Source organism: Harpegnathos saltator, unplaced genomic scaffold, assembly GCF_003227715.2.
Source record: "Harpegnathos saltator strain DR-91 unplaced genomic scaffold, Hsal_v8.6 scaffold170, whole genome shotgun sequence".
Lineage (NCBI taxonomy): Eukaryota > Metazoa > Arthropoda > Insecta > Hymenoptera > Formicidae > Harpegnathos > Harpegnathos saltator.
Window position 1 is genome coordinate 264517 of NW_020229951.1, and position 71544 is coordinate 336060.

General features: G+C 50.1%; 3 protein-coding genes across 3 annotated transcripts in view; all 3 read right to left on the bottom strand.

The window, feature by feature from the left end:
• Positions 1-6737: 6737 nt before the first annotated feature.
• acj6 (abnormal chemosensory protein 6) lies at positions 6738-52887 on the bottom strand. The gene is made up of 4 exons (XM_025297130.1): positions 51673-52887; positions 20250-20309; positions 12966-13169; positions 6738-7949 (listed from the first exon to the last, which is right to left on the bottom strand). Exons 1-4 carry the CDS (start codon positions 51829-51831, stop codon positions 7185-7187), a joined length of 1188 nt encoding a protein of 395 aa, XP_025152915.1. The 5' UTR covers positions 51832-52887; the 3' UTR covers positions 6738-7184.
• Positions 52888-60988: 8101 nt separating this feature from the next.
• Y-f (yellow-f) lies at positions 60989-66976 on the bottom strand. Its single transcript, XM_025297134.1, has 6 exons — positions 66782-66976; positions 64852-65121; positions 64429-64628; positions 64124-64331; positions 61872-62207; positions 60989-61425 (listed from the first exon to the last, which is right to left on the bottom strand). The coding sequence occupies exons 2-6, from the start codon at positions 65117-65119 to the stop codon at positions 61172-61174; spliced, it is 1266 nt and encodes a 421-aa protein (XP_025152919.1). The 5' UTR covers positions 65120-65121; positions 66782-66976; the 3' UTR covers positions 60989-61171.
• A 2406-nt stretch (positions 66977-69382) lies between these two features.
• The window catches only part of LOC105180763 (organic cation transporter protein), a 6455-nt gene continuing 4293 nt past the window's right edge, over positions 69383-71544 (bottom strand). The window contains exons 4-9 of the mRNA XM_025297135.1: positions 71476-71544; positions 71116-71270; positions 70603-70913; positions 70143-70455; positions 69810-69991; positions 69383-69523 (exon numbers count right to left, since the gene is read on the bottom strand). The exon at positions 71476-71544 is cut by the window's right edge and continues 35 nt beyond it. Of these exons, the coding sequence (XP_025152920.1) occupies positions 69383-69523; positions 69810-69991; positions 70143-70455; positions 70603-70913; positions 71116-71270; positions 71476-71544 (1171 nt within the window). The remainder of the gene's footprint in view (positions 69524-69809; positions 69992-70142; positions 70456-70602; positions 70914-71115; positions 71271-71475) is intronic.

The window sequence follows — 71544 nt, forward strand, 5'->3', positions numbered from 1 at the left end:
GAGTAAGACTTTTAAATTTAACAATTCATTTTGGCTTCCTTCAATTTATATGTATAAACATTTAATCTAATTGCTGATAATAATTATTTATACTAATTATTATTCTCCGTGATCGTACCTTTTCTTTCCCCCTCTTCCTTTATACAAATGCTCCCGTCGTACGGTTTTGACGTTTAATACTTGTTCGGTCACCCGGCCGAAACCCTCCCCTCCTCTCCTCTCCCCTCCCCTCCCCTCCCCTCCCCCCCTCCCGCCGGGCGTCTGGAGCGATCGTTGATGATCCGCGCAATCGCCATAAAAAATGAATATATATATTATACAACGCACGCATACGTATAAGAGTCTTCGACGATTACGCACGTACCACGCGACGGTACAACGCGATCATTATTTCGCCACCACAGATCATTAACGGTTACGGTGTTTCACGTGTCGAGATCGTGCGCGCGCAACGGTAACTCATCGAAATAAATCAACCCGTTAGATTCACACGCTCACTTTTTTCCTTTCTCCCCTCCCCCTTCTCTCTCTCTCTCTCTCTCTCTCTCTCTCCACACCACTTTCTCTCGTTTTCTTTCTTTCTCTCACGCACGCACGCGCACACACATACACACATACACACACGTATCCTGATCCCGTCATTCGGCAAGACTCTTAGGTGCATTTCGTACGGCGATAACAATCGATAAAACATATTACACGATATGACACTGTGTTACCCTGTATTAAATATACACAGAATACTCTTGCTCTTGAGAAGATCCCATTTTCCGCCTTTCTTCACACGCGGGTCTTCCCCCGCGCGGGTCTCGGTCGAGGTAAATCGTTCGCGATCGCGCGTTTCTTGCACGCGCCTCTATACAAGACGTTTCGCGAAAAGCTTTCGACATACACAGGTAAAACATCTCGATATCCTAAAACGTAATGTCCTTCGGGGTGTGAGCAGTAGGTTCGCATTGATTTCACGACGCGCTTCGTTTCGTTGAGACTTTGGTTGGCTCGTTTAGACGAGTAAGACAGACATATACGCCCATGAAACCTTTGTAAACTCGTCTTTTTTCTCTTTTTTTTTTTTTTTTTCGTCAAAATACCCTGTACGATTTGTATTAATCGAATAGGATCGCGCGGATCTGAGTATTCGCCGAGGAAACGGGAAGCTCCGCCAGCAAGAAAATGGAGAGAAACGCTGCCTCGCCCGATATATTCGCGGATAAAAAAATCCGAGTTATCCGAGGAGGAAGTGTGAAAATTATTGAAATGTTGTTGGTCCACTAATTAGAAAACAATGACTGGTTTATTCGCGTGCGCCGTGAATATTATTTCGCGAGCTCGGGCGGATCTCGCTGTTGACTGAGGATCTCCTTAGAATACCGAGGCTATTTGGGGGCAAGACGGTGAAATATTTCAACGAGAGACATTACACGCGAGGGTTTGAATTCTCAAGCGGCATTATTCTATTTTCGATTATTCTCTCGCGGATCTGGTATACCTTTGATTAGTAAAATAGCAGACGACGGAGGAAACATACGTCAACATTGCTTATCGAGACTCCTCCTCGGAGAGTAAACACTCGCTTTTAGAACCGTTTTCTCTTTTCCTTTATTAATCGATAATTTCCTAAACCTGTGCACAGACGATGCTTAATGCTCACGTTGCACATGACGACGTTGCACGGACAGGTGGTGTACTCTTATTTATATCGAACGCTCACCAAAGAATAACCGATTGGAAAAATTCGTCGAGGTTAGGTTTATTCCGTTTGCCAAAACCCCCCGCGATGACGGTCAAACATCTCGCGACAACTTAATCGACTAACGTGTGCAATAATACGCAACCATGTCGTTAATACCGAATACATTTGTGTCTTTCGTTCGATGTCTATTCTGCCGAAGCACGCGCGTGCGCGTTGCAGACGTATGTTTATAGTAAAACTACGAAAAAATTATATTTGTATAATTTCTCATCGGCTTTACGTAACATCAACATCACCGAGAACATTATTATTCGTAATGGCATCGCGATAATTCATGTACACGTATATAGATCACGTTCGAAAATAAGCGTAATAATAATAATAATAATAATAATAATAATAATAATAATAATAATAATACACAAAAGAACGAGAAGAAAAACAATCGAGCAAGTTTCCATCTGACCAGTTCCACTCGTCCAAACTTGCATCGCATTTGAGGATTCAAGGGACACGTATAGAGTGACTTAAAAACGCGTGCTCAAGACAATCCGTGTCACTAATGAAATTAACACGCTACGCGATCGAATGGCCGTCTAGGAAAATAACGCTTCCATTTTGGTCTTTTTCTACGAGGAAAATGGCCGCGATGCATAGAGCGGGGCCGTGATTTTCTTCTGGATGATCGAAGATAAGGACTGATAAACGCGCTGATATCGGCATACCCACTCGGCGGTCGCGCCATGTGTACATGTGTGTGTGTGTGTGTGTGTGTGTGTGTGTATGTGTATGCGTGCGTGCGTGCGTGCGTGCGTGCGTGCGTGTTGTGTGTGTGTGTGTGTGTGTGTGTGTGTGTGTGTGTGTGTGTGTGTGTGTGTGTGTGTGTGTGTGTGTGTGCGCGCGCGTGTGTGTGTGTGTGTGTGTCGAGTACAGAGAGAAAACAACGAATAATGAACATCTCTCATTAGACTTCTATATATTGCACTAGAACTTCTTCTTCTTCCACTACCTAATAGAATGGCAAATAGGCTATTACTCTCCTAGAAAATACTCTTATCCTCTTACATATGTACAATTTAAAAACCGCTACCGTTTTTTTTCCACTTTTAACTTTAACTACTGCTAGTATTTTCATCTTCTTGGATGTCTCATCCTCCTCACAGGATACTTTCCTGTCGTTGGGCACACATGATCATACTCGCGACACCGTCGATTGCTCGATCGGACTTTCTCGAGACTAAAGATTTTCTCAAGTCAACTAAAGGAAAACTTTTTTATACAAAATATATATATATATATATATATATACACACGTATGTTGAGTCGAGCTGTGCTGTAACGAAACGCAACAACCAATTAACAAGTCGCAAGGTTGATCAAACGAATGGAATGAATCAGATTGAGAAATGGAAGGAATAACCAACATTCGGAGTCATTCGCTTGTTCGGTTCTCTTCGACCTGCCACGCTAGAGAACATGACATGACATTTCCAATGTCAACTTTCCGTCTGGTTGACCCTTCTCTTCCACCTGCCAACCTGGAGAATGGCTTTCCGATGTTAACCGGAATCGAGCGAACTCGTTTTATTCAGATCACGGATCCTGGGATGCACTTTTTCACTCAAAGATAATTGCTTGCCGAAATGTCAAGCGCGTCGCGTATCTCAAGCGAAGCATTGCAACGTTAATTATCAATTATCCTGTTATTCCCGTGATACACGCAATCTGCGCTTCAGAGTTTGCCCGCTCGAGAATTTATATTATAGACAAGAAATTGCGAATTTGTTTTTAAAATTGCAGGACCGCGCGCGTTGTAACAAATCGCCATCATGTGTAGCCAACTCTGGAGAATATCGCTGAGCGTTGTATGCGGTAATTGCGACTTCTTCGTCCAAGTCGCCGTTGCGCCTTACCTTACTTCTGCCAGGAGGATGTCGATCTCGCGCTCGGAGAATTTCGTTGTCGTTGTCAGAGGACAGCGCGCAATACGACGGATTCGTCGGCGAACAGAAAGAGATAGACACGTGTATGGCTAGATGTTAGACCTCGGACCTTAATCCACGCGCTCTGCCGAGAAACGGAACCGGAAAACTCAGGACTCTCCTCCTCCTCCTCCTCCTCCTCCTCCTTCTCCTCCTCCTCCTCCTCCTCCTCCTCCTCCTCCTCCTCCTCCTCCTCCTCCACCTCCTCCTCCCTACTCCGCCTACTCGTGCGTGCGCGTCGCACGATGAAACCGCGCTGTTCCCGCGCTGGAGCGCTGGAACGCCGCCGGATCAGCCGCGAGCGGAAATCGAGCGTCAACCGAATCGTCCCTGATGTCGGATCGATAAGGAGATATTAGCCGTATCGGGTATATGAAAGCGGGATGTACCGAGGCGAAGAGACGCGCACCTCTCGCGATTCTCGTCACGTCGTTTGCCTCCCTTGTTTCTTTTTCCTCCCCCCGTTCACCCATTTTACGAAAATAGTCCGCGGGCGCATGGCGGATGCGCGGACGATCATAGAAAATACGAACAGAGTTTAATTAATTCGTTTACTATGTACTACGGTATTGCTTCAATATGATATGGTACAGTCTTTTCACTGATTGTCCAATATCACTACGTAAAACATTTTTCTTAGCTCTGTTAGTTTGTTCCTCTCCCTCTCCCTCCCTCTCTCTCTCTCTCTCTCTCTGCTTAAATTTTCGTATTCAGACACACACACGCACAAACACACACACTCTCTCTCTCTCTCTCTCTCTCGTTCTCTCAATCTCTTTCATCCTCTTTCTCTCGTTTAATTTCTCTCTCTCTCTCTCTCTCTCTCACTCTCATTTTTCCTAAAAACCTCATCTCCCTCCTGGTCCTTCCTCGCACACGCATCACATTCGCTCGTTCACACTCGCGCTCTCGTTCTCTTCACTGTTTACACTGCACTGAGCGTCTTTATTAGGATTAATATCACTTTTTCTTCGGCGCGACGTATCCGCGCGTCGTCTTTATAACAATACGTACTTTATATTTTATGTTTCGAGTTGTACTTTTCAAGACGCGTCGGCAATCCTCGCTCTCCTCGGCGTTCATCCATCACGGCGAACACCCGTGATGGTGACGACCGAACAGTCTCTTTCTCTCTCTCTCTCTCTCTCTCTCTCTCTCTCTCTCTCTCTCTCTCTCTCTCGCTCTCTCTCTCTCTCTCTCTCTCTCTTTTTCTCTCCCCCTCCCTCCCTCCCTCCCTCCCTCCTTCCTTCTCTCTTTCCTCCCTTTCTCTCACCCCTCGTTTCTTCCGTCGGGGGAGTCCCCTGACGATCGATCGTGCCTTCGATGATTATTGCCAAGTAAATTATTGCGGTGATGACTCGGGGGTGGTTTACGAGCGTTTCCGATGCGTTACTTCGCGACGAGCGGAGCTATTGTCGATGCGTGATCGCTTAGAACGTCATCGACGAAGATGGAAAGTTGCCAACGATGCGACAATATTGTTGGGAGAGGTACGGCTGGCCTGTATATTTCAACTTGTCGGTGAAAGTTCGTCAGCCGTGTGTGACGGGCCGGCTCCTGCAATTATGATAATCGCGCAAATCGCCGCTGCGATTGCACTTGTCGGGGGAAAGGAAGAAAGCGAAACACGCATCAACGTCGACGGGCTCTCGCGGGCAAGAGTCGAATTTTCGTACTCCCGTAGGATTTGCAAGCGTTTGCCAACAAAGGAATACGATATGCGCCATCAGTATTGTGGATTTATACATTTGCACGACGGGCGAGCAGAGCGGATTTCGCATATTCGGGCGCGCGAGAAATATGATCGTGAAATCGGCGCCAAACGGCGATCTCGACCGTGGATGTTATACGGCGTGGGGTCGAAGAGCGAATGGCATCGTAAACTGTTTTATCGCGATCGTTGGCGGTGGCGGCGGTTTCTCGATCTCGTAGTTTTTACGGACTGCTGGCTCCCCGAAAAAGCCCATCTCCCGAAGGCTCGCGGCAAAATATCGCACGGCCGCGGCAAGCATTGTGGCGCGTGCACTTGAATTCAAGTTCGAGTCCGAGTCTTGCCGTTCAATTAGAGCAAAGGAGAGAGAAGACGCGCGCGCGCGCGCGCGTGCGCGTCGTGAAAACTTTAGCGCGTAGTCTACGCGGCGGCAGCAGTTTTGTGCGTTTTCCCTTCCCTTCTTGCTGCTCGCTTTCTTTTCCGCTTTCCTCCCTTCCCCTCGAAATCGCAGCAATATCGCATGCCGAATAATGGCGGGAAACGCGCCGTGAATCGGATAGCTCTCATAATGCTGTTATGCAACGCGAATCCATCGCTACAATGTTTCCTGCTAATGCAAATGAAAAAGTACGAAGAAAGCGCTGACACGTTCTCCCAACGCATCTCTCCATTATCCAAAAATCATACCGCTGAAAGCGTCATGCATTATTGCAGCGACCAGTGTTTTTTCCCGGTGATTTGCACCTTGTTTTTTTATTACGGACCAAAGTTGTTTTCGCGCGTCCGTCCGTTCGTTCGTTCGTTCGTTCGTTCGTTCGTTCGTTCGTTCGTTCGTTCGTTCGTTCACCCGTCTATATGTCTATACGGCCGCAGCTCGAAATCGTTCGTCGGACGATCGTGAAAGCTCAAAGTCACACGAGAGAGATGCGCCGCGTGTCGCGCGCGGCAAAATCGGTCGGACATCCGTGCTGCTTTCCTTCCGCGTGGCAGCCTGTGTGAAGAGGTGAAAAAAGTCACAGTCGTCTCGGCAACTTCCATCCCCATCGCGGATGACAGCGGAATCGCGTGGACGCGTCGCGACAATAACGCGCCAGCTCGGCCAGCTCGCTGACGTAAACGCTGACGCGTTGCATCAGCGTTGCCTTGTATTGCTGCACTCCCTCAACATCGCAACGAGAGGTAATGGCGCACAGAGAAAAAAGAGCGAGAGAGCGAGAGAGAGCGAGAGAGCGAGAGAGAGAGAGAGAGAGCGAGAGAGAGAGCGAGAGAGAGAGAGAGAGAGATAGATAGAGAGAGATAGAGAGAGAGAGAGAGAGAGAGAGAGAGAGAGAGAGAGAGAGAGAGAGAGAGAGAGAGAGAGAGAGAGAGAGAATCGCTCGGCCGACGAGTCAAGAATAGCTCCCTGCAACCGGTGTGATTCCGGAGAGTATGCGCTTCGCGCATAATGAAACACGCGCAGCGATAACAGGCGATTGATGATCACTCTCTCAGCCTGTGACAGTCCGACTGTTGTGTACCGATTAGTCTGCCCTCGAGTGTCGAGCCGAGTGTCGCATCAACGGCCACGATAGAGAACCCCGCACGAAGTGGGATAATCAAGCGATGACGAACGGAATGCGAATTCCTCTTCACCGCGTGAAATCAGCCACGACGGCGACGTCGAAGGAAGCCCCCAGCAACCTCCTTAGCGCGCGCGGACTCTTCACGGCCATCCCTGGAATTCGGCCAAGGGTTCGGGTTTAGGCTCGAGACTGGGCAGCTGGTACGGTCAGTTCTGCTGTCACAAGCCACCCTCGGGTCAATGTTGAGCCGCGAACTTCATGCGCTTCTGCTTCTGCCGCTGGTTGCAGAACCAGACCCTCACGACGTTCTTCTTGAGATCCAGCTTCTCGGCGATCGCGGCGATCTTCTCGCCCGAGGGCCGCGGCTGCACCGCGAAGTACGCCTCTAACGAGCGCTTCTCGGGCGCGGCGATGCTCGTCCGTTTCCGCTTCTTCTCGCCGGCCGGCAACACCGACGGCGCGTCGGGGTCGCGTCGTTTGTTCTTCGCCTGGGCCTCCGCCTCCTCCAGCCACGCTTGCAGGATCGGCTTGAGCGCGATCATGTTGTTGTGCGAGAGGGTGAGCGACTCGAAGCGGCATATGGTCGACTGCGAGAGCGCGCCTACGCCGGGTAGCTTGAGGTTGGCGAGCGCCTTGCCGACGTCGGCCTGGGTGACGCCGAGCTTGATGCGTCGCTGCTTGAACCGCTCGGCGAAGGCTTCCAATTCCCGCGGATCGGTGTCCGCGTCCGGGTGGAGGCCCGCCGCGGCTGCGGCCGCGGCCGCGGCCGCCATCGCCGGGTGATGATGCGCCGGATGAGGCACGCTGCCACCACCGCTGCCGAGATTGCCGTGGTGATGGTGGTGGCTCATCATGCCGTTCATCCCGCCGTAGACCGAGGGCCCGTGGATGCCCGTGTGGTGCCCGGGCCCGCCGCCTGTGCTCTCGGACATCGGCGTCAGGGTCGTCATCGAGTTGGCTGGGTCCAGCATGTCGAGGCTCTCCATCCCCGGGTGGCCCATCTGCAACACGCGACGGGGGAACTCTCAATTCGTGCGATTGCGTCGCTCGGATCTTCCGCGCGAGAAATCTCTCTCGATGACGATCGTGATCAGTGAGAAACGAGGGGGAGGGGGGTAATCCAAAGAAATTCCATTCGTACGCGGAGCTGCAATAATGAAGTAAGTAAATGCACGGAATAAGATGAAAAACGCGAATATATATATATATATATATATATATATATATCAATATATATATATATACACGAAGGCTGGAGAGACGCGCATCGTCGTATTGCCGAGTTTGCGGAAATGCATTTTGACGAAGCACCAGCGCGGCGTGGGGAAGGCATGAATGAAGGGGATAAAAAGTAAAGTCGGGTCGAGTGCGGCGGAAAAAGCAGGAAATATGTACAAGCTAACACGCATAATTATGCAGCACGTGCCGCGGCCGTCGTCACGAATGCAGAACGCACTTGCAGAGCACAACTCTGCGCAAATTATTTATGAACTTCTTTCATATTTTTCCACGCTTAAAGTGCCGTTACATAGATGGTGGTATGCTGCTAACTCGCTTTCCTAAGACCGATATCGGCCGTCGCGTCTGCTGATACGAAACCAAAAAGAGACAGAGGACAGCGGAGGCAAAGGAAGAAAAAGAGAGAAAGAGAGAGAGAGAGAGAGAGAGAGTCGCGAGACAAAAAGCGCAAATCACAGGTAGATACAAGTAAACACAAACGATAATTTCTTCTATTAATAGGGAAATGTATAAAATCGCGATTAGCGATCGCGATTAACGATCGCGGTACGAGAGACACTTGAGAAAAAAGGTCGGCTCGTGTGCAATTTACGATAAGTACTATGTATACAAGTACTAAGTAATAAGTATAATGATATAGTGACTAAATTATAGTCCGAAATATCATATTTATAGTAAGTGTTACCATGATATCGGTAATAATTATACGATATTACGAGGCATGGTATAACCAACCATGTAATATTTTTACTAAGAATTATAGTAAGTTAAACTAAAATTATTGTATGGATACAAATCCATAAAATCCATAAAATGGTAGGTAAAATAACTCTTTTATATAGTCATTAGTATTACCAGAATATTTGCTAAATGATGACAGATGTAACTATATGAATATTAAATCTCGCTATATTTGTGAATGAGAAATTACCATATATGTGTAAAATGTAAAAGTAACTAAACAATTATTTCAGACAATCATTGACTATTTATATTTATGTTTATTCTACTATATTTTGCAGATTCCACAAACTATAAAAATATGGTTGACGCCAAAATCAACTATAAAATATAGTGAGATTATAATTAATTCAACTATATTTTTCTATCAGTGTATCATTGAGCTCCAGCCGCGAAATCCTAATCCCCGCTACATAATTTATTAATTGCGTGTCCTCCGATACTCAACCACGTACATAGTATCAACCAGCATCACACACACACACACACATACGCGCGCGCGCGTGCGTTTACGCACGCACTGTACGACCTTGTTTGCACACATAGAATCATTCGGTCTCTCGAGAGTATACCGAGTTAACTAGATAGCATGGTTTTCGACCGTGGTTGCTCTGGGACGGGACATGTAATTGGAATTAGTTCGCCAGCGCGTTTAAGAAACAAATTGTTCTTTACACGCATACGAGATACGCGACGGATAACCGAGAGCTGCAGCTCGGCGCCTCTTCCCTCCGAGTTACGCGCGTCAAACCAAATCAAATCGAAAGAGAACATTTTTGCCAAATATCTTCACCGGCCATTTCTCAGCCAAGAATCAGTTTTCCCCGCGTCATTTCCAATGTCCCCCGCCTCCCCCCTCCCCTCCCCGCTCATTCCTGCTCACACCCCTTGTATCGATCGAAATGTAGAATAGACGTATAACAGAATCCGCGTGATAGCGAGGTCTGAAATCGCTATAAAAATCTTGGCTGAAAATATATCTATCTACTCCGCGTGGCCCCTCATCCCCCCCTGCCCGTCCCAACCTGCTCCCTCCCAAGCGCCCTCCGCCCGCTACACACGCACACACACGCACACACACAACCCGGCCATTATCTCACGTACATATGTAAACGCTCGTACGACCTCGCGAGCGGCAGCGGCTTATACACGTATACGCCTAGGCAACACGCGCATCATCTATTCTCATGAGAATAGCAGTATAGTGAGCTAACTGGATGGCACGGTTTCGGTCGGCGGTGGTGGTGCTCTGGGATAGCACAGTTACATCAGAAATGCAGGGGGTGGTACGCGGGGTGCGCCAGCGGCACGACGGGCAGCGTGGAAAAGGCAGAAGGTGGAGGCTGTCGGGAGCACCGCCAGCAAATATACAGCGAACGGGGGACTCGCCCAGGGGCGTACGAGGTAGGGCCCCAGAGACCCGCGCAATATTTCATCATTACGCTGACACGATGGTAGGGTTAGCCGGCGCTTCTGTGTTTTGCTCTTTCTCCTTGCTCTATTGCCCACCTCACCCTCTAATTTTTCTTTCTTTCCTCCTAGCTCAGCGCGCTGCTCGCCCGGCCCGGACTCGCGTGCACGCGCGCGCCCGCGTTGATGCCGTTTCTATCTTGCCGTGTTTCGTCCTCTCTCGCCTCCTCCCCCTCTCCTCCCCTTATCTTTCTCTCTTGATATAGATGCGGGCGTCGAAAAACTGTACTATTTTCGTCGTTCCGCATCTCTCTTCTGCTCCCCCTAGCTCCCTCCTCGCGGGTTCTCCATTTCACGTGGCTTCGCACGCACGTTCGCGTCCCCCCTTCGCGAAGGTCTGCACCTTCGAGGTATTTATTAAAGCCGTTACACGTATACACAGCCCAGCCGGCGATTTTATCGAATTCGTCAGCCGCGCTACCGCGTATCGTATATAAAAACAGACTTTATGGGACACTTAGTGTATGACCATCTGTGCGTGCGTGGGTGAAGAAACGGGCGGGCGGGCCGGGTTAAATTATACGCGCAGTCTTTTTTCCAAAGTTCTCCGAGTCTCCCGGGTACACCCGCCCGACATTCGCACAGTTTCCTTTTCTTCCCTTCTCTTTTTACATATTCCTCTCCGATACGAACGAGATGGAGGAAATGTCAAAGGAGGAGGACTCGCGTCATCGCGTCATTGCTGACGTGCGAATTCGTGAGCGCCCGTGGCTTCTCGTATCTCTCGCGTTAACGTTTGCACATGTCCTCCCGAGCGCGCGCGGGGAATCACGGGGAACGATTTATGACGGTAAAATCATGCACGCAAATCCGCGGCTAACCGGCGCACGAGAAGTTAAACAAAACCCGCGACGCACCCTCGCCGCAGAGAGAAGGAGAGAGAGAGAGAGAGACGCGGGCGGGCGCCGGCACCCTTAGAATTCATTGCGCTCCATCGGGAGCGTTACAAGCAGTCGCGACACGGAGATAATATACGAGCGACGCCCCTACATTTGAGAAGATCATTCCGGGTCGATGCGCATTGGTTACCACCCCCGGCCGACGGCGGTGACGGCGACGGCGGCGGCCGTTCTCTCTCGCCCTCGTCGTACTCCATTCATCGGCATCAGATTGCTCAGATTAGCATAAGGCGCGACCGGCAACAAATTGAAATGCAATTCGCGCGGAATCGTACGAGCACGCTCGCGCCCGCCCCGCGCTTCCTAAGCGGCGTGTAATCACGCGAAATTGCCGGACCGTTATCGCTCTCGGCGAGCGCGACGGCGGTTATAAATATAATGCGGCTTATTAACGATTGAAACGCGGAGGAAATTAAAATCGTTGCCCGCATTGTTCGCGATATTAACAAATAAACTGCGTAAATTAAATTTTTCAATCCGCCGATTAAATATGAATCCCAATTAATTGCCCCGTGTAATTAATTATTGCTAACGATTTTAACTGACTGTTGGATTCGTTGCGTTTTATGGATGCACCATCACCGTTGCGCCCGGGGTTTACGAAACTGCGCCAGCGAACTGCCGCTTTCTCCCTCTCCCTCTCCCCCTTCCTCTCTCTCTCTCTCTCTCTCGCTCTCTCTCTCGCTCTCTCTCGCTCTCTCTCTCTCGCTCTCTCTCCGTCCTCTGCCGCGCTTTGTTATAATAATTGTTCTACGTGCGAGCAATCTCTATCATTGACGATTTATTAGGCTCCGTTGATAGGCATTAAATGTCAGACTGCAGTTATCGTATCCGAAAAGAAAGAAAGAAAGAAGAGAAGAAGAAGGAGAAGAAAAGGGAAGGAACATAAAGGAAAGAATTTTGCTGCACCGCTGCACATTAACGGTGCACTTTTCCATTCCATTCTGGCCAATCTAAAATGTAATTGATGTGTAACGTTATTGCGGTATTTAGCAGTTTCCTTTTAGCACCGCGCGCAATTTGTTCGACAGACACGCGCGCGAGCAAGAGCCAATTATCCCGATGATGAATGTTCGCTGTATCGGCCCGTATCGGCGGCGAGAGCTCCCCGGGCTCTTCGGTAAAATTATTATTCTTCAATCGAGATTGTTTTCGAGCGGAGAATAGAGTAAGCTCTCGGCCAACGGCGCTTTAATATTCCCGCGAATTACGCGGGCCACGCGGACGCGCGCCCGCGTAACACGGAGATATAACGGAGGAGATAACAGGGAATGTGTTATACGCTGTCGAGAACTGAGCGAAAATTCATTTCCTCCTCTGGACGCGGCGCCGGGGATTCGTCGGGGAAAAGCGTCCGCAGAAGCCGGCGCGCGTCTCCGAACGCGAGCAATCATCCGTATGAATAATATTTTAATGACCACCACGAGGGCGCGCGAGAGACTGCGCGAGAGAAAAATCGCGGAAATAGGCCGCGCCTCCTTCGATTGTGGCCTCGCGGAGAGACCTCAATCGTCAAAGGGCTCTCCCATCGGCCTGCGCGAGCACCACCTCCCTACGTACGTATACGCTCCCGTATGATACAACAACGCGTTACGAATAGCACACATAATACGTCGCATAGAATAGAGGAATAATATATATATATATATATCATAAATGCGGACTCACAAGGAGATGTGATTGTACCTGATGATGTGGCCGGTTATTTGGGTGGGGGGTAGGCATGTGCGGGCCGTGATGGTACACAGACACGGGGTCGTGCTTGAGTGGCATCGGCGTCCCGGAATTATGCTTCAGGTCCGCTGCCAAAGCCTCCGCTCTTTGCAATAAGCCATCTTGCAAACCACTGTTCAAACCGCCAAACAGATCACCCTGAAACACGAAATGCATCGTGTCCGTCATTCATCGGGAAATTACACTACGTCTCGCTACGTGGCATGCAAAGTTTCGATGTTTGTATGTGTGTGTGTGTGTGTGTGTGTGTATCGTCGTTGTTCCTTGCATTGTTTGCTTCGCTCTGGTGCTCTCGATAAAGCTCGGGAGTTTATGTTCGCGAGAAATCGAGGAGCGAAATTTATGCGAGATAAAGGACAAATTACACACACACACACGCGCGCGCGCGCACATATACACGACGTCACTCTCGTCGGGTACGTAAATTGCGTTTCTTCGTACGATGATACAAGCGCGAGTATGTTTGGCTATAACTCGTTATTTACTACGCTCGAGTTCTCTTATTGAATTTAAATTCAATCCGTTCGGCGGATTGTCTGGGCAACAGCCAGTCTGTGTGCTGAACGGCAACATGGCTGTGGCGCGATCGATATTCCGAAAATAGTTTTGTTATCCGTGACTCGGATTGCTGTTTTGCCGCTTGTTCAGGCTTCGGCAAAAATTCTGTCGCTCGAGTCGCGCGTCCCGCGCGCGCGCGCGCGCTCCCACACGGGGATTCCCATTGTCTGATTGCGTAAATCTAATTAGACGCGCGCGCGTTTAACCGAGCGTCTCGACAAGCGACGCTAACTAAACGGCCGATATTTCACTAGACACACTTTACATCCCTCGCCTTCCAACGCGTGTCCTGATATAAAGCGCGTCATCGTCGACGCTCTCTCGTGACGTGCCCCAGACTGTCTCGTAAAGTATTCACACACGCACGCACGCACGCACGCACGCACGCACATACACACGTGCGTACGCGCGCTTTTCTTTTTTCACACCCATTTGTCGTCTATTTCCGCGCGCTCGCGCGCGAGCTATGCTGTCGCTGAATCGCCCGCGATCCTTCTCTCACATCACGCGCCTGCATATGATAATTCCGCGGCGCGGCGCGCCAACAACGGCAACAGAGCGGCGTGTAATGGGAAAAATGGCGATATTCTCGCGAACGCGCGACATTAAGTTACGATCCCACCGCGCTGCCGGTAACGTCATTATATCAGCCCGTACACACACACGCACACACACACACACACACGCACACACACACACACACACGCACGCACGCACACACACGCCCGCGCGCCCCATGATGTACGGTAATCAAATTCATCCGTTACACGTTAACTGGAATCGATCCGAAGGATGGATACTTGACCGGGTGCCCCCGGGGGACGTTGGACAGAATACATTCGTCAGTATCGTCCGCGGCGGCGGCGGCGGCGGCGGCGGCGGCGACGGCGGCGGCGGCTGCGAAGCCGGACCCGGGGCGGCCGGGGGGGATCGTCCCGATTCCCTTCCGTGTGTTTGGCGAGATACAGTCCCCTCGGCAAAGTCAACATTTAATGGTAACGAAAATAGCTTAAACTACGGCGCTACGGCGAAATTTATGAGAGCAGCGCGGAACGAGTAGTAACGAGAGGGGCGGGTGTGATTTCATTTCATGGCGCGTTATGTGCGACACACAGAGGGAGGGTTGACCAAAATTTCCTTTTTACGTGTCCGCACCTACCCTCGCGCGCGCAGGCTGGGACTCTCGTTCTCGTATGTCGCGTTGTGCTCGATTATCAGTTCTTTCTCTCCTGCCCTTGCTTTCTGTTTCTTTCTCTGTTCCTCTCTTTCTTTTTTTTTGTACCTTGCTTCTCTCTCTCTCTCTCTCTCTCTCTTGTTTTTATTTATTTCCCGTTTGCCGAGCAACTCGACTGTCGGGGCGACGGCAGCAGCATGAGCCGCGCGTCGCCACGGTGATAATTAGAACGATATGAAAATATCGTTAGTTTGGCCGCTGCGAGTAAAGCTAAGAGTGATTCACTGGCCACTTATTTCATTATGACCTGTAATGTCCGCATCGCCCGATCAATGTTTCATGCGGAAACCACCGGCGTGTTCCAGCGCTTCGATTATTTATGAACTCCTCGTGTCTTCGTCGCCGGCCACGACGTAGCCTACGGCTGTCCGTAGGTTGCTGAACCGCCGTTATTTCTTTCTGATACCGAAATTTCCCTTCCGCGCGGTCGCGCGTTTCGCCGCTTTTCACGGCACGGCGCGGCGCGGCTCGGGTGGTAGTCGGTCCGCCGTTTCGGTGCTGACGAACGACGTGCTATCGGAATGTCACACGGTATCCCGGGCGTTAAATCACGTTATCGAATCTGCAGCGCGTCAAAGAAAATTTCGCTGCTGTGTGACGTTGCGCGTCAGTCGGCGAATTTGTCGTCGGACGAGTCGGCAAGAAAATGGAGAGAGCAATTATACACTGGCTCGGATCGGCGCGAAGCGACACTTTCTCGCGACTACTTTCGCGAGCGCGCTGCTGCGTCTCGCCTGATTTAGCGATTTGCGATATTTTTCTCTCTTATTTTGTTTGTAAATCGAGCTCGGTCGCAAATGCATACGTTGTCCGGCGCGAAACATGCGCGATGTGTCTCGTCATTAAATATTCATGAGTTTAGTCGATTAAATCGTCTTCGCCGACAATTCTCCTCTTTTCCGATACTTGGAGAGAGGGTGAGAGAGAGAGAGAGAGAGAGAGAGAGAGATACAGTGACATGTACTTACATAGCTGTGCGTGCTACAAAAGAAATGAATAACCTCTACAGTCAACGCCGTCGGTATAGCATATACGTAAGAAACGAGACGGACTATAAGTGACTTCGATGGTCATCTGTCTTGATATTCTCATGAATAATATAAAGTGTGCCCCAAAAGCAGCAGATGTTCTCTTTTCGCTGCAGATTTCAAAACGACATAATTCCCCCGTGTCACGCCGTTTGCACGCTTCTCACGTGTGATTTGGACATAATCGCGAAAATTGCGGCGAAAAATCGAACGCGATCCGTGAAAGGTAGAAGGTGAGGACTTGTGAGACTGGGTCTAATCAAATAAATCGACTTAATTGATCGCGCGTCGTAACCATATGTCTGTGCACACAGCGCGTTTGCCTGCGTACGTGTGTACGTGAAGTGCGAGTGAGATAACTCTCACACTCCCACGTGGAAATATTGATGCGAAGTGGTAGCTGCTGCCCTCGCGGTAACTTGCCAGCCAACGACGACGTTTTTCACGCAGACGTGTTGCTTAATCGAAGCATTAGCAGACCGATAAATCACAGTTCACGGCTAAGGGGCAATGTACGATGGACCCTCTTTTAGCGTAATACTGGCCCGCTAGTCACTCGATCTTCATGCGTACGAGGCGGTCGCGCAGACAGTCAAAGTTGCTCGTAGTCGTGTGCGCGTTTGCACGAGGAAGAGAAAGAGAGAAAGAGAGAAAGAGAGAATCGATAAAATATATCTCTCGCATTATCGCTTTCTTTATCTCCATCAACGAGGAGAGCCGGCCACCGCGCCGTTTCCCGGCTGGTGGTGTTCCGTCCGAATGAACAGGAGGCTGCTTGAAGTATATTGTTTGCTCAACCGGGGCTCGTGTAAATCAGCGAACCGAAAATGATAATTATATTCATAATGTCGACTGCCACAATTATCTACTTGCGCTAATCGAATTGACTCGAAGAAATTGGAGGGAGGGAGGGAGGAGAGATATCGGATAGGAATTTATCATATCCCGATTAATTAGTAATTTTCTTCGCCATCGCGTACACCCGCGCGCGCGCACGCCAACTGTGTATGTTTAATTTAATACGTGATATACTATGAAGGAGGCTTAATGGAGTTAGCGGGGGAGATACGGATTGCTCTTGTTAGCCACATAGTTAACACCTCGTGCCGTTGTTTAGCAAAGTTTCTTCCCCTTCGCGCGATTCTCCACGTCGTCGCGGTTAATAGAGTCATTTTTCGAGGCGGCCAACCCCAGTGGACTAAATACGTCTTCCTTGCGGAGCCGCCGCGCCGGGCGCTCTGTAGTGGTGTATCATAAGGATTAGCCAATTACAATTGAATTACCGGGCCCCGCGCCCGCACTGCCGGTCCTTCCGTGTAATTTATCCGCGAGCGGCCCGGGGCGCGCAACATCACTTGAATTGAATGATTAACCAGGCTCGATAACAAGGTGACCTGAATCATGCACGGCGGGGGGATGTCGCACGCGCGCGCATCAGCAGCTTTTAAGATTTAAAAAAGGCCGACGCGGCGCGAGATTGTGTGAAAGCGCGCGCGCGCGCGCGCGGGGCGGGAGAGGCGAAGGCAGCAGCAGCAGCTGTCTGGCCGAATTTCAATCGCCGAAACGGCAACATGCAACAAGCCGATTCTGTCGCGCGCATGCCACGCGCGGCCTGAATCATTCAGTCGCATCAGATGTTACGAAATTATTCGTTTATCCAGACATAATCTCGCCGGCGGAAAATCACTCTCGCGGAAAAGCAATTCCTCTGATCGATTTCGTCCGCGGCGCAGACGAATGCAAAATTAGATGTCCGGGCGGGCGGGCGGAGAGGAGGGCAGGGGAGGGTAGGGAGTGGGGAGGGGGGGGCATCAATACACGGATAATACACAGAAGCCGGTCGGTGAGCGTGTGCACAAAATCAATTAACGATCAAAGCCCAGTCGCGGCGTCGTCTGAGTCCGCGGCGGTTGGCCCGCTGCTATCCGCGAGATATCGGATCGATAACGCCGCCAAGTAGCGTCCGCGTCGCGCGTCGATAAGACACGAATAGCATAGCATCAATACTAAGAGCGCGCTCGCTCGCGTCGATAGCGAATGACGAGGGGGTCCTCCTCCTCCTCCTCCGAGGAGGAGGAGGAGGAGGAAGAGGAGGAGGAGAAGGAGGAGCGAAAAAAAGGGCAAAGGACAAGAGGCAAGAAATAATTAATCCCGCCACTGCGCGGCCTATGCGCGGATCTAATACGTATACCGGCTACGTGTATGAAATTAATTAGCAATCAGGTCGTGGCTTATACTCCGGTCTGAATGCGGACTGGCGGCGCCTGGACCGCGTCGGCTATCGGATATCGCAAATTGGGACAATTACGTTATTTCCGTCCGATAACCTACATCACGGAGTAGTCTGACGTATGAATAAGTAAATTCTTCCAGAAAATCTGACGTCTGACACGAAAACGAGGAGACTGTTCAAATTATCACTTGCATGGCGGAGTACCTACTGTCTAGAGTAAAGAACATTATTCGCGGTTCTCGTTGTAGGGCCATCAAATTCAGTTTCACTCGCTGGCGCAGACGCGACTCGACCCCGCCGCCGCCGCATCGCGCACCGCCGCCGCCGCCGCCGCCGCCGCCGCCGCCGCCGCCGCCACCGCCGCCGCCGTCGCCGGAGCCAGGTATCATCGATTTATAATAGCGCTGTTACGCTCCGCTCCCTTAACGGCGTTAATATTAAACGTTGCTATTGTCGCTAATACTATTATATTAGCGTCTTTTTATGCGGCCTGTCGCCGCATCGCGCATCGCCGCCGCCGCCGCCGCCGCCTCCGCCGCCTCCGCCGTTGCCACGTATTATCCCTCGCGCATTATTGTTGTTAAATCTGAATTATCGATTTCCGTTTCCGCTATTCGGTCGTGCTTGCGGTTCCGTTATATTAGCGTCGCCATGTCGCATTGTGTTTCGGTATTATCTATTATTATTATTATTGCAGTTGTCGTCGTCGTCGTCGTCGTTGTTGTTGCTGCTATTATGCGCTCTTCTACGCGCACCCGTTATCGTCGACGTTCTTTGGACGTCACGACGTTTTCCTCGCCTTTCGCGTTGTTGCTCTTCTTCCTTTCTCCTCCTTCTCGTCCTTTTCGCGCAAATTCGACTCGCACGGGTCGTTTCGTGCGCGTATCGTGCGGGCGCAAGTGGAAAAACTGTCAGTGTCGCACGGCCGAGTCGTTCGCCAGTGCGAAATGAGGAGGCTGTGCGAAAGCGCGTTGATGTCGAAATAATTCGCACACGTTCCTCGAGAGAGGAGAATATAATGCGGCGAGCGAGGTAACCGGCAAAAAGCACGGGTCACGCTGACTTTGTTGCACCTGCGGGTATCTGTTGCGTCCGTGGCGAGCATAAGTGACACATAACTCTTTTTACGGCGCTCGACTATCCTGCATCACCTCATCGTATATCTAAATAATCAATTTACTACTGGCCATAATCGTAACCACGAGTTAGTGAGTTTATGTGAGCCAGGCCACCGTAACTACGTGGCTCCGTAAAGTATAAATATTATGGGGCATTTCGTATACGGCAACAGTCTCATAATCTCTCTCTCTCTCTCTCTCTCTCTCTCTCTCTCTCTCTCTCTCCCCCCCTCTTCTCTCATTACTTCTTTCTTCCCTTTCGCCCCCTTCCCTTTCCCCGACTTATTCCTTCCTTGTTTCGAGCGAGTCATCGAAAGAATCGTCAAGAATCACGGGAATCGTCAAGACAAGAGATAATTGATAATAAGTGAGTGTGACACGTGTTTGAAAACAAGCCTAAAGCCTCGAGAGGAGACGCTCAATGTGTCGACGAACAGTTACACGAGCCAGCGAGAAACGTATTTTTGCAGAATACATTTATGCTCGAAGGAAGTCTCTTTTTTGCGCACAGAATATCTCAAATGTACCGACCAGCTTTTTATTTACGGATTCATGAATCACGTCGGAATATATATATATATATATATATATATACATCCTCGCGAAATACATAAAACATTCTAAAACAGGGGAGGATTTTTGAAAAAATATCTCGTAGAGCTTTCCACTTATAGTATTTATTCAAAGTGTCGCGCGGTATCGCAAAGATGTATAGTCTGATACAGAACTGTCGTGTAACGCTGCGTCTAATTTGACAGACATTCCGGCACGTGACGTATAACCACATTGAGCGTGTCGTCTGGGTCTGAAATAATCCGGTTGCCCTATTAACGCGAAGCCGCGGCGGCGCGGTTTCGTAAAACTGAAATTAATCGGTCTAGGCGCCTCATTAATCATCTTCCACGAAAGCTCCGGGACAGATCTACACATACACACACACACACACACACACACGCGCGCTCGCACGTAGCGCAAAGTCGTCGTCGAATCATTTCCAAATTACGTGTTCATAGTGGGATTGAAAAAATAACGTAATACTGTACTCACATTATGCCTCGGTGACCAAGAATTGCACATTGCAATGGATGCATCTTCCAATATACGACTCTGCAAAATAAAAAAATGCCATTTCTCATCGAAATTCTCAAGAATCTCTTTTTATAATACATTTCAGGACCAATTTCATTGCAATATCGTCGAACGTGTTTCTCTCGGCGTAGAAATGGCAACACACGCGATGAAAATGATACAAACTAAACTAAAAGGCGAGAAAGTCTCAAACGTTGGTTTTACCAGAACTCATTTAAGCGTTGTGCAGTTTGGAACTGTATGTTGCATCAATTCTACGATTCGTTCTATAGCCATTCGCTGGAAATTTTATCCATTTCGAAGTTTATTGCGTCCAAAAGTCATGTCATATACGATGACTTTGCGATTACTTTATGCAAATCATATCGTCGTGCACATCGTTGTTTAATGCTGCAACTGCGCTTAGATACGAAAACATCGAAGACGATGTCGCCGATGTCGCCGCAAAGATCGGCCAAAGTACAATACGCGTGTGAGCGATGCGAATCTTCAGAAAATTCACTCTCTTCTGAAACTCAAATCCAATACACTCTCGCTATTTTATTTCGCGACGAATCAAGTACCAGCTGACGATGTATCATCGCCGTGTGTGACAATTTGCATATTATGATAACGTGGCCGATAACATGGATATATGAGAGAAAGCCCATTCCGTTCTGAGATTCCGATCGCGGGAAATCGCTAGTTTCCCGACACGACGAGCATTGTTCGTGTCTTCGCGGGTTATCAGCGGGTCTTTCGATTTTTCGGGGGAATTTGCCCATCATCGCTACGACTCGAACGAGACACCCGTTTAACGATTTTCCTCAATCAGAGCATGCGGGGGAACGCTGCTGCGTAGACGCTCCTTGTCCCGATTGGCATCGAGCTCGCGCAAAATGTACCGAACGAACTTTGTCTGGATGAGAGGAGCAGCAGGACGAAGCGACGAAGGCTTGTCTCGATGGGGAAATCCCGGCGAGCCGATCTCGCGATCGAACAAACTCGGTCGACTCGCCGTTCCTCACGGTTTCTTCTCACGCGGATCGGTGACGAGTTTCGATCGCGCGACTAATGACCGGCATCGGAAAATATTTTCATCCCGCTGGAGATCGAACGTACGCGATCCACCTGTCAGCGGCACTTAATATTTATCCGATCTGCATATTTTATTTTTACCGATCGCACAGGACACGCACACGACGACGGCGGCGCGGATGGCAGCAACGGCAGCGGCTGCGCGCGCGCGCGCGCGCGTGTGTGTGTGTGTGTGTGTGTGTGTGTGTGTGTGTGTAAAACCGCCGCCAGACTGCATGCGCGCGTGTGCATGCGAGAGGGCGCACATGCATGATACATACGTATACATTTATATTATATTTAAAGCGAAGCCGGAGAAGATTGACAGAATCGGGGCATACCGGCGTCGCGACGCCGTCACAAATTAAATGAGTCATTTTAGGATTCGCGCAGAACTAGGTAATTCAATATCGTCCTTATTAAAGCGTCGGCCAATTCCGCTCGATCTCGCGCGTTTTTTTTTTTTTTTTCGATGACAATGATTATGTCATTACGGGGCCGCAGCGCGCGACTAATGCGAACACATCACTCTCGCGAGCCGACGTAGCTTCATCAACGTGTCACGTGTGCGTCCGTGATTGCGCGATACTTTCGATCGCGGCCGCGCACGCACGATACATATACATACACACACACATGTACGTCGTTCGCCGAGCTTCGATCGCGGATTTAATGTATACGTGCCACTTAACGCGCATCCGACACGAATTTTCCGTCGTCATTCGTCACCTATTGTCGTCCCTCCCTCCCTCCCTCACGTTTTGTTTCTTTTTTCTCTTCCCAATCGAATTTTTTCCTCATTGCGACACGCAAACATTGATTGAACACCAAAGTGCGGAATATTACCACGCTGCGTGGAAGGACGAGAAAGCAGGCGCGCGCGACTTAACGATTTTCCCCCGATCGCACCGAGCGAGTCTCGATGACGCGTCCATTTCGATCTGTCATTATCCGCGACTGCCTTCGTCTCTCCTCTTCCCCTTTCCCTCCCCTCCTCTCTCTCTCTCTCTCTCTCTCTCTCTCTCTCTCGCTAGCTCTTCGATCTCCTCGCAACCATAGACGATATTACCCCGCCGCCCGACCCAATGACTGATACCGGGGGATGCGTCGCGATCGACCCAATTCTTCGAACGAGAACGATACCTTTAACCGACCGTATCTCCGCGCTATAGCGTATTGAGCATCGCGAGCTATAACGCACTCCATCTCTTAAATTCTATGTACAGCCGTATGTACGCAGGTGCACACGAGTCACCGCAGATACACTCTATATCCGAGCGCGCGCGCGTCTGTGTGTGTGTGTGTGTGTGTGTGTGAGCACAGCACTTGCGCAACTGCGGCGGCTGCAGCTAGGACACCGCGTACATCGAAATACACACGTGTGCACGTGCCAGTGTATGTGTGTGTGTGTGTGTGTATATGTGTGCATCGCAGCATGTATGCGCCAGCTGCCACGGGGTGCATCAGCTACGAACACAAAAGCGCGCTCGCTTGCGTGTATCTCTCGCGCGGTGCGTGTGCGGCGCGCGCGCGCGCGCGCAAAAGCGTCTGTGCTATGACGCGAAACACATTGCGGACTCGCACGAGTAAACAGACGCAGTCGAATCAGTTTGCCCGGCTAATTGATTTTCCTTCACATGGCCGATGCAGGGCGCGCATTGCATGCGCGCGTAACGCGCGCCGGCATGGAGCGCAGCGCAGCGCGCGCGCACCGTCCGAATATAGAGAGACAGTGCAACGCGCCGTAACAAATCCAATCCGAAACTCTCGTTTGATTATCAAGCGAATTCCATGGCCGATTGTAAATCAACTGCCGCTGCCGCTGCCGTTGCCGTTGCCGCTGCCGCTGCGCGCCGGAGGATCATGCCGACGCTTTCAAATCGAACGCTACGACGACGTCCGGATATCCGTGGATATTAATCGTCATTTCGACTCTCCTCCCCGTCTCTGAGATCCCAGAGTTGATGACGGATTACCTCGGATACGCCAGTCGCGCTCGCGCGATAACGACAGGCCCGACGAGAGATTCGTCGTAGAAAATTCTTGGCTGCCGTAGAATCGTTCCGGCTGCGCCGAGTTGGCGCCGAACGGCCGGCTACGAAGGCGCGAGGGAAGAGAGAGAGAGAGAGAGAGAGAGAAAGAGAGAGAGAGAGAGAGAAATATAAGTTGGATGTTTAGAATGCTACAAATGAATTCACTGAATAATACAGAACGGTAGACGGTAACTGTGCGAGGGCAAGTGTCTCCGATTATAACAAAAGCGAGGGGCTCGCAGTCCCGGCTCATTTGTTATTAACCGGCGCGAAGGAGCGTGTTGAAGTGCAGAAAGACTTCGAACACGACTTCACACTTTGACTCGTAACCCCCCCCCCTCCCGGTAACTTTAGATAATTACCGGTGAAACTTCCGGGAAGAATCTTACGTACTTTCTCGCGATATCTCCTGGAAATACGCTCTCTCTCTCTCTCTCTCTCTCTCTCTCTCTCTCTCTCTCTCTCTCTCTCTCTCTCTCTCTCTCTCTCTCGTGATTCGCGGATGCCGTCGCTGTCGATGACACTGAATTCCGAGCGAGACGAATCCCCATGGCGACGATGCAAGCGCGAAAACATGAATCTTCGAGTCGAGTCAAGTATCGACGGTTCGGGCCGCTTATTTATTAAAAACGATACTTTTAATAGCTCCCCCCCTCCCTGGTATCACCGCGTCGCGTCGTTGTCGCGCCTCCGCAAATCGCGAAGGAATACAAACGGTGTTGATTTCTCAAGCAGCTCGCAATAACGCGAATTACTCGGCGCGATCGATCGCGGCGCGGATACAATAGCGGCGAGATACGCGAGATGCGTGTCCGGGCCGGAGGAGGAGGAAAGAAACCGGCGCCGACGCCGACGTCGTCGTCGCGCAAAACACGAAGCGGATAGCTAGTGCTATGTAGATTCAGAGCCCGGCGCGGCTCATTACGATTTCAGGCGAAAAACACGGACCTTGAAGCGCGAATCGTCTAAGAGATCGCTAAAGGGAATTTATGAAATTTCCTAATATAATATTCTCCCCGGGGTTCGCAGCCGCCCCACCCGTAGCGCTCCTCGTTAACTCTTTCCGTGGCGATTTTTTTACTCTTAATGCGAAACCCGATTAAGCGACTCCAGAAACGACGTTTCGCTACAGTCGCACTACGAGAAAGGCGAAATGAATTAATGTAATTCTCTAGGGAGTTTAGACTGCGCTCTCTCTCTCTCTCTCTCTCTCTCTCGCTCTCTCTCTCTCTCTCGCTCTCTCTCTTTCTCTTTCTCCCCTCCCCCATCTCTTTTCTCTTTCCTCTCTCTTGCTCCCGTCCTCGCGATCAGACGTCGGACTCTCGTCGTGTTGTGTGCGCCCATCTCTCGGTTATGTGTGTGTGTGTGTGTGTGTGTGCGTCTTGAAGTTAAATAAAATTATAATACTGCGAGAAAGAGAGAGAGAGAGAGAGAGAGAGAGAGAGTGGCGCGCTCCGCCGAAATTCGACGAGGCGACGCGCTTGTTTCGTTTCGTCTCGTTTCACGCGCGTAACGGCGCATCCCTGAAGTTGATCAGCTGACTACTGTTTGTATGTACACGTATTGTTTTATACAGCAGTATTTAACACAACGTGATGCATATTTGATCGGGATTGGAATTCACACAGGTGATGACTATTAATAGTTATTGATAATGCGCGTTAGTTAGATTCACCCGGCTCGAATTCATGCGTTTCGACCGAAAGAACGGGGGCAAGGGGGCAAGGGGGCAAGGGGGCAAGCCACGTGACGTTTCGACGGCGCTGAAAAATGCAAAGAGGAAGATAATGCGATGCTGAAATTTGGGTCGGCGGTTTGACAACTCTTGCTTTCGTGGGATCAATGGCCGCAGCCGGCTGGCCGAGGTCAGACGGAGTTCAACATGCCTGTCAAGGAGACTGTTAAATCAGCGAATAATAATCAATTATTGCGCACCTATGACACCGAAGATAGCTTTACTCGACGACGGCGAGACTCCGAATCGCTTATCGAGCTCTTTTTGTCTAGACCGTGTCTATAAACAAATGTGACGTTTTCTAACCAGGAACGCGTGAAAGATTCACACGCCTAGAGTCCCTGCATAAACTATGAAACCCTATAAATCCCGACGGTGCAATTAGTAGCGACGTGACACACACGGCGGAAAATATTCGGAGTTTACGACACACGAATACTGCGTGAATTTGAAACGGAAGAATATTCTCGGATACGTATCGCGCTGGGACGACGACGCCGGGTTAAATCGCGTCGCTCAATTTTTCCACCGGCCGGACGTGGCCGGTATTGTCTGAAGAAACGGGATCTCCCGGGGTGGAGAGCTCTGTGTGCTCTCTCTCTCTCTCTCTCTCTCTCTCGGCCCGTTTCCCCGCGTCGGCCAATTAACTTCCGAATTAGAATCGCTTTCCCGAGGAAACGGACGCGCTGCAAGTAGGAAACAAGCAGCAGCGGCTGCCTCCTCAGCTCCGTGCGCGCGTGAACGCGCAAGATCGTGAGAACAATGAGAGAGACATTTCGGGATCGATATATAATATCGTAACGTTTGATCTTCTCGTCCCCATGATTTAATGACACCGCGCTAATTCGACAGTAGATAATGCAAGGTATACCAGAATTATCACCTGAATCAATACGCGCTGGTCACGTTTCGCTGCTATCTCATAATCGGTACTCATCACGTGACGCATGGGAAGAGTGGTAGAATAATTTAGTAATTTGTCTACAGTTTCTGTGCGCGTGTGTACGTACACGTACACGTATACGCGCGCGCGTGCGTGCGTATGCATGTATGTATGTGTACGTTGTCGTATCGCCTGAGCCAAACGACGCCTAACGCATTCGCCGAGAGAGATCCGTAAGAAAAAGTCTCGAGGAAATTCGATTCATTCGTCTCTCTTCTTCGATGAAAATCACGCGTCGACTCTCTTCGACTCGAGTCTTCCGACACAAGACAACGCGGAAATAATACGCCCGACTCGTCGTCGTCGGGTATCCTTTGATCGTTTGAAGCGCTCACGCTTCGAAATCGCCGTAAATTCATCTTATTAAAAAAAGGGGAGCAGCAGCAGCAATTTTACGCGTTACGAAGCTTTCGTAATTAGAAGCGAGCTTTCCGCTAACGAGAGAACGTCATTCATTTCCCATGACTTTTGTAATTCTCAATTACACGCTGATTACGCTGATCGCGCGAATAAATATTTCGCCGTCTTATCCCGGCGTGACGGCGACGACGACGACGACGACGACGACGACGACGACGACGACGACGACGACGACGACGACGACGACGACGACGGCGGCGGCGGCGACGGCGGCGCGATAACGCGAATGCGATTTCTAAATTGCGACTACTCGATTTATGGTATTTACAGTTGAGTCGAAATTGACGGGCGCCGAGCGTAAAAATCAGTGATTTCGTAACCACTATATGTCGGGGATAGCCACGCTCATTGGCTACGTCCTGTTCCGCCCCCGCAGCCCCGCCAATCAGACCGGCGGCTTTCTCTCATCGATCCAAACCATCCACACTATACTCAGCCGCCATGCTCAGTTCTCTTGCCCGTTCTCCCCTATCCTTCTCCGACAGCGTGCAGCGATCTAGTGTAAGACCCGGTGATGTAAAGCCGAACGGGCGAGGGAACGTTTAGCGTCGCCAATCGCCTCAGCGCTACCCTTTTCCACATTCCCGCGACAAGACGGGGGAATCGGAGGATGGCGATTAAAGGGACGCGAGGACTATCGGAAGGGGTTGACACCATTTTTCTTGCGCGAACCGAGCGACGCGCGCTCCGCTCGAGCTGTCTCCGTCAAGCGGATGTTGCTCCGTCGCTTGTTTCTTTTTTTCTTCTCCTACTTATTACTACGCAGGTTATTATGTTGTTGTTGTATGCGCGGAGCTTGAAAATTGCACGCAAAGGTACGCGGCGAGGAGTAACGAAAAAGTCATCGTCACAGACTTTTCGCAGGTACCGGTGTTCTCGAAATAGGCAAGAATATAATTAGAGGCCAGACTATCAGACTGTTTTATTGACGTCGCTTATAAATACGATCTCCCTCTCTTTCCCCCCCCTCCCCTCTCTCTCTCTCTCTCTCTCTCTCTCTCTCTCTCTCTCTCTCTTTATCTATCTGTCTATTTATTCTTCTCTCAGTCGGAACACCAAAGTCCCCTCGCACTTCGGTTTCGACTCGGGCCGATTTCGCGAGGTCGACGTCGACGGACCGCGGAGCGAAGCTGGCGAAACGGCGGCGAAGTCCGACCGAGCCTGTGTTTCTCGCCTGTGGGGGAATTTTTATCGGCTTGCGCCGGACATCTTTGTCCGCGAGGCGAGATATAGATTGTCGAGCGAACGACGTCCTGGCGGTGTCCGCTCGCAACGGGAAAAGAAATGGGTCATGAGAGAAAATACAGATGTGGCGGGTGAAAAGTAACGATTACGTATGAATTATAGAGGGAATTACGCGCGTGCGTGCACGCGCGCATTCGCGCGCTATGTGTGTGTGTGTGTGTGTCTGTGCGCGCGCGTGTGCACGCGTTATCACGAATTTGACGACTCGTTAGACGGCCGAATTAGTGAATTAGTCGGTCGGCGGCGACACTGCGTATCCGCGTACGGAAGCAAACTCATCAGTTTCTCATCAAGCAATTATGACCGCCGAAAATCGAGGCTAATTCCCGCGAGCGTTTAATGGCACGCGAGACAAGAGGAGGCTCCCGTTGTCCTGCCTCGGCAGAAGGACCTTGGACTCTTCCAAATCGCTTCGTGCCTCTCGCGCCTCTCGTCGCGACTCCTCTCTGGGATCCGTCGGCCGCGGATTCCTCGACGGATCCGTCGCCTTCGCGAGGATGTCCGCGGCATATCGACAAGTATCACCCACCCTCGTCGTCGTCGTCGTCGTCGTCGTCATCGCGTATCGATGCTTGCCGCGTGCAAGCGCAGGTGCGGACGCAATCGTTAATTTTTTTTTCCCTCTCCCTCTCGCCGCGGCGACTCCGCGCGATTACGCGACTATAAATCATACGTTTGCCTCGCCTCTATTTTCGTACACACGCGACACACCGTAGTGACATCTTATTGATACGATCAGCGCCGGAGGATCCTGCGCGCACTCCCGCGTTATTGTTTCCCCCTCCCCTCCCCCTCGCTCGCGCTGTCCCTTATGTTAATATCGCGTCGCTCAAGTGGATCGTGTGTGATCTAGACTTTCTCTGTGTCTAACAACACGGAAATGTCATTAATACGGCGGACGGAGTGTGAGAGAGAGAGAGAGAGTGAGAGAGAGGGGGGGGAGGGACGAAGGGCGCACGCCTGCATGCGCACACACGCGCAGCAGGCGTGTATGCGTGTATCCGTGTAAAATTATAATCTTACACGGATCTGTCAGTGTACTCCCAACATAGAGACAGATTCTATTTGCGGCACAAAGGTGTAATTATTGCTCGGATAACAAGGCCAATCGAAAATCATCTCCGTCGACAACGTAATGACGATCGGACAGCATTTTCACGAGAACGAAATTATATTGCACGGCGCAGTTAAATGCCGCGTGTGATCAAAAATTGATGCGCCGTCGCATGTCGTCGCGGAATTCGCTAATTTGCAGCATTATATTCTCGCTCTCGCTTCGCAGCGGGAGAGCGGTGAGAATTTTCGCCATTATGGAGACCGTGTTCACTTTTCGCCCGGCCGATTTCGCTAGTTTCGCTGGCTGGTACACCGCCGAAGGGAGTGTCTCGCGTGTCAGCGCGCCGAATTGCATTTGCATAATGATCGCGAGCCACTTAAACCGTCACATAAACAGAGAAGGGAAGAAAAAAGCGAGAACGGAGAGGGACAGAGAGAGAGAGAGAGAGAGAGAGAGAGAGAGAGAGAGAGAGAGAGAGAAAGGAGGAGCGTCGGGAATGAAAAAGAGGCCGCTGGATTTCTATTTATTTGTCACAGGAGTGTTGCAGACGACGCGACGTTTTCGCACGACGGGCGACTCGCTCGATTGTTCTTAAGTATGATAAAGCAGTATTCTTGCGCAATCATTTCTCATCCATCACGCGGCGTCGCTCGTCAAACGCGGGTGTTGTTTTCCCAGACGAGAGAGGATAACTCTTTCGACAACGGCGCGGAATTAGGAACGAATCGCTGAACACACGGATGAGGGTCCAAGGGTCGGAGCAAACAAGGACCAACCTGCGTGGCGCGGCCCTTAAACGTGCTGTTTAAACGAGCCTGCAAGTTGCCTTTGCGGATGATCTCGTTTTAACATACGTGATCGATGCTTGATGGCTCGCGAAACTCGTACTTGAGCGAGCAATTCCTCGAGAAAGAAAAAAAAAAAAAGAAACGACACGAGAGAGAAAGGAAGAGGAAAAGGAAACGGCTCCTCCTCGCCGAGCATGCGTCGATTAGCAGCGACGAATGATCATCTATGCTCCAGCAATTAACACTCGCGGCCGCGATAAGATTTGCGCACTGCGCAACGGCTCGCGGACGTCATCTAATGGAGACTCGCTTCTTCCAGGTCGACTCTCGCGCGCTCCCCTCACACAGCTCGCGACGAGCTTGCACCTCCCTCAGACTAAATTCGACCGCCCGTCTCGCTCTTTCTTTCCCTCATTCTCTCTTTCCATTCTCTCTTCCTCCTGCCGCCGTGTTCTCCGGCCTGTCGTTTCTCCCACTTTGCGAGAGCCTGCCTGTCTCCGTCGCTCTCCTGTCTAAGGTACTTGCTCTGGAAGCACCTTCCTACCTCAGGTTCTGCCTGTCTGCTCGTACCTTCGCTGATTTGCACTTAGGAAGGCTCCTCAGTCCGCCTGTTTTGGCGCCTTTTTTCCTCTCCCGCAGTTTATACTTTTTCTCCTCGCGCCATTATTTCCACCCTCGCCCTTTCGCGCTCTCTTTCTATTCTCTCTCTCTCTCTCTCTCTCTCTCTCTCTCTCTCTCTCTCTCTCTCTCTCTCTCTCCCTCCCCCTCCCCCCTCTCTCCATCTCTGCCTCCTCTTTTTCTTTCTCTTGTACATTCTCTATGTTTCTACGCAATGTCCCAGATCGACGTGTTCCGGTTTCTCCTTTTCAATGCGTTCCCTAGAGTTGTTCCTTTCAATCGTCTTGACGATCTATGTATGCACATGCCTCGTTTCTTCGCACTGTCATCTTCTTCATTGAGCAAAAACACTTCTCTCGTCTGTTGTGAGAGCGCCATTTCTGTATTTCGGTGATTCTACTACATATTGCATGGTCTCGAGAAGCGAGCGTAATTGGTAATAATGCGATATGCCACTGCAACGGGAAATACAAACACTTTAGCGCAAAAATTATTTTTGATTTATTAAAATACGAAATGTTAAAAGTGCACTTTGATCGGAAATACATTACCTTTTACTGCATCATCACATATGTTAATACAACTGGATATTTAATAAAATCATTACGAATAAAAAATGTAAATGATAAGTAATTGATTTACATATTTAATGGTAGGTGACGCACGAATATAATCGGAAAATATGGATGAAATTTTATATTTACGCATAATAGAGTTCCGCGGCGGTACGATTGCGATTTAAAATATGCAATTAGTGTTTTTAGAGGAAAACACTGCGGAGTACAGGAGGATACGATATGCGAATCTCATTTTACCGGCGTTAATCATTACACACGCGTAAAATAAAATATACGGTCATTAAATAAAGGATATATAAAATTCATCTCTGATTGCCATTTCATACTTAACGCGAGAACGTAGAGATCTGTAACACAGCAACATTAAATAAAATTAAGCTGAATAGTAAATATGTTATTACGAACGTAAAATAAATCAATTCGTTATAAAAACAATTTTCGAGAGTATTAGTAATTTGTGTCTTTTAATTTAACGTAATTTGCATTTCCATCACGAGTACGAGCGTGACGGAAAAAATCAATTGCCAGGTATTGATTTATCTTCCCTCTCTCTCTCTCTCTCTCTCTCTCTCTCTCTCTCTCCCCCCTCTCTTTCTCTCTCTCTCACACACACACGCGCGCGCGCACACACATTCTCTCTGTGCAGTTTAAAGTCAATTTAAAAATAAAGGCGCGATTTATACGTCCCTCCTCTTCCCCCGAGCAACAAACACCGAATCGGATAATCTGTTATGACAAATCAAATCCGCAACTATGTTACGCATCGCGCATCAGGGAACGGACAGCGAAAGGGTCCGGGGCGGAATACTGTGACACGTTAATTTACCACCCCTATAATTGGAACAGTAGTAATGCACTTAAGAAAGGACGAGAGCAAATAACGCGTAGCAGGTCGGTCACGTGGCGGCACGTGGCGGCACGTGGCGGCGACACTCGAGCGCAGCCATCCTTCTGTCAAATATCGCGATACCGGCGATTGCAGCACGGCGGCGATTCGAAAGGCACCGCTGCTGTGCCTTTCGTACGTGTTCTTACCAGTGCCGGTCTCAGGATCACGTAGGCCCCGAACGACCGTCTTCTGCTGCACTCGCCGCCGTGCACGGTACATTACAATATCGCTTTATATTTATAGTTTAATATTTATATATAGCTTTATATTTTATAGTTTTTCGCACAATTCTTCAGATTCGACGGACCTTCCTCGTTAAGTACCGGAACCTGTCCTCACCATCTCTCTCTCTCTCTCTCTCTCTCTCTCTCTCTCTCTCTCTCTCTCTCTTCTCTCTCTCTCTCTCTCTCTCTCTCTCTCTCTCTCTCTCTCTCTCTCTCTCTCTCTCTCTCTCTCTCTCTCTCTCTCTCTCTCTCTCTCTCTCTCTGTAGCACCAAGTTACTCGCGAAAGAAATGTCGGAAATTTGAGATTCTTCCAACAGGAAGGACAGCAAAACACGACAAGTATCTCGCGCCTTTGTCTTTGACGAGCCGAGATTCTTTCGACGGTTGTCTCGACGGCAAACGTACTCTGACAGGTCCGAGAGAATGACTCAAGAAGACTCATGTTGGAAGTCGCGCCAGCCCTGATCCTTGCGTCAGAGCGGGCATGTCCTCCCTGGCGATGCCCGGGCTCATGGGCATATCCCCATCGGGGAGATGAGCGCATTAAGAAAATTGAAACGTCGATTTGTCCTCGAAACTCGGCCCGACGATAATTTTATTAAGACCGCCGGCGTTTCCGAGGGAGGATCCAAGCGCCGCGCGCCGCGGCAGGGGTCGCAGGATATCTCGCGGTCGATTTCAGTTATCCGCCGATGATGCTAATTTAAGCCGACGCGGTATATCCAGTATATCCAGCATTTCCAACCTGAGCGTCTGACTCGAGTCCCTTTTTTTTTTACGATATCCCCGAGACGAGGGACCCGCGCGCGCGCGCGCGAGTGCGATCGAAGGATCATCGCCGCGATTTCCGTCTCTCCGTCGCTCTGGAGAATCCTCGGCGCGACGAAAAAAACGAAAGTAAGAATCTTCTCCTTTATTTACGTATTACGCTTGTATTTCGTTTTCCGGGTAACCTGAAACATCGACGCGCGTGGCTCGCTCAACTCGCGCCGCCGTTGAGGAAGCACGTTTTTTCGACTTGTCGAGCCGCGACGGCTCGACATCCATCGGACAGGGAGAATTTTTTCCGCCGAATACACCGTGGCGCGGAAGAGCAACAACGGCCCCGCGGTAAAAATGAAAAGGGCACAATTCCCGAGTGTGCGCGATCGGCAATAAACGCCGACGTGGTGTGCGCCATCCTGTTTATAGAATGACACATATTCGCGGGTGTTTGTTCTACCCACGCACCATGCGCTCTCTCATCCACATGCTGTCGTGTTCGAGCAGGTGCACCGGCCGTGCCCCTTCACCCCAACGCGCTCGTCCCTCTCTGTCAAGATACAATCGTGGCGTAAACATATGGTCATAATAATAGACTCTTGATTTTGACGAGGGCTGCTCCCTTCGAGTGTCCCGTGATTGTTTCAGCGGCGTAAACGCAAAACGTATAGTCGCCCATCCGTAGACCTGCCATCCCGGCGAGCGACGTAGATTTCGCTGAAACTGCCTGCGCTACGTCGCAGAGGCGCCACGCCAGAGAGAGAGAGAGAGAGATGCACACCGAGACGGTCCTCTTCTTCTTTAGGAATTAATCTCTTTCTCTCTCTCTCTCTCTCTCTCTCTCTCTGGCTGGCTCGCTGGCTGGCTGGCTGGCTGGCTCTGTCGTAATTACGCGTAATTCTTCGTCATATCTTGCCGCCACAAGCGGGAGAATAATTGCACTCGCGCCGGTTGAATCGGTAATTCGGCGAGGGGGCTGATACGCTCGACGATGAAAGAGCGAGCGGCTAACAAAAATCCGGCAAATTGGTGGCGCGTGATTCGTGCCGCCGTCGTATCGTTAAAATGAGATACCTTTCGCAATATCGATTCCGTAAAACAGTTATCAAACTTTCTCATGTATGGCCCGGCTAACGATCCGTTTCATTTTAATGAAGCAGTAATTGTTTCTCACAATGGCATTGGCTTTTCGGTTATTCAATAGCAGCCGGCAATCATTACTTTCGACGGGAAACAAATTATACGGAACAACATCGCGCGGAATGTGGGAAATTACTTGCCGCGAATTTAACGGTTATCATGCAGATCGATTAATTAGGTGATTGCAATTACGAGTGACAGGTGACGGAGGAGTTTTGTGGCGCATTTCCGCGCGAGCGCGAGCGCTCGCGCTCGCGCGAATCTTCGCGTCGCCGACGCGCACGGCGAGTCGCCGCATCCACCACGTGCTTCGATACGCCGCCGCGCGCGTATCAGCGCGGCTAAATCGCCCGCATGCAACACTTACGACCGGGCCCGTTGGGTAAACGGGACAACATAATAATTTCGCAATGATAAAATGAATAATTAGCGCGCGATCGTTAAAACTACTGAATATTGTCTAGCGGCTCCTAGTCATCTGTAAACACATGAAAATTGCGCCGGCGCACATATCGGCGACCGTCTCGTATCGACGGGGCTACATTAGAAAGCATCTCGCTGTAAGAAAGAAAGGAAAAATCCGACTGATGTACTGTATCTCGTTTCTCATATGCTCGTCGTGTGTACGAGCGAGTGTATGCGCGCGCGAGTGCTCTGTGTGTGTGTGTGTGTGTGTGGGTGTGTGCGCGGGCGCATGAAAGTTCATTTCGTTTGTGCAAACGCGAGCGGATCAAGAAATAGTGATCTAGCAAATAATACTGCATGAGGAGCGAGCATGCACGAATCGACTGCCAAAGCCGCTTCGGCTAGTTTGTTATTCAGGGAACGTCTTCGATTGCATGCTGCAAGACAGATCGATTGAATGTCCTCTTCAAAAATTGATTCCACGTTTTATACGATGCGCCGGCAATAGAGGTAACTTCGCACAGGGCATAAACTATACTTTGACGACGGTATATCAGGTCCGGCAAAGTGGTAACGTTGTCATTACTCCCGGGCAAAGTTGTGTACGAGGCGTCCTCGAACGTACATACGCGCGCGCGCGCGAGCGCTCGATTCCGCAATGTCCGAAAAAGCAACGATCGGATAGAGAGAGAGGAAAGAACGTGAGTCGCGGAAATTGACGGGCCTCTTTTTCGCGGACGGCCACGATCCCCGATTTTACGCGCGCGCTCGCGCTACAATTAAGGGATCGCGCCGAATGAGAGTCCTGCTGAATAGTTGAGCGGTATGCCAAATAGTAGAGCGAAAAGCAGTGCATTAACGGGGCATAATTGCGTCCCGTTTCCACGGCCGGACAATATTAATGTGACCGCGCGCGCGCCGCGCCGTATAACTTTAATATCGCAATTTTAATATCCGCGCGGACACAAACGTCGAGAACGGCCGCGGCCGGCTGATCGCCGCGGAACACGTGCAAACGCGGCTATAAAAGATAAGCAATTCTGCGGGGTGTGTGTGTGCGTTTGAACACGGGACGGCCGGTGTACGTGACTGAATTCTTAAACGAGAGAATTGCGAAGTTCGGATAGAGTTCAGATGGGGAATGGTCCGTGTTTGTATCGCGCCGTTACGATCATCTCGCCCACATGGATCGAACGATGGTCCGTCCGCCGCACGTACGTACGTGTCCCATCCCTTGGCCCGTCGTGTACGACACGACACGCACGTGTGGCGTTTCTCGGATAAGGACCCCCCCTCCCTCCCTCTGCCGTGTTTTACAGCGTGCGAAGCGCCACCGAATGTGCGTGCGATCATATTGCGCGTGTGCGATTTTCATTCGGTCGATCGCATCGATCCGTCCTTTGATTCAAGTCGAACAATGCCCCCCTCCCCGCCCCCGAGACTCGACGACATCTCGCTCTCGCCACGGTGTGTGGACGAGCTGAATTCCCGTCTCTCCACGATCTTCGCCGCTCATTCGAGCCGAGACACCGCGCGGCTGATAATCGCGGCTTATCTTTGCGCGCTGCGGCCTAACCAGACGCGAAATATCGACGCGCGCTCTTTCGCCGAGGCGTCCTCGATTCTTCAATCCCTCCGGAAGGACTTGGCGCTCATCGCACGTTCATCTGTACAGATCTAATCGCGACGAGGGGGACTAAGACTAACCCCGGGTAAATTTAGTACTCGTTAAGTTTCGCCCCTTCGCTGCGTATATCGTGCTCGCTCGCAGGTATTGGCGGGCGCACACAGGCCCACGTTTAACCACGAAGGAGAGACGGAGAGAGAGAGAGAGAGAGAGAGAGAGAAGGAGAAACGAGCAGGGAGCTCGAACTCAGGAAGGAAGGAAGGAAGGAAGGAAGGAAGGAAGGGTACGCGAAAGGGGAGAGAGAGAGAGAGAGAGAGAGAGAGAGAGAGAGAGAGAGAACCCGGCCACGGAGGGTGGCCCGATAAGTATTATTGTAATTATACACTTAGGTTTATTTCCTGCGAACGCGCACTCATAGGGGTTGATGGCATTATATACCGCGGCACCCTAATAAAAATAATAATAAGAGCGTTAAACCGCGGAGGACGGGAGTATGGGAATAATGTTCACCTTCCCGCGCGCGCTCTCTCAGCCCCGCTCTCAGCTCGGCCAAGCGGGCGAATGGTGACGCGGTGCGTGTACAGGTTGATGTGATATCCCCGCGCGTGTCGCGGCGTACGCTCCCATTTGCTTAGGGTGGCGCGCGACGCTTCGTGCTACTGCACTAGGAAAAAAAATTTAGTACCTCTAACAAAACCTCTCTGTTCAGTTGAGGCATTTTTTAATAGCCAACCAAATATCTTGTTTTATATAACGAAATATTTCGTTGTCTCAACTAAATATATTTTTCTGCAATTCTTTGTTCTCTGGACCAAATGATTTTCCTCTTAGACTTTGTATGTAAAAATTAAGCATTTCAGTTATTTTATCCATAAAGATTATCCATAATAACGAAATATCGCCTTACATAAACTAAAATAATGCCCAACGGATACTGTTTCTGTGCGCTAAAATTTAGATTTTATATATTAAGAAAATGCTATAGTATTTTTAACAAAATTCATACAGTTGAAGCTTTTTGCTTGCTATAACAAAAGTGTCACACGTTATAACAATGTTGGAACAAACCGTAATCAAACAAGATATTCGTTTACAGGAACTAAACAGTTTTGTTAGGCATATTTTAAAGGCAAATTATTTTGTTGTTACAGCAAAATTTTGGTTCACGCAACAATACATTTTTCCTATTGCCGCCGCCCCCTTCTTTCTTCCTACGACACAAGAGGCGCTGAATCGCGACGAATCGCGAAGAGATCGCTGATATTTTCGCCGTAACGCCCTCAACGTCCACTTCTCTCCGGACTCGTCATCCGGGTGTGCAACGAGGACGAAATGTCCAGTCCGGGTTCTCGCTCGCGACGGTGGGAAATCCCGCCGCGGCCGGCGGCGTCCTTAATGCATTCCGCGGCGCGAAACTCGGGGTTATTAATTTTTCAATAAAAATGTGCCGAGCGGCGCGCATATAGAGCGCGCGTGCGCGCCTACTGTCGCCTACTCGAGCCGCGCGGCATAGTCTTCGTAAAGTAGGGAACGATAAAGTCGATGTGCGACGGGGAAACTCTGGGAGACAGAGAGACAAGACGGAAGTGTTGTTCGCGTCTATCTACCCCCGCCCACGTTTCACGGACACACGGCGCGAGAGAACCCTCGCGCGGCTGATGTCCAGAACGATGCTTTACGTGCGTCCGTGTACGTACGTCTAGCTTTATTTATAGACGCCCAGGCACGAGCTGTGCACGTAGATTTACGCGTGTAAAAGCCACCCGCCACAAAAACACGCCGCTAGCCCCACGGTACGTACGTACATGTGTGTGTGTGTGTGTGTGTGTGTGTGTGTGGCTTTCGCGCGCCGCATTTCGTGGAAGCCACCACGTACAAGCCCGCGGTTGAAAATACAACGGAGAGAATAAATTCCTCCCCTCACCTCCCGCCCCCCCTCCCTCCCTCCCTTTCTTTCTTCCCGCGACGAGACGCTCGTCGCGTATTAGCCGCCTGAATCGCTGATATTTTTGCCGTGTAACTACGTATCAACGAGCGGAAACGGGGGACGGCGGGGAGGAGGAGGGGGGAGGTCGGATAGAAATCCGCGAGTCTGAGAGCGCGAATGAGAGAGAGAGAGAGAGAGAGAGAGAGAGAGAGAGAGAGAATATGGAGAAACGCGCTCGTTCGATCGAGAATGATTTTCTCATGCCCGAATTATCTCGCCTCAATCGCCGACGAGGCGACGTAAACCTGCCGGGAATTCTCGCGCGAGTGAGATCTGTGAAAAAGAAATGACCGATTGAATATACGGTATACGTTACATGGTGTAGCATCGTGTAGAGGTCCGTCCAAGTCGCGTACAAGTCCGCTTAATAAAGTTCCTTTCATTGCGTTAAATGTATAATGATCTTTGCATTCAGCGACGTCTTTCATCGTTGTTCTCTCGCGATTTCCACACCTACTTTCGAAATTGGCGCGATCTGCGCCAGGTCGACCAGGTGTTTCCCTTCTTTCGCGCGACGCTTTCTTACGGGCTTCGCTTCGCGGCGAGAAATAAACGCGCATCCACGACGAGAGTCGCGAACGGTAGCGCTGCGCGTTACCTAATTTATTGATGAATTCAAATATTCTAGACCACTTTCGCCGCGTAATTCACGCGGCCTATTAACGTTTTTCACGATTTCGCCATGCGCAGCCATTGTTTAACAATTACGAGCGATCATTTTAACCCGGCGGAATAAAAGATGAAAATGAGACGAGAACGTATATGACGCGAAAGTATGAAAAAAAAATTATGCACGCACCGACGTAACACGAAGGGAAGCTACGACGATTCCAGGTCGACCGAAAATTTATTCGATCGAGCCTCGTTTACGTCGTGCTATTTTAGAACTTGAACGCCTCCGAGTCTTCAACTGCACACTGGAAAACTTTCGCGAGAGAAAACTTTCTACGCGTTACTAACAAACGTTTTACGTATCGTCCTCGTCTTGCGCGGAACTGTGCGATCATGTTTCTGTTCCACGTTATGCGTATAACGTAGACAGAGGGAGAGGGAGAGAGAAAGAGAGAGAGAGAGAGAGAGAGAGAGAGAGAGAGAGAGAGAGAGAGAGAGAGGGAGAGAGAGAGAGAGAGAGATGGTCTTCTATGTCTATATGGCAATATAGCATTACGTATCGATCAAAGTCTCTAGAAGTGTACATGAAAATGCCGGCACGTTGTCGAACTTGCGACTCTTACATAGAAGTACTCTTACATTATCGTACAACGGTTTCGCGCTTGATTTGAGAAAAACGCGTCGTCCCGAGCCGAGCGCTTCGCGCAATGCGGCGGTCGTCGGAGATGACGCGCGTTTCATCTCCGCCAGCGTAATACCGACGGCGGACGCGAGGAATCCGCGTGAAAAATAAAAAAGGGAAGCGAGAAGGAAAAAAACACTCGGTAAACGAGCAAATCTCGTGAGTAGATCCGTAAGTAGTTGAGCTGTCTTTGAAAATTACGGCTCGATACGGCTCTTGTGCACACACCGCGAAACTATAAATTAGATTGAAACTTGTTGGTAGCGGCGGAATCTATGGGGATGCGATCGTCCTTCCACCCGCAACAAATTGGGATGAACAGCGGGTTTCGAGAGCTCTTATCGAAATGAACAATATTTTAGCTGGAATTTTATATCCGCTTGCCCGACTTAATCATAATCGTCGTATCTGCATCCGTAAATCAATTTTACGACAATCGCGCCGACAGACAAAAGGAAGAAGAAGAAGAAGTTTGCGCATCGTGCAAAAAAGGGGATCTCTCTTTTCCCCGAATACTGAAAAAAACGTGGATTAAGCCGGAAGAGGGCTAAGCGGGACTGGCTGGCCTCTTTTATCTCCCTGTCCGCGAGAATCGAATTCCCGGCGAGTGTCTTATCTACGGCAGCTCGCCATAATTTTCAATTGCGCAAATTAACATTTCCGTTCTGCGCGTCTCCGTGAAGCGCAATAAATAAGGGGAGGGCCAAGTGAGTAGTAAATATAAATCAGGAGTGATTGGATGTAACCGGGAGGCGTTATGTGTCCCCAGTGTCCCGTGTGTGGGATCGTCCGCGGGTCTTCTACGACCGAGAGAAAGAGAAAGAGAGCGCGCGCGCGCGCGCGCGAGAGAGAGAGAGAGAAAAAGAGAAAAAGAGGAGAAAGAGGGATACACCGGAGTACGCAGGTTCGCGTAGCGAATCTCGAAGCGACGTGTACCATCCTAGTGCAAAAGGGGTTGTTTCTAAGATAGTTGTTCAGCCGCAGCTTTCGAACGCAATTTCCACAACAATAAGTGATAAGAGGCGAAGAGTCCTTCCGCGACCGCTGCTGTCCCGCTTGAAATTTCGAAATGCGACAACACGCACCTCTTGCCGTACGATTTCACGACGATTGGTATCACTTGGAGCGAATACATCGATTGCATCACTATCCTAACCCACCCACTTTACCCTCGCCATCGCGCGCGCAGACGACGACCATGATCGACGTACTCGGCCGGCGTCGACATGTCTCGATACTTGGGAATACTACGTTTAGACGTACGTGCGAGCACAACGCACCGTGCATTGTGCCGAGTCGCGTTTCTCACGCCGTCGTCTTGTTATTTTAATTCCCCTCCCTTCTCTTTCCCCGCCCTTCCCATCGCCGCGTTTGTCATCAGAAATTCAAGCCTTTCTATTCGACACAGCGAATCGAGCAGCGAGCTCGCGACGCGCTTGATTGCGCGGACGAGTTTTCTGCTGAGGCGCGACAACTGTTCGGAAAATCCGACTGAGAATACCAGAATTCCGTTGAATTTCCAGCGGAAAGCGGCCTTTCTCTATCTCGTTTATATCTCGCCAGAAACTTGTCTCATTCATCCAAACAATTTTCTCCTCGTGCATGTACGTGTGACAGCACGATGGAATAAATTCAGATAAGATTCAAATTCGCATATGGATCTTTTATTTTCGGGTCAATCTTTTCTCTCCTCTCTCTCCCTCTCTCTCTCTCTCTCTCTCTCCCTCTCTCTCTCTCTCTCTCTCTCTCTCTCTTTCTCTCCCTCTTTTTCTCCAGTATTTATAACGATTGCAATTTCGCGGGAGCTTCGGCCACCTCTGTCCGCTCAGCGGTGTCGGTGAAACTATAAAGGAACATTTTGTTACTTATTTTTACCCCCATAGCTGACATCTTTCATCCTGAAAAGCATGCAACTCGAAAACCACTGACGTCTTCGCCGGAGAGAGAGAAGAGTCGATCCAAAGTTTGCGTCTATGCGGCCTGCATCTATTTTAAAATCGCCCTGTATTTCAGAACGGTCTCCGCTCACTAACTTCGATTATATTCGCCTCTACGTGAAAACCAGTTCATCGGGTCCGCCGCTTCGGTTTTCGCCAGTTCGTCCTGGCAAGGGCGCGGCGAATATCCGCGAATGATCTTCTTCGAGCACACCGCACGTTCTCTCTCCCTCTCTCTCTCTCTCTCTCTTTTTTCTCCTTCTCTCGCTCGTACACAGGTGTGCACTCGTGAGAGGCACAGGTGTAGGCCGGATATCGATTATGCAATCTCGTGGTCGAGCGGGGAGCCGCCGTGGCACGTATACGCCGTAATGCACGGCTACGAGCGCGCGTCCCTTCGACCCCCGCGAGCCACCGCCATGCGCATAAAATGGTTCAAGCCCTCCCTGCGAAGCACTTCGGACGTTAATTGTCGTCTTACTACCGCCGCGTCGCGCACGAACAGTCGCGCTTGTCACGACGCGCACATGTCGCTTTTCAGATTTTGATTAGAACGACACGGTCGGCGCGGCGCGTCGCGCCGCGCCGCGCCGCGCCGCAACGTGACGTGACGCAGTGCAGAGCTCGTCGCCACCTATCGAAATTTCGTCGGGAAATTTTCACCGTTTCCACGTTGCATACCAACGTGAAACGCTCAATCATCTCGATCATTTCCGTCGCGCAGATATAAAATGAAAAATACGGCGGGAGGACCGACCGACGAACGACGCGACTCGCACGGTCGCCTCTCTCTCTCTCTCTCTCTCTCTCTCGGACACAGCTCGGCGGGAGAAAAAATTATCGAGTACAAGAAAGATTTAATCGCGCCATTAAGAACGGGAATAACGAGAGTAATCAAGTTGAGTGGCTCACCCCTCGTTAATGCGATCCCAGCAGGCGGCGCTGAGAGCGGCGCCTTTTTGAATCCGCATAATTACAAAGATTCTTTTCTCCGGAGAAAAGGAAAATCTCAGAATATAAAGAGTTGTTGCCGCGCGTAATAAAGCGCAGGGGGATACGTGGGGGTAAGCGGAGGTTGACGCGGGGGAGATTTTTCAGCGGGTTAACGTGCCTCCGGTGTTACTAAACACACACACACACACACACACGCACGCACGCACGCACGCACGCACACGGAAAAGCGTCGCCGACGGCCTTGTTGCGGCGCGCTGCTCCAATGGCAAAAGAGCTTTTACTTTCAATGGTTAATGAGTAATGACACGCCGAATATAGAGGACCGATCGATAATCTCTACTAGCCGCGGCTATTCGCGCGCGCCCGCGCGCTCGTCGCGACGTTTATCGCCTGTCGTTGCCTCTTCCACGTTGCAATTTTTAGCGAGCGACTCGGCCGCCCCGTCGTTCGGCCCGTCGTTAGCGCGAACGCGAGGGTTCTCGCAGAATCCAACCGGGACAAGACGTCGCGATGATGTGATATATTGGGTATTAAACTTAATTTAAAAAAATTTTTTTGTGAAAATGAACGTGTTTATTTCGAAACAAAAAGTGATAAGTACATGCTATTCAAAGTATTGTCCATCGTTAGCTACAACTTTTCCCCATCTTTCTAGTAAAAGGCGAATTCCTCGGCGGAGGAACGACTCGTCTTTTGTGGTTATCCATGAATCGAGCCATTTTTTCATATCTTCCAAAGAACTGAAGTGCTGGGCAGAAAGGTGATTCCGCATGAATCGAAACAAGTGGAAAGCAGAAGGAGCAATGTCTGGTGAATGCGGCGGGTGGGATAGAACATCCTTCACCGGTTTAGCGACCGGTCGTGTCTTTTGGCGTATTCTGGTCGTTTTTCTTTCAATTCTCGGTTCAGCTGTACTAGTTGTTGTTGCTTCTGCCAATTCTTCAAGCGTGTGACATTGATCTTCGTCCAGCAATGCCTTCGACTCTTCGTCTTTAAACTTTTCCGGCTTTGACCAGGGCGCTCCTCGTCCTCCAAATCAAAATATCCACTTTCGAATCGTCTATAAACCAGTACTCACACAGGTTGAGATCGACGGAGCATAATCCCCATAAGCTTCGGACAGCAAACCAAGACTTTCAGCTGCCGATTTTTTCAAATGGAAACAAACAAATGAACGCTTCCCGCAAATTGCGTTTCGTTGGCACAAAACTCGACGTATTGAATGCGCTAAAAAAGAATATGTTATTTACACTTGGACCAGATGAAATAGACTGATTCTTAAAGCCTTCACATGTGAAGTCGGCTTCAGTATCGGCCGATGCCATTAGGTCATTGCGCCATTTCTTGTAAATCCTTAAAAATTAAGTTTAATACCCAATAATATCGCCGCGTCGCGCAAATACACGCGCGAAATGCAGCGGCCGGCGCGGCGGTCGCAGGCGACGAATGAAATATGCAGCCAATAAGGAACCAATGAAGCGAGCGCTAACGAACGCGCGCACCCATCGTCGTTTGCCCGCCGCGTCCTTCGGTGAATTTAACCTTTAGAGAACCAGCATTTTTCCTAAAAAATTTGCAATTTTCTTCGCGAAAAATTTATATATATATATATATTGGGAGTACAAATTAGTTCGGTCCGTTTTTTGTGTTAAAAGATGTATTTTTGAAAACGAAATGAATGAACAGATCAATTAAAGTATTTTCCATCGCTGGCTACTACTTTCTCCCATTTCTCAGGCAATTTTCGAATTCCATCTCGAGAAAATGACTCGTCTTTTGAGGCGATCCAAGGATTTGGAGCCAATTTTCGATATCTGCGAAAGAAGTGAACCGGTGACCTGCCAAATCGTGCTGCATCCTTCGGAACAACCAGTAATCAGAAAGAGCAATGTCCGGAGAATACGGCGGATGCGGTAAAACATCCCATTTGAGCGTTTCCAAATTTTTTTTACGACTTTTGCGACATGAGGCCGAGCGTTGTCATGAGGAATGCCTTTCAACGTCTCTCGCTTTCAGTTCATAAGGCACCCAATTTCCTTGTTTTTGAATAATTCCCATGTCTCTCAATCGTACGGAAACGGCTTGTTGAGTCACTCCCAATGATTCTGCAAGCTCCTCTTGCGTTTGACTCTGATCTTCTTCGAGTAATGCCTCCAATTCTTTGTCCTCGAATTTTTTTGGCTGTCCAGAGCGAGGCTTGTCATCGACGCTGAAATCTCCATCCTTCCAAACGTCGAAACCATTCCCTACATGATTTATCAGTTGGAGCAGCGTCACTATAAACTTCAACAAGCATTCGATGGGCTTCAGCTGCACTTTTCTTCCAATTAAAGCAGAAAATTAAAACCTCCCGCAAATGCTGCTTGGTTAACACAAAATTCGACATTTTCAACACTGTAAAAAGCAAGGTTTTTGTATGAGACTCAAAGCGATATAAACTGAATATTATTGGCAGATGTCTAACCTCTCTGAAACCGCCAAAATCGGCAGTCACTATGAACCATTCACAACAGCCGGAGCCATCTTTTGAAAACGGACCGAACTAATTTGTACACCCAATATATATATATATATATATATATATGTAACCATCATGTCGCGTAGAGTTTTCGAGTTTGTTAGGAGCCACCCCGGTCCTCTAAAGGTTAAGCTTTAGCGTCGAAGTGGTCGAAGAATGAAAATCAGCGACGGTAAACGACTCGATGACAATGTGCGGAGAAGGAGATAAAGAACGAGATCGCTCGTTCTCCGTTGGCGCGCTTCGTCGCCGCCCGGTGCGATTAACGGAGATCGAGAGTCTCCGTTAAATCACTCCGGCTTACGGTATCGACAACGCGCGGCGCGCAACAACTGCAACTGCCGCGGTGTGTCCATCGGCTTGACAGCGATTTTCTATGCACATAATAATATTGGTATCAATAACGATATATTACTAATGATGTTAATATTGCTATTATTAATTTTGATAATCACTATTTCCTACGAAAGCTACGAGCGTGTTTCCTTTCCTCTCTCGGCAAATGTTTGTCGTATGATCGCGATATAAAGCGGACGCGCAATTGCGCACGGACATGTCCTGCGAGATTTAATTTAATTTTCACGTTGCGACGTGCTTTCTCGTCGCGAGGCGGATCCGCGCCGCGGATTCTCGGACCTGTGAAAGGGAATAGACAAGCCGCAATTAGCGCAATTAGGCTTATGCCTCTTGTTCCGATGTGGATTCGAGCATCTTAGTTTGACCGAACTTGAGCAATAACTCAGCCCGAATTACTGATCCTGAACGACCGAAGTTGGCCGCGTGGCTTCCACGTTAGACCTGGTCAGTGCAAGCTGAAGTTCGACGGCAAGCCGAGGGGCGGCAAGAATCGAGGCGAAGTTTCGCATGCGAAACGAGCGGCGTCACGTCGCTAGGAAAGAATCTAGTCTCGTTAAAAGAGAACAGACACACACACACACACACACACACACACACACACGCACGCACGTACGTGTATACCTACATATCTGCATGAGGCGCAATTAAAAGTGCCCGCGGTCGCGGTCGCAGCCGCCGGCCTAATCGACCCAGCTGTCTCTCTCTCTCTCTCTCTCTCCCTCTCTCCGCCGCGATATCTCGCTGCGCCTTTGTCACGCGGTATTAAGAAAAATTAGGTCGCGCTGTAGAGCGAGCATTCGCCCGGCAACGTTATTGCGACACGACCGTGCGCGATACATGATTCATACGCGGCGTCCAAATGTTTAATACCAAAGTTCGACTGCACGGGGCGAGGACGGCCGGGAAGGGGTGAAGAGGATGGAGGGCGCGAGGGGCGGGAATTAAAAGTTTAATGACGTGTAAAAAGAGCGCCTGCATTTATTAAGCCGCATCGCATTTAATGCCGGGCCGGGCCGGCGCGGCGGGGCCCGGAAAAGGGTCGTCGGCCAGAAAACATGCAAAGTAATGTCCAACAAAGCGTGAATAATTACCATCAAGCCGATGAATGCGTAATGCCCGCCTGTATTAATTATCATAGATAATTAACACCGTAGGTGAAAACCACGCCTGGCGCTCATAGACAATTAATGGGCGATAGACAATTAACGATCGACCTTCATCGATACCTTCTTTTAAACCGCGAGGCATCGCGGCGGCACGCGGCGGCACGCGGCGTCGAAATAAACGTGCCGCTGAACGAGAGCGGTAATCAACGATCGATCGGCAATTGCCATTTCAGCGAATCGCCTCTGCGGACGTTAGTGATATTTACAGACGGCCTATCCTTCGTCGTAATTTCTCTCCTTTGAGTCGATTCCAGGGCGACGGGGGGAGGGCTGCCTATAGCCTTTTATATTTCGTTGGTTTGCATAGATTCGCCGCGACGTCGAAGCGCAATGATGCGTGCAACGCGACAGTCTAGCTGTACTCTGACGTGCGACCTTTCCCTCTCTCTCTCTCTCTCTCTCTCTCTCTCTCTCTCCCTCTCTCTCTTTCTTTCTTTCTTTCTTTCTTTCTTTCTTGCACGCAAAAGGCGTAGTCTCTTCGTAGAAAGAGAATATCGCGTTATTTTCTCTTCTTACGGCGGGGTTGATTCGTCAGAAGTGAGCGTTGATTGGCAACAACTTGCGAAAAAACTTGCGACAGAGGGAGAGAGAGAGAGAGAGAGAGAGAGAGAGAGAGAGAGCGAGAGCGCGCGCGCGAGAGAGTCGAACAAGCGCCGCGTATATCTCTCCGTCCGAGTGAATAAATAAATTATCGGCCAGCCATGGCGCTATGATTTCGCGTTATTTAAAAATTCAGACTATATTAACGACACCGATATCTCGACGAGAGGCGAATACACCGCGCGAGAGCGAACGAGAGCCTCTCTCTCTCTCGCCCCGCGCGCGCGGTTCCTCCTTCCTCCGTGCGTGCTGTTGGAATGGAATCGCCGTGCTCGATCTCGCCGCCGCGCGCCGTTGGCCGCGTTCGCGATCGCGCTCAATCGTATCCAGAAAAAAAAAAAAGGAGAGAGAAAGAGTCGAGCACAGGATAAAGCATTAGTATGGCGAGAGCGGCGGCGGATAGACCGGAGAGGGGGTGGCATAAGTATGACAGGACACGCCGAGTAGAGCCGTCTCGCTCGCGCGAGCGCGAGCGCGCGTCATCGGGAGGACTGAACAGAAAAATCAAAGGAAGGGGCGATTACATCGGATTCGCGTTACCGGGCGTAACAGTACGGCTGTAATCTCATCTAGGCACTCAGCTCGTAGCGACGGTTTTTATCCTATTACGTCACATGAATAAACTAAAGACTGTGGAGCCCGCAATGTAGCCCGGGGAGCGCATCGCGCCGTCGGGGTGGGACTAGTTCGTTCGATATGGTTTGGTTTCGACCTCGGAGTAGCGGAGAAGTCCGCGGTGGGATCCTCGGGAGCGCCGAGGAAGAGCGAAGAAGCGCGGACGAGGGCGACGGCTCGAGGGGGAGTAGACTACTGCCGCCGCCGCCGCCGCCGCCGCCGCCGCTGCTGTTCCGCCGCGCGGGCGCGGGGGCGCGGAGAAGGACGAGGCTCAACGGTGATTGATATTGTTTAGATACTCGCTACTTTGGCGAGCTTTATGATCGCGCGCGCTCGGGAAACAACCGGTCTCCCAACTCGGCATAACGCCCCCATCTGATGCGATTTAGCTACCCTCTTTCAGGTTATCGGAATACGGGTTAGGGGCCGGGGAGGGTGTTTCTCGAATAAGAGCAAAGACACACGATGGCACGAGGGAGACAAAGAGCGAGAGAGAGAGAGCGAGAGAGAGAGAGAGAGAGGGAGAGGGACGCGATCCAACACGCGTGTTGTTCCTCATTCGCTCGTCATCGCGCTCGCTCGCGATCCTTTGAATAATCTTCGACTCTGTCGTCCTGTCGTGGACTTATTGATCGGCCTCGATCGGCGCTCCTCTCATAAGTAATCCATCCGATTGTTATTAACGAATAAACGAATATCTTATTCGCGGGGATTTAAATATTGAGAGCGCGACGCGACGCGCTCGGTCGCGCTGTATCAATTTAAGCGAGCGGAATCCGTTTAACACGTTCCGAGACACCGCCGTTATAAATAAGATATAATGGGATGGTACTACGTAATGAGACAGCGGAGGAGACAGTGCATCCGCAACGCGCTCATCGAAAATATCATCTACGAGTGTACGTGTCGCTCGCGCGCATACAACTCCACGTGAAAGCCGTGGATAAATCCCCGCTAATTTCGTTACGTCCCGCTAGCCGTTTCCTCGGAGAAGTAATTTCTGATACAACAGCGAGTCACGTCGAGCGACCGTCTATCGACGCGAAACGGCGCAGCGGCCGCGTTGACCCGCTTCTCACCGCTGGATAACAAGTGCCGCGATAATGTTTCGCGCTCTTGCCTCTTGCGAATCGCTTGCAAATCCGTATTCGCCTCGAGCCGAAAAGAAGAAGAAATCCGACGTTGAGCTTCAATATTTGTGCAGCCTCCTGCTCCTTCGACTTTGAATTGACTCTCGGGAGCGTTGCCCGGCGACAAAACTCGCTCTCTTAATTGCATCTTTTAATTGCTTCTCGATGAGCAATAATAACAAGCGGTAAACCGACATCCACATCGCGAGACGAAAACGCGAATTTCGTGTAACTTTCGTGTAACGGCGACGACGACGACGACGACGACGAGGAAGCTCCGTCGCGAATCCTGAAAAGTCAAGCTCAGCGATTTCGACCGCGACGCTCGGCTGTCACGCGTGGCGCGTCCCCGTTAATGATGTTTCGTGCGACCTTGATAGAAAAACGCGCGCGCTCGATACGAATACGGTAAATGCAGCCGAGAGCTTTCCCGCCGAGTGGCGGGATATGATTCAAATGAAACCTTGAGACGTTCAATTTTAACCGCATCGCGAATCGAAAGTTATTTTTATTGAGCCACTCGCCGGCCAAGTTCCATCGTTATTCGGATATTTCCTCGACCGATTTCACTTTTGCGCCGCGTGGCCGCGCGCCGGACGGCGTTTCTACGACTGTAATTTAATGTAATCCAACCGTCGCGCGCGATATATTTATTGTTACACTACGCGATCGCGCAGAGCCGCCGTAAATAATATCGCTCCGCGCGCGATTATGATTTTTGCCTCGCTCCGATCGGCCCCGCGATTGACGTCGCGATTGACGTCGTCCCCCTCCTGATAAACTTGTTGACACGTCGTTGACCGCCGTGTAACTCGCATCCAGCGACTTATTTTCGCGTATTACCGAGGTGTCAAAGTCACTTTCATTGTTGCCTTCCCACATTCGCGAGTGTCACAATCTTCGTTGTATTTCTTTCGCGTGCAGAGACGCGTTCGTTTGACGGAGACTGCCTCCTTCACGAGTCGCGTCTTAATCGACATCGTCGTCTCCGAGGATTTTTCTTTCCTTTGTGAAGAACTTGCCCGTAAAGAGAAACCACCGACGGTACCAATTTCGATACGCAGAAGAGTTTTGTGAATCTCCAAGTCTAACGACTTTGCTCGAAAGCGTGCTGTGATTATCATAAAATGGCGCAAAATGGAGACGCGCGCATTCTCCGATGATTGAGGCCTCCCCGATGCGAAAATGCTGTATTTTTCGGCGGCCAACGTCGCGCCAGAGGCACAAATAAGCGTCGATTGTACGATTATAGCAAAATTTGCAGCCGCGCGTCAAGCGTGTCTTCGGACGTAAACCCAGCTTTAACTGCCATAAATATTCGAGCCGATACGAGTATGATATCTTCCACACGTACGGTCCAAAGTTGTATCCGAGATACAACACGCGCGACGGTCGCCAATGGGAAAAATGAGAACAGGATATTCCTGCGAAAGGTATCCCGCCTCTGGAGAGCCTCTGGAGAGAGAGAGAGAGAGAGAGAGAGAGAGAGAGAGAGAGCGCAGCCGCCGTTTGATTCCACAACAGAATAAGCCACTTTATTCGCGCGGAAGAGCGCGGAACCGTGCTTGTTCCTCGTCAAATCCACTCCCCTTAACCCTCCCGTTAACGAAGGGCTCGCTCGAAAAGGGAGCAGATAGGCGATACCTAATCGCTCTCGCGTTTCGCGCCGCGACGAAAGCTTCGGCAATTGCTGTGCGAGAGATGTCAGAGCTTCATCTGCTTCGGCTCTTCGGTTAGTCCATTAGCTCTGATTATCAGCGCGGGTCTTATCTAGGGCGCGAGCTTCTCTTAGGGAACGTCTTCTTGCTCACGTCTTTCTTGCCGAGCAAGTTGGAGCACAGACGCGAAGCGTCGGGGAGAGTGCGTTTCTCCGCGTATATATTTTCATGTTCTTTGCAAATAACGTTAACGCCGTGGTCCTCGAGCGATCAAGCAGGCGACGCGAACACGACGCTTAGCGTTTCGACGCGGCGGAAACGTAGACGAGCGGAGAAAACCTGACGTCCTCAGGAGTAACCGTTTCGTTCCGCTAAATGCGATTCAATGGCTGGAGAGACGACGTTCCAGACTCCTGCGTAAGCGATGACTTATAAATATAATCGCAACTTGGAAGGAATATCGATCCTCCCATGAATAAAGAAACACGAGCTCTCTCTCTCTCTCTCTCTCTCTCTCTCTCTCTCGTGTGTATTGGCGGTGCTCCCCGCAGTCGCGCACATTTATGGATATATTCGCGGCGAAATTGAGTGTGTCTACACGTCGCCCATAAGTACGAGACATACGAGAGCGCGGAGCATGCCGACGCGGTCGAGTGGTCGGCCGATGGAAACGAATGAAGACAAACGCCAACGCTGCTCCGCTCTCGCGCCACCGGGGGTGGCGCGGTATCCTTCGACCCCCGCGAACAAAGGCTTGGGAAAAACGGGTTGCGCTTTCGAACGGCAGCCGGATTCTGTAGGACTGTAGTAACGCGGTCAGCGTCAGCAGCATCATGTGTGTCTCTTCTTCATAACGCACGTAACGATAACGTACGTCGAGTTACCGTTTACCGAGAATCCCGCTACCGCTCGGCGCAAACAGCAGAGCGCGCGAAAGGCAGCTCTGCGAGAGCGACGGCGCCGAGCACTTTCGCCGAGATATCCATCGAGGTCGGATATCGGCGAAAATGACCGAATAGAACAATCGGGGTAATTCGAGCGGCTTGCTCTTGTTCGCCAGGCAGAGCGCCTGGCAATCGATGCGAGGGGGACTCACTCGGCTCTAGGCTCTACCTATCGCTAACTACAGAGCGGAATATCGAACGGGACGCGCGGTCGCTGAGGGGCCAAAGATTCAGCCGAAGAGAAACGGCCTGCGATTACTCTTCGCGGGATGTCACGCGCTGTGCCAATCGCGGCTGGCCTGGCCTCAGCCGCGCGAGGGTGCAGCTAGACTCGCCGCGGCTAGAAAAACACATCATCCACCGTGGAGCGACCTCGGCGCCGTCGGCGCGCGGCGGAGCCGCCTATTTGGGCGATGGAGGGCGAAATCGAGCGAACGGTCCGTCTGAGCGACGGATTCCGGAGCGGACGGGGGGGGAGATGAAATCCCCCGCGGAGGCGAAGAACGGAGCCTGCTACCGTCGCCGCGAAACCTGCTGCTGAGAGGTCTCGTGCTCTCCCGGAGCTGATGACCCGGGGTAGATGTAAATGCTTATGCAGGGCTTCCTCCTCCGAAGGGGGTATCGAGCGACAGGCGCTGGGACCGCCTGGTGGTGGTCCCAGGCTGACTCGAAGGGTAGATAGATCCGGCGTCGCACTCACCGTAGTGTTGGGCATGCATCGTCTCGGCGGCGGCATCGGGTCCGGCGCGGCGCGATAAGGCGGCGGCGAGTACCTCCCGGAGGGGAAGCAGCCCGGGGCGGCGATCGGCGTCCCGTGGAGCCCCTTGCTCCCCATCATCTTGTCCGGTGAGTACATCATCGTGCGAGCCTATCCGGACGTGAATCCGCAGCAGCTCTCGAATCGGGCAGCCTCAGACGGAACGGTGAGCGAGATACCAGCAGCGACCGCTGCGCCCTTTGCTCCCGGCAAAGGCTGCGTTCGCATCTGTGTGACTGGGGTGCGTCCTGGTGCGTCCTGGTGCGACAGCGGCGGCGGCGGTGTTGAGCTAGTGCGGTGTTGACCGTTGAGCGTGGTAACGGTAGCAGCAGCAGCAGCAGCAGCAGCAGCAGCAGCAGCAGCAGCAGCAGCAGCAGAGTCGCGCATAAACTCCAGGACTCCTCGGGGCTAAAACCGCCGCAGGTCGGTGCGGGCGACGAGATGACCGCGCGCGCGGATCACCTCGGCAGCGGCCACGGCGCGGCAGCCACAGAGCTACGTCGTCGTCGTCGTAGGTCCGAGTGTCCGAAGTGTCAGTTTATCACGAGCACGGCGGCGGTCGCTGAAGACCCGCGGTGGTCCCGCATCCTCGAGCCAACTCCGGCCGGAGTTACCGATTGAACATCGTTCTCGCGCGAACCATCAGACAGAACCCCGCGACGGGCGACGACGTGGAGCACGCGCGCGCAGCACACACACACACGCCGGGCTATGTCGACACGGGAGCAACTCTTGACGTACTCGCGCGCGTACACCTTTCCTATCTGCTATCCTACGCTGCGCTACCGGATATCGGAATCGATTGCACACTGCACTCAGAGTTTCACCTAGCCGTCCCACACGGCTCTCCTCCTGCGAGCGGCCGCGAGCAGAGGGCCGACCGACGAGCGAGCTTGGCTCGGCGGATCGTCAAGACGATCCCGCGAGCTGGCTCTCCAAGTCACCAGATTCCTGTCCCACGAGGCACTCGGTTCGCGGGTCACACTGGCAGAGGGAAAGGGAAGAAATACCGGCTCGCTCCTGCCATACACGCAAGGGGTGGCTCGCGCGGGGCAGTTACGCGGACTCTTGTCCCGAAGCTCTGCACTTTTTGGCGCTGACTGGCCGGCGAGGAGCGCTCCGCGGATGAACTCTTCCAGGGGGATGGCGGGAGTGGTGTCCGATCAGCGAGAGAGAGAGAGAGAGAGAGAGAGAGAGAGAGAGAGAGAGAGAGAGTGTGTGTGTGAGGGAGGGAGGGGGAGAGAGGGAGGGAGAAAGAGCGAGAGCGAGAACGCGCGCAGGTGGGGGTGCAGCGGGGGTTGGTGATCCTGGACGATGCGGCAGCGTGGCGCGCGCCCACGACGAGAGGGTTCGTTCGCTACGGGGTGAGTCGACAGCCAGCGGAACGGAGAGCTTCGCCGTACAGGGGCGGAGCTTTGCGCGGTCACGCTTGCGCCTCTAATCTCATGCACGTCGGCCATCTTTGCCCTTGCTTTCAGGCCTCGCATGGGTGTCGCTAACCGCGACCACCCGTTTGTCCATCCTTCCCCGAGCGAAGGGTGTGTGGGTGTGTAGAAGTTCCTATGTACCCCCGTCCTCCGTGTGTCTGTCTTGTATGCGTGTACGTGTGTACGTGTGTATGCGTGCGTGCGTGCGTGCGTGCGTACGTGCGTGCGTGTGTGTGTGTGTGTGTGTGTGTGTGTGTGTGTGTGTGTGTGTGTGTGTGTGTGTGTGTGTGTGTCTGTTTCTGGAACCCTTCACCCTTCTACGTCTACCTTCCGCTCGCCGCTCTCGCGCGCGCGCGCGCTCGATCCTCTTTACTACCCTCTCTCTCTCTATATCTCTGGTTCAACTAGGTCTATCTCCCTCCTCTTTTCCCGTCTCTGTCTCGCGACGTACATCTCTATAGCCTCTTCCGGCGGCGCGTCTTTCTCCTCCATAGCGAATATCAGCTATTTTGCTCGTCCCCACCCACCCTCTCGCGCGCGCGCGCGCACTTTCGGTCATACGCAAATGTCGTAAGCCGCGTTATCGTTGCGTCTTAGCGACGTATAAATACTTGTGCACGTGCTATGCGCGATCTTTCTCGCTGGGCTAACGAATCCCGATCTCACTCTCCTCTCTCTCTCTCTCTCTCTCTCTCTCCCCCGTCCTCCCTCGCTCGTTTCCTCCTGCCCTCCTGCCGGTGCGTACGCCACGCTCTTTTGGCGCCCTTTGGTCCCCGTCTCAATCTATTTCTCCACCATCGCTGCACACCAGCTCTCATCGCTGCGGCGGAGTCGTTCGAACTTCATCCCCCCGTGTGTCTCGCCGTCGAGCGCGCGCGCGCACCGAGAAAGCGGCACGGGGTTGCTGTTTTTCGTTCAACTTGCTTCTCGTACTTCGCACCCCCTCCCCCGCCCCTCGGGCCCCGGCCCTCGTTGACTCAAGCGAGCAAGTGCCGCTGTCACGGCGCCTTCGGTTGCTGACGAATCGCCAAGTCTGCTTTATTATACTCACCCGGTTCTACGCGCTCGCTCTCTTCAGCCCGCCGCCGCGCCGCGGCCCGAGGAGGAGAAGAAGAAGAAGAAGAAGAAGAAGAAGACGCGCCTCGAATCTGACGTTATCTGTCAGCGGGGATGAACGATAGGCGTGCGATCAACATGCGGGAGAATCGCGTGCGCGCGAAATCTGCCGGGGAACTCTGACCGACGACAAGTGATGATCGATGCTCATTAATCCGTATTAACGCGGCGCTCGTGTCGATCCTTCCGAGGATCAACCGAGCGGCGGCGGTCCTTCGTTCGCCTCGCCTTCGCGGCGACCGCTGGCGAAGTGAAGAAGCGCGCAGCGCTTTTTCGCTTACTCTTCGAGGAGTGATGTTGTTTACGAGTCCTCCGGCCTCGTTATTAATGCGCCTACTGCTGCAACGCATCATTAGAGCGCGCCATAAAGGAGCGGATAACGCATCAATAAATGGCACGGGCCGTGTAATAATTTAGTAATGATCTGTGCATATATACGCGGAATTGTAGCGAGTTTCTAGCGGTGCAAGGGAAACATTATTTAATATTATCGTTATACGTAACGTGTGCCGATATTTAAAGCGGAAGCGCCGTGCGACCGTGCGAAAGTTACGGTAACGGCGCGCGCGCGCGCGCGCGCGCGATTCTTGATCGATTCTTATCTACGCCCGCGCGGACGAGCGGAGTCTCATTGCGTTAACGTGCGTGACGTCAGTGCCGGCGATGTGGATGGAGCCTGGTATCTGCGGCGGTTCTGCGCGAATAAAAACAGCGGGAAAATTCGCGCCAGCCTCGCGCAGATGGTTGCGGCGAGACGAGCGAGCGAGCGACGCTGGAAAAGCAGCGTCGTAACAAACGTGCAACAAAGCTACTAATTACGTTAAAAATAGCTATCCCGTATGCAGTTGGTATTATAATTGTGCGTTATACGTTCGATTCGTCTGGCCCTTCGAGGTACTCAAGTCACGCACGAGCATTGCACTGTCATTAAAGCAGCCTTCAGACACATGTTGTACTTGAAACTGCAATTAAAAGGGACAAAAGGGTACGATAAGCAGGAGCGCCGTTTATTTTACATTTTAATACGCCGGGAGCTGCACCTTTGTCGCGCTGCTCTCTTCTCTCTCTCTCGCTCTCTCTCTCGCTCTCGCCCTCGCTCTCTCTCTCTCTCTCTCTCTCTCTCTCTCTCTCTCTCTCTCTCTCTCTCTCTCTCTCTTCCCCGTAGGCTCGATCGTGCCCGCGAGTCGCAAATCCATGAGGACGACGACGGGCGGCTCTCTCACGACGGGGTTATCGCGGTTGCGCTCGCGGCCAGTCGCCAAGACTTTCCGTACGCTCGCCTTTAACGTTAACTCGAAGATTTTGTTTAACGATCGTGCACATACGCAGAAATTTCAACAACTGAATCACCGCGGTAAAGTGCAGACTTGTGTGTGAGCTATTTTATAGTAAATTTTTAACGCACCGCTGGACCCTCCGTATGACCCGGGTCCCCTCTGTTAGTCCCGCAAGGCTTCGGGATTTCGGTCGATCGAATAAACGAATAAAGCCGCTTCGTCCTATATATGATCCTCCTCCGCCAATGCCAATGAAACTGACCCGTGCAAGGATTGACCCTTTCTTGTATATACATAATACATCGCATCCTATGGCTTATTTAGCTCTCTGATCGTCGCTGAAAAGTAAAAAGGAAAAAAAAAGGGAAAAGAGGGCAAAGAGGGAAGAAAAGAAGAGCGAGCAGGAAGAAGAGAAGAAAATTGCAATCTACTTTGTCGCGCCGATTCCTCGTTAACCGCCGAGATCGTCCGAATGCGGAAGTGTCGCCATTCAAGACGCGAGCACCGAAAGCGCAGGGGCGAGGAGGGAGGGAGAGAGAGAGAGAGAGAGAGAGAGGCTTTGTCGCTTGTAATAATGAAAATAGCCCGAAGGACGAATCCCACAGCCTCGTCGGCGAACGCGTACGCGACTTCCGTTCGATTCGCGTCCGGCCGGCGCGGCGACGCCCGTCGCAATTTATCCGTCCTATCGGCTAGCAATATCCTTTACGTCAGCCTCCTGCGATCCTCCTGCGGTCCTCGGCGGGTGGCGGGTGGCGGGAGGCGGGTGGCGGCGGCCAAAGGACGAAAATCGCGCCTCGGCGGCCGAGCAGCAGCCTCGGCTGTGCATCGCGACGATGCATGCCCGTGACCGAGCGTGTTACAGGGAAAACAGGAAGGACACAGAGCGGCAGGATGCGCGCGCGCGGTAAGAGGTGGCGGAACGGACGTCGGAAACAGAGCGGAGGATGCGGAGACGGGGGGGCGAAGCGAGGCAAGGTAGGTAGGTAGGTAGGTAGGTAGGTAGATAGGTAGGTAGAGGACGGGGGGACACACTGCGAGTTTGGCGGCAGTCGTTTTCCGAGGGATGTTGGGCGGAAGGTTCCCGCGGGGCCTGTGTTATCGCCTCGGCAGGATGACCAGCCCGCGGTATCAAATATTAAACCTACTTGCACCGGCAGCCTATCCTCGACAAGATATCCAAACCGTCCCCCGCGCACCGCGCGACCAACCGGCCGCCCTAACCTACCACATACCTACCACATCGCGCCGCGCCGGCTACCATCAAAACCTACGCCTAGCACTACGTCTCTATCTCTCCATTTGCCGTGCCGTGCTTACGTTGTTTGTTCGTGTAACGCCGGATATTCGTAGCGAGACGCACAATTCGCCCAGCGCGAGCGCGAACGCGCCGAGGAGGAACTCGGGGAAAAATTGTTTTCTCACGATGCCGAGATGCTGCAGACTTACGCGGCGGGGGAGGGGAGGGGGGAGGGGGGGGGAGAGCGCGAGAGCCAGGTGTCGGCGCCGGTTATCAATGTACATCGGACGGGTGAGTGCTACGAAGAATCGTAGCAAACGGAAAAAGCGGGAACAGAGGCGAAAAAAGAGGATGAAATTAGTTGCGGCAAAAATGTTGCTGTTTTAGTTATGCATAAAAACACAGAAATGATGTAATCCGCGCACAACGGCGCGTCCGCTTAATGGTTAACATGCGCATTTGCGCGCAATACGTTGTTACACACGTATATACATATTTTTGCCAGGCGTAATAACAGCCTGATTAATATTTCGGGCGTGTAATCGCGTTTTGTACCGAGATTTAAAGTGGACTTTTTAATAACTGCATCTGGCAATTCCTGGCCGGGGGTAGGAATACCAGGGGCGTGAGTAACCGGTTTCCACAGCGGAGGAGGAGGTGCATTTCGGAAAATTTCACAGATTATACATATATATATATGTATAAACAATTGAGCGCCGATACCGCAATGAAGGCGAAACGGGCGTGTGGAGTGGGGCGAATTGCCAGACTCGACACTCTGACGAGAAAAGACCGAGAGAGCAGCACCGCCATCACACGGGGACGAGAGAAATATTGCGATATTGCTTTACTTATATTTCTTTCATTTAATTACATAAAACTGCGCCTCGCCTATACTGCATGCACGCGCGCGCGCGCGCGCGCGCGAACAGGTACAGGTCGAGTCCTTCGGCATTCATTACCCCGCTATCGTCGTTTCCCGGGCAACGTTTCCGCGTTCGGTCTCTTCGATCCGTGCAATATTAAAAACTTTACAAATCACCGTGGCTGAGATCCACGGTTAAATCCACCACCCTAGATCGTAGATTACAGCAATTGCGGCGGCGAGATAGAAACGCGAAAGAGTGTGCGCCGCTCCAGCGGCGTCGGCGGCGGCGGCGGCGGCGGCGGCGAGGGTGGAAATACGAAGGAAGAGTCTGGCTGTTCGAAACACGAAAAGAATCCACGGGAGGAAACGCGCGGATCGTGGGGAGTCCAAATACATGGCGAGAGAAAACATAGGGCCACGTTTCGCCATACAATACACATATACGTACCGCGCGCGACCCTACGCGCGTGTGTGTGTGTGTGTGTGTATGGTTTTCTTCAGGTTCTACAGCAACGCGCCGCTTTCGCATACACGTACGCACGACCACCACCGCGGCGGGATAACACACGTACACACGTGCGCACGCACACGGACGCACAGGCCACGTACACACCGGCGCCCGGCCACACCGACGCATAGATTGCATACTTATGTCGGCACTGTGCACATAAAGTTAGGGGGGGCGCGCTCTCCTTCGCTGCCGCACAAGAATAAGAAACACGGTAGCATACATAAACAAGAAGGTTGGGGATGCAGCAATTTAAAACGTACCCCGGAATTCCTCCCAGCGGGGTCGTAGAGCGGCCCTCTGTATTACGAATTCCTCCCCACCCCGCCCCGGTGTCCTCCTGCATCTTACTGGGAATTTCGGTCGTATAAAGTGGTACTATGGCCGCGAGAAGCCGTGTATTAGCGGATATATCTGTCCGACGATCGCTACCGCCTCAGGTCCCCCCCCCTCCCCCGCTGGATCGTGGATTTCGATGACGTGTAATGCGGCCTCTGTGTTTCCTCGCGCGCGCGCGCGCGCGCTCGTCCAATTTCGCGGTCGTTTCCTCGTCACACGTGCGGAGATCCGCCGCCACCACCGGCACCACACCCAGCGTGGAGAAGACGTGCGGAGCAAAACAGAGGAGCCGCGTCCTTCTCCCTCGTCGGCTGCTGCTGCGTCTCTTGAAATTGCCGCGCGCAACGCGCTCCCCCGCCCGGCCCCCCGCCCGCCGTTAATAGATCTCCCGTGCCGTTTTCCCGATGCGCGAGACCGCGCGATATCCGTCGTGTGCGCGCCCGGACGGCCCGGACGGACGGACAGGCGTACGTGGAGGCGAGGGTGGGCCTTAATCATGGCTCTCGTAAAACTCGGCCGAACAATGGCCGGGCCCCGTACGAATCCTTTCACGGTAATACCTATTATGGAGATCAGCGCCGGGAACGCGCGGATAAGTCAAATAACGTTAACAATGGAGAATTTCAAGTTACTTCAGCGTTGTGAATCGAGCGCGATTGAGTGTTTGAACGGCGGTGTCGCCTCGGGCGGCTGTGTTTGCAGACATAAGGGATTCGAGCCGGGGTCGGGGTCTCCGGGCGAGTCGGGGGAGTTCAATTGGTGGCGGCAATCCTAGTAATGTACCCGTGGGGCTGTGTCAAAGTGCTTTCTGCAAGAGCACGACGTTGCATTCTGCATTCTACACCTTCGTTCTTCGGGAAAAAGGGGAAAACGGGGGGGAGCGGGCACGAAGGGTTGGGCTGCACGAGGAGCTGGGCAGAGGGGGAGGGGGCGGGACGCGGGCGCGGGCGCGCGAAGGGTAGGCGAGAGATGGCGACGCGCGGCGCGCGGACTCCTCTCCTCCTCGGAATATATCCATTCGTCCTTCATCTTTCGGCTTATCGCCGAGATAACAAAGATACCTGCGGGAGATGAATAATTGAGGGGAGTTGACAAATCGTGAATATTTGAGAATACGGAACAGAAATTCGGCGGCACGTGGAGAACGAGCCTCCTCCGCGGATACGAGTGGCTGTGAAATGTGCGACCGGGGGGGGGGGGGTGTATATGTATTGTTTATACAGATGAGTATACGTGAATCGACCGCGGCGTATGGCTCCACGTGACTTATGACTGATTCACGTAAGAGGCGTTACCCGCTAAAAAAGAATGTCGCGGGCGTGAAAAACCGCGCGGCGTCACCGGATGGGTTTTTGAAGTTGCGCCGGAGGCCGGCAACGTTCATATACACGCGTTTCTCGTGTCGGAGGACGGCGGGCGGGGGGTGGGGAAGGAGAGGGCAGTCGAACAAAAGAGGAAAAGAAGAAGAGGAAGAAGAAAAAGAGAGAGAGAGAGAGAGAGAGAGAGAGAGAGAGTCGATCGCATCGACTCATACGTGACTCGATTAACCGGGAAACCCCCCTCCCCCCCCGTCTCCCTTACTGCGCGGCAGAATCCGACTGATCGCGCGAACGGGCCTCTTTATAGTCCGACGAGGACCGTATTAAAAGTGAAAGACGCGGGTCCGCAATTGCCATTCTTACTCCGCTAAGAGATTACTCGCGCGCCGCTGCCAACGTTAATAGCACCGCGCGAAATCCGGCAATTTAATTGAATGTCGGTGGCTCATCGCCGCCGCCGCCGCCGCCGCCGCCGCCGCTGCCGCCCCCACCAACTGGCATACATTTTAATTCTGCAGACGCGGCCTGAATAGGCCTTCGGTCTTTTCGCACCTCCACACCCGGGGACTTAACTTTAAAAACCGACGGCTAAATAATGTATATCACGGCGGCGAGAGCGAGCGGTAAAACAGTTATAAAAACACCGGCAACTACGTTAGGATCAATTATTTAAGATGTACAGCTCCGTAAAGAGAGAGTAGACCAGTCGTAAAGGGGGCGGAAGAAAGTAGTGCTCCTAGGATGGGTCTGACGCGACGGGAGGGCGAGGAAAGGTGAGAGAGAGAGAGAGAGAGAGAGAGAGGGGGGGGAGGGAGAGGGAGAGGAGGGAAAAGGCGGAAGCCGTCGCGGGAGTTATAAAGGTTGCAGTTAAAAGTTCCCTGAATTATCAGGGGATTGACTAACCGGAGACACAGCTGACGGCTATTTTGAAATGGCGACGCGTCGAAATTTCAATTCCGCGATCCGCGCTCGACGGACGCACGCCGAGCCGCGTCCCGTTCTAATTCCCCCGGATCTCCTCAACCGATCCTCAAACGAGCCGACTTAATTATTTATCGCAGACTGAATCTGCCCGTTTTATCTGTGCGTTTCTTCTGGCGCTTTTGGCGCGTTCGAGACTGGAGACGAGCTGCTCGCGGGGCAGCCTTCGTCTCGCGGAGGAGACTTGAAAAGGTGTTTTGTAAAAGGGAAACGCACGAGTATATTTATCACGTTACATTAACAAGTGTCGCAACTGCAACAAGGAAGCGAAACTAGGATACAGAACACTTGAGGCCGAGAGTGCCGAGAGTTGTGAAGCGCAGTCTGTAGCGCACGCCTCTCTCGCTCACTTCTGTTGTCCCTGATGTCATGACACGTTGGGAAATATCATGTAGTCGTCCTGCTGATCCGTTCTCATCGACTCTGTCGAGCCGCTCTCGCACATGGACGTGAGTCTGTCGAGGTCGGCCGAGGTGATGTAGAAATTCGTCTCGGACGGATTGTAGCTGTCGTGAATGAATTTCGGCAAGTTGTTCGAGAGAACGTACAACCTGCGAGACATGTCGTCGAGAACCACATCTTGAGGGAACACCAGCGTCTTGTTGTTCCGCGCCACTAATTCTGCAAGTGATACACAATCATCATTGCGTGTATAAAGCCGAAAAGACTTGCCGAGACGGACTCGGATCGTTCGCTCCACTCGTTAACTCGTCGATCACGATTGCCTCTCGCGACTGCCGGCGCGAGAGACGCGTGCAAGAGAGATCTCGCAGCTGCGATTACTTTGTAATGTCCGCGTCGGAGTGCACTTTGGAGACATCTCTGACGAGACTCGCGAACTACATCTTTATTATAAGCCGCGTGTGATTCGACACTTTGTCGAATGATACAAATGACACGGGCTTTTAACAACTTATCGAGCAGCCTCAGTACTTATTGAGTATTTTCGGAATATATGATGCGGCAAAAGAGCGATAAATGATTTCGCCGGTTAACCATGTTTTCACATGTAGACGAGCGCGCTCGCACAAGCGGAGCTCGTGAATATTTCACCGCGTAATACTTACTGAATGTTTCCGGAGTTAATTCGGTTTTGGTATCCCAGCATGCGATACCGTTTCTGCTCGGCTGAGTGAAATAGTCAATACACGTTTCCGGATCGATGACGGAGGACGGCCCTTGACTGAGCGCTCCTTTGTTACCAACCACGCGGAAATTGTGAAACTCGCTCGATTTCCTCAGCGTGCTGTCCTGCAGAACATCCGTCGACACGGAGAACTCGGTGATGCCGGACATGGAGTGGAAGTAGAGCGTCCGGTAGCCGTCCGAACGGACCGGCGACAGCGACAGCCCGAAGACTCCGTCGCTCCACTGGTAGTTGTAGCCGCTGATGTTGTAATCACCTGTGCAACAACAAATGCGTGAAATATGGGGTGTTTTCGGGGGATATTGAGATCAGAGCGAGTGAGATCTGAATCCGAGAGAATAGAACATATCACCCCCGTATATACTAATATATTCTACACTAGGAAAAATGTATTGTTGCGTGAACCAAAATTTTGTTGTGACAACAAAGTAATAATTTGGTTAAAATATGCCCAACAAAACTGTTTAGTTCCTGCGAACGAATATCTTGTTTGATTACGGTTTGTTCGTATAACGTAATACTTTTGTTTGTAGCGACCAAAAAGCTTCGACTATATGAATTTTGTTAAAAATACTATAATTTTTTTCTTAATATATAAAATCTAAATTTTAGTCCACAGAAAGACAAAATAGTACCCCTCGGGTATTATTTTAGTTTATGTAAAATAATATTTCGTTATTATGTAATTTTTATGGATGAAATTACTAAAATGCCTAATATTTATATATGAAGTCTAAGAACGAAATCATTTGGTTCAGAAAATCAAGTTTAATTGAGACAACTAAATATATTTTGTTATATAAAACAAGATATTTGGTTGCTATTAAAAAATGCCTCAACTAAAGTTAGAGTTTTGTTAGAGATACTAAATCTTTTTTCCTAGTGTATGGCTGCTCTTGCTCTGCTCTGTCCTGTCTAACATGCACACGAGTGAGTGAAACTAATATGGCCGTCTAAGAATCATAGAAAAGAAAAAAGGTAATTAATCAAAATTAAACTATAACTTTTGATTGAATTTTAAATTTTTGTAAGTAAATATTGTTCATATATTGTTTATAGTATTTCAATATATCCAATAAGCCAAGAAGGTGAGGATAGAGTATATGTTGGGAGGTAATCTTTCAGAAAAATTTTAAAGCTGTATATAATAGAGATAATATTTTGCTGAACAACACAGAGTAGTAGAATATCTACTAATATCTCTGTAACAAAATATCTCTATAAATATCTCTATAAATATCTCTGTAAATATCTATATAGAGCTTTAAAATTTTTCCGAAAGAAAGTTACCTCCCAACATACACTCTACACTAGGAAAAATGTATTGTTGCGTGAACCAAAATTTGGTTGTGACAACAAAGTAATAATTTGGTTAAAATATGCCCGACAAAACTGTTTAGTTGCTGTAAACAAATGTCTTGTTTGATTACGGTTTGTTCGTATAACGTAATACTTTTGTTTGTAGCAACCAAGAAGCTTTAACTATATGAATTTTGTTAAACACTATAATTTTTTCTTAATGTATAAAAATCTAAATTTTAATGCACAGAAAGACAAAATAGTATCCATTGGGCATTATTTTAGTTTGTGTAAAATAATATTTCGTTATTATGTAATTTTTATGGATAAAATAACTAAAATGCTTAATTTTTATATATGAAGTCCAGAGAGCAAAATCATTTGGTCCACAGAGCAGAAAAATGTACTTAGTTGAAACAGCTAAATATTTTGTTATATGAAACAAGATATTTGGTTGCTATTGAAAAATGCCTCAACTAAAGTTAGAGTTTCGTTAGAGATATTAAATTTTTTTTCCTAGTGTATGCTCACCTTCTTGGCTTATTGGATATATTGAAATACTATAAGCAATATATGAACAATATTTGCTTGCAAAAATTTTAAATTCAATCAAAAGTTATAATAAAGTTTAATTTTGATTAATTACCTCTTTCCTTCTCTGTGATTCTTAAACAGAGCAAGAGCAGCCATAGAATATATTAGTATAGATGGGGGGATATGTTCTATTCTCTCGGATTCAGATCTCACTCGCTCTGATCTCAATATTGTAAACACCCATGATTTCAAAGGTCGAATCCGCTTCCGTCGCGCCGCGCCGTGAAGGCAGGCGCGGCGGAGATGATTGAACTTCTACTTTGGGACTGGACACATTACTATTCAACGGGTCGAAATGGAAGTAGTGATGATTAATCCGCCAAGAATCGTCCTTCTCCCAGCTGTACACCACAATCCCGTACTCGCTCAAGTCGCTCATATACGCGTACGCTTTGTCGCATTGTCCGGGCGGCACGTCCACCGCGAGGTCGGCGATAAAGGTGTCAGGCTTCACGTCCGTGTCCTTCAGGGTGTATTTACGGATAATCTGCAACAGGTGCTCATATGATCATTGCACCGGCGGCGGCGATCTTACTTGGCGAGCGCGGAATCATCACGAAGGTGAGAAGGTACGAGCTCGTTACCTCGTCTGTTTTCAAGTCGATCACGATGAGCCTCATCGGTCGCACGACCTTCGAGTCTCCCAGAATATCGTCCACTCCCGTGTCGAGGCCCCACATGCGATCGCAGGAATCGATTCTGAGACGGAAGATGCTCACGAGACCATCGGGCGTATGGATGTTGTTCGTCTTGAAATCGGGGTACGGGTCTAACATTGGACTGGCTGTGTGATGTATTAAATACGCATGAATTAATTACACGCCTTCCGGCGAGACAATATATTCATCTCATATTTTCGAGTTTCTCGACAAACAACTCATATTCATGTCCGACCGTGTCGACTTGGTATTTATTTTCTGTCAAAGTGTTAAGTGCGAACTCCGATAATTCGGCACGAGCGAACTAAACCACTCGGCGAAGTATCACCAAGTGTATATTTCACTCACGCGAGCTATCGTCCATGGAGAAGCTGTTCACGGTAGCCAAGACTCCGCGCTTCCACCGCGGCACGGTGACAAATATTTTTTTATGCCAAACTGCCAGGCCCAGTGGCATATTATTCTCTGGAACGTAATCGCCCGAAGCTATAAACTCGTTTTGGATGCTGTCGTTTGGCAGTTTGTATTCGACCTGTTTCCACGAGTAAACGGTATCGAAGGTGTGGCCAGTTGTTGCCACGGCCAGAGAGACCACCAACGACAGTAAGTGGAGCATATCTGCAAGACGAAGATCGATATTCTCGGTTAGACAACAGATGATCAATGTTGCGACAATTCTGTATTGTAAAATGTTATCGCGTGAAACGCGTCACACACAGTGCATAATATTATATCAAATATATTTTAAGAAAGAATGAAAAGAAACGGAGTTGCATCCAACAATCGAAATTGAGAAGACTCGATCCGCTCGAGGAAAATTATTATACGGAAGACACTTGAACTCGATCGCTACGATTGTATAAGCAGAAAAATATCTGCTGCAAATGTTTCAGCGAGACCTCTTTATGGTCTAAAAATTACACAAATCTGCAGCACCGGTATGAGCAAAAATAACGATAAACCGATTACGAGGAACAAGATGATGAGATGGATAATAACGGACCTTGGCATATATGTAAATTTTATGTGTAATGATGTAATAGTGATCTAAAATTATTCACCCGCGCACAACACGTTCGTGGTTTTATTCGTGTATATTCGTGTATCGCCACCGCTGATTATCGACGAAACGGCAAAAAATATCTCAGATATTACCTCTTTTCTGTATATGATTTCACGTTTTATGTCACAAGCGCTATCCTTCCCGAATCAAAGATAAAATATCATCGACATTTTTCCCGAGTAATCAACAATCATGAATCGCCGATATAACGCGGCGAGTTGGCCACACACAATGCCATTGACTGAAAGATCCTAGTTGCTATCACTAAATCTTAAGACTACTGTGTCGGTCTACGTATTAATTATGATTCCATTGTGTAGATGAAGATATCGAGAGGCTGCTAAAGTAATTGAATGTAATCGCAAACTGAGTCATACAACTTTAATTAGTTTTTAATATTTTCTTCTTTTTCGTCAATATATTGAAAGATCTCGAGAGAATGACCACGATTATTATTATAGGAATATGCGGACAATTTTTACAGAATTTCCGGAAAATACACAGAGATATTTCGCTTGCATTTTTAAATCTAATCTTCTTAAGCTCTCAAAGAGCGAGATAGAGATGGAGAGAACGTTTCTTGCTTCCTGCACGTTTGAACACGAATTGCCAAGTTCTTAGAACTATTTGCGCGAGTTATTATGTCCATAAAGTTGATTATAATTCTCCTAACTGTTTACGTCGCATTGTTACCAAAACACATGGCGAGAGAATGGCGTTTTAGGAAAAAAAACAGCACGAAGGCCATAAGAGAGTCTATCTCTCACGAAGGTCACACGAAATCTTTGTTTTTTTACGTCCGACGTTAATGTGATTGCAGTTATGTAACCGCTGATTACTTATGACGATGTTACTTATGACGATCGCCTTGATTTATTGGCTGCATTATTTTCGAATGATATAAAAAAAATTAGTACTCATGTCAAAGGATACAAATCGAGGTCATTAGTCATTGTTCATAACACAAATGCGCGATAATTATATACATATGAATATTATATTGTGCTATTTTCTGTCAATTTGTTTCGACACAAAGAATGCGATACGTCGAACAAGTATCGATAATAATTAATCTCGCCGTATAAATATTAATAGATGGAAAGTCTCGAGGTTCAAGCTATTAATCCAAGGACAAATTCCCAATGCTCCGAATTTACGCAAGGAGGAGATTACCTTAATTCAAGATTGGTGTGTGTGTGTGTGTGTGATACTCACTGTTTGAACTGGACTGGTCTGCCCCGGGAAGGTACAAAACGGAATGACGCTGTAATACACCGTGTTGTAGGCTTTTATACACAACACATTCTTCCAGGTGTACGTGTGCTGGTGGCGTCTGTGATGAAAAAGCATGCAAATCCGGTATTGGATGAAGCACACGGATAAAACGCCAGAAAAAATCTACACGCGTTACCTACGCGATTTTATGCAAGATATTTGAGAGTAATAATTCATAGGTTTTAGATTTTTAACAGCACAAAAGTAACGGACGTACCAAAATTTGTACGACGTAAAAATGGCGATGGCCGATGGCGCAGCATTTTCAAAATGAAATATTCCGAAAAGTTTTCTTTAAAAATAATATTTTTGTGTTACATTTTCCGGCGCAAAGCAAACGGCGCAGTAGCATCTTCATTAGGACTACGAAGTCTGAAATGATACCATCCGCGACCGGCGGAAGTGCTTTCAATATGGCCCGCCATGCGTGACAATCATACGCACGTTTATTCGACGAATAATTGCGTTTGATCATAATAATAGTGGGCGCATGTCGTGTTTATTAATACATGCCTGCGAATTATCGTGTGAACGACCACGCTTTTACTCCATTCCAATTATTTTCTTTACATATGGCTTTATGTAAAAATTTCGTGCCGTAGTATAACGTATCTTAACACTGACATAAATCACGCTAAGCTAAGCATAAACCTCGAAATAAAGCAAACGCACAAATGTTTCTGCGAAAGCTTTATCTTACAAAGAAGCGCACAATAATAATCTCTCTAATGTTTCTTTTGATGAACCTTTAATACCCTTTAAATTACTAATCAAAATCTAGAATAGGGAATGCCTGCCTCACACACGAATGCCTCACAGATAATATTAAAAAAGTAAATCATCCCTTTAAAAAAATTTGTTTTTTTTTCTTTTTAAACAAATTGCGCTTAAACAAGGAAAAAAATAAATAAAAAAAATTATAATTCCAGACTTGTATATTTTATAACGATGTTTTAGAAATTTTCTAAAATGTAATGTTTTTTAAATATATCTCATCACTGAGATATTTTATATCGGATCCAACAAAAAAAATGTACATATATATATATATATATATATACACACACACAAGAGGAAGAGGATATATCACAAAAAGTTATTTCTCAAAAATTAGCCGAGTTCTGCTTACTACTATTACTCTGTCTATCGCAGAAACGATCAGCTATTATCTAATTCTCTTCCTTCTTAGCAGCTATGAGTCATTCATTTCTTCAATCGCGATAGTACAAACTCGTACAAAGCGAAAGATGAGCCTTTATGTAATACTACAGTGTTAGGTATTTATGTGTACGTTGGTAATGTTAATTGCTCCATCATCAATAATTATGCGATTGTCTGTCTCGTGCCCAAAGACTATATTTAATTCCCGGATCAAAAGATTATATAGACATGATTTGCGCAACAAGCGTGACAATCGTTAATTATTTATTAACGGCTCGTTCATACGAACTTACACACACATCGGTGGTGGTCGTCTCGCTGCTTAGCAATGTCAGATCGAATCGCAGGACAAACGCGTAAGCAGCACTTCTGAGAATTACATATCTATGTCACCTCTGAGATTTGTTTTTCGGAAAAGTGCGAAAGACAAATCTCCTTGTAGCAATCACTACCTGTAAAGCAACGTGTGAAGCAACTCGCGACAACTGCGCGACATGCTTCACGTCATCTGTAAAATGTTCAATCGCTGCTTATCATTGGCGTGGTTGTCACACAAAGCAGTATTATAATATTTGTAAGTAAAATTGCGCGTGTCGAAAACCAATTCGTGGGATCACGTCGAGTGCGTTGAATTTGTAAAGCAAAGAAAAAAGTATTTCTCTTTTTTACAAAAAGACATTCTATATTCGTACACATCCAATTGAGTTTTACAAAGTAGTAGTATTTTTGTAACTTGGCAGTATGAAAAATATTTTTCCTAAAAGCTCCTCGATGTCTCGATTAGTACTTTTCAAACATATCTGTGTGAATCTCAGAAAACACCGATACACACAGTCTTATACGTAATATATAACAACCTACAACTTCTTTTGCTTCTCTAAATGTCGTCTTTCAATGATGATGTTATGGGAAACGCGAGTCGCAAACGTGAGGAGGTGATATTAGCCGCGCTATCTTGCTCTCCTTGTGTTACGGAACTGCGGTGCTATTCTTTAACTCGTTATTGGAATTAACGAATTAAAGTGTCGTTAACTCCAATAACGAGTCACAGAATCGCACCACTGACACGATAAATACAATCGCTCCATAATCACCGCGAGATTGAACGTCGCTCGTCTTTATGTTAGCCCGTCAACGATAACACTTGCGCCACGCGGTCATGGTTTGTTGTGACTGCTCGGAGATAAAAAGTGAAGGAGCGGTCGTGGCGGCGCGCGGGCGTTCAGCGCTCAGAACGCCGCTTCCTCTTCGGCGTCTGCGTCTCTCCCCTTCGCCTTGCATTTCCTGCGAACGAAGAAAGGTCGCGATATGATTCTCATGAATCGCGCGGTACATTCCAATGCCCGCGTCCGTAAAACTCCAGCCCGCGGTGCATCTCACTCACTTGCCAAACTCCTCTCCGTCCTGAAGCGTCTCCGGCAAGGTGCATCCGGCAGTTTCGGGTAATAACAGACACAGCGCGGCTGCAATTAGCGGCGAGAGGCCGAACACGACCAGCGGCAGCCACGCTTTAATGCTGCTCTGAAATGCAACGTCCGAAGGTAATAATCTGGAAAAGGAGATTGGCAGTTTGCGCGAGTCTCCGCGATGGCGATATCTATATATATGTACATTCGACGGTCACTTTTTTCTTTTCTTCACGAGAGACGGTTAATAGTAATAAACAACCTGTTCATGCGACACGACACCGACGACGACGGCTCGATTTCATGCTGAACGTACGTGAGCAGAAATCCGAACAGCATCTCGCCCCTGGTCTCTATAAATTTGCGATCGTGAACGATAATCAATTAATACGGCAACTCACCAAGGACACCACGAAGGGCGCCACGATGGAGCCTAGCCGGGCGAACATGCTGCTCGCGCCGACTCCGATGTTCCTCACGACTGTGGGGAACAGTTCTCCGGAGAAAAGGTAGGCCGTCATAAACGATACCGACGTACCGACGATACCGAAACTCGCCAACAGCAGCCTCACCCACGCGCTATCTACGGCAAAGGTGCGACTGGTAAATTCAGGCTGTCTCGATTGACAATCCGTCCAATTTGAAAGGTCCCGTTGTAAGTCGCATATTTTAACATGGCGATCGTTTACGACACGCACACACACACACACACACACAACGCGCTGGTCTCTCACCGTTTAGCACGGCGATCAAGAGGAGACAGGAGACGCCGGCGATGAGGTTGCTGTAAATCAGGGTGACCCGCCGACCGAATTTGTTCATCGTCCACCAACCGACGAAGCAACCGGGAAGCTGTATGACACCGGACACCGCGAAGTTGATGAAAATATCGCCGCCAACCTGGCCGATGTACTGCGACATGCCGAACAGGACCACTCCGCAAACGATCCAGTTGAAGAAGATCGACAGTGACTTGACGCGCATGTTCGGCGTGCGAAACAGATCCAAAAACGAGGGCTTATGGTCCAGCGCGGATTTCTTGAAATTCTGGAATTCAAGCGAATTGGGGCGAATTAACGTGGACTGTAACGCGCTCATGCTTGACTGAACTGATTAACCGACCGGTGTGTTGGCAGCGATTCAGCTCGACGGGGGAGGGGAGGGGGGGGAATAATCGTCGCGCTCTTCTCTCACCTGCTGCAAACAATGTTTCCTGACCACTTCGGGGATGTCGACGTTCTTCACTTTGTTGATATTGGCCGCCTTCTGCAGGATTTTGCAGGCCGCTCTCTGTTTTCCTACGGCTATCAACCACCTAGGCGACTCGGGCACCAGCCACCAGTAACTTAAACAGACAATAGACGGAAGGGTGATGGCGATCTGCAGATGTCGCCAGTGTCGAAACCAGAACGCGAGTCCCGCCAGCGACATGTGACCCAGGCAGTAGGGAATTTGGTAAAAGAAGTTGATGGCGGCTCGCCACTCTGTACCTATTATTTCCATACCTGAAAAGATACGCGATTAAAGGAGGTACACCGACATGAGCCGAAGCATCGAGTACTGGTAAGTTCCGCCGTAGCAAGATCTACATCGTACGCTGAGGAGGGAAATTGCGTCACTCTTACGGACATTACGATCTTGCGAAATAATTGATCGTAGCCTTTCGTCTTGGGCAAACTCGAGCGATGATTGATATCGTAGACTTACAAATAACGAAACTAGTGACTATCATGCCTCCAGTGGCCAAGGCACTCAGGAACTTCATCAGCAAGAGCGCTTGAAACCAAGGAACTATGGCGCACCCGATCCCCGACAGCAGTTGAAGAACCACGGAAGCCATCAGCGGCATTTTCCTGCCGTACCTGCAAGTTACCACCTGTACTTTTTAATCTTCTCCTCCCCGCCTCCTCCTCCACCTCCTCCTTCCCCTCCCAGCCCCTTCTTAATAACCGCGCGTTTATTCATTCAAGGCTTTTTAATTTATTCAAGGGTTATTAATTGTACATGCGCCCTCGCAAGCGGTTATTAATTCAACATGCGTCTAACTGACGTGACCGATGCACTTGCCTGTCCGCCAAACTGCCGAAGATTATGTTACCGAGGAGCACGCCGAACATGAGAATCGACTGCTGTATG

Excerpts from the sequence above, each read along its gene's own strand:
- acj6 (XM_025297130.1), bottom strand. The coding sequence starts at position 51,831 with ATGATGTACTCACCGGACAAGATGATGGGGAGCAAGGGGCTCCACGGG. Across the intron at positions 20,310-51,672 it reads GATGCATGCCCAACACTACG|AGTCGTATATTGGAAGATGC; the intron begins GTGAGTGCGACG and ends TTTATTTTGCAG. Across the intron at positions 7,950-12,965 it reads AGGTACAATCACATCTCCTT|ATGGGCCACCCGGGGATGGA; the intron begins GTGAGTCCGCAT and ends CGCGTGTTGCAG.
- Y-f (XM_025297134.1), bottom strand. The coding sequence starts at position 65,119 with ATGCTCCACTTACTGTCGTTGGTGGTCTCTCTGGCCGTGGCAACAACT. Across the intron at positions 64,629-64,851 it reads CTCCATGGACGATAGCTCGC|CCAGTCCAATGTTAGACCCG; the intron begins GTGAGTGAAATA and ends TACATCACACAG. Across the intron at positions 62,208-64,123 it reads CCATTTCGACCCGTTGAATA|GTGATTACAACATCAGCGGC; the intron begins GTAATGTGTCCA and ends GTTGTTGCACAG.